This window comes from Cherax quadricarinatus, chromosome 24, assembly GCF_038502225.1.
Source record: "Cherax quadricarinatus isolate ZL_2023a chromosome 24, ASM3850222v1, whole genome shotgun sequence".
Classification (NCBI taxonomy): Eukaryota; Metazoa; Arthropoda; class Malacostraca; order Decapoda; family Parastacidae; genus Cherax; species Cherax quadricarinatus.
In genome coordinates, this window is record NC_091315.1 from 25,100,574 (window position 1) to 25,172,662 (window position 72,089).

Genomic DNA, 72,089 nt, shown 5'->3' on the forward strand with positions numbered 1-72,089 from the left:
TATGGTTTATTTGCAATCGTGTCATTACGATTTCTTGAGTCAGTCCATCAATCTTGGACGTATGGACTGATGAAGCCACTGTGTGGCGAAACGTTTCCTCAATAAAGATACCCAAGAGTTGCATATGTGTCTAATTTATCAACTATAATATAGTCACTTAGCCATAATACCATAATCTGTAATAATTTAAAGTTTAGAATTAATCTAAGTCTGCCCGAAATGCCTAGCATGCTAGGTGTCCTAGTGGCCCCCTCTGTAATTAGTATTTTAAAAAATGTTAACCACACAATATCCAAAATCTGTAAACCCCGCATTGTAATCCTTATAGAGAATAAACTTGATTGATTGATTGATTCTTCATCTTTACACACATACACACACACACGCGCACACACACACACACACACACACACACACACACACACACACACACACACACACACACACACACACACACACACACACACACACACACACAGGAACGCCTCTGGGAAGACAGAACAGAGGGGGACACCAACAAGGAATATACCAACAAGTGTTGGATGACATACACACAATTGAGGAGGAGGTGAAGAAGCTGCTAAGGGACACTGATACCTCAAAGGCAATGGGACCCGACAATATCTCCCCGTGTGTCCTTAGAGAGGGAGCAGAAATGCTGTGTGTGCCACTAACCACAATCTTCAACACATCCCTTGAAACTGGGCAACTATCGGAGGTATGGAAGACGGCAAATGTAGTTCCTATTTTTAAAAAAGGGTACAGAAAAGAGGCACTAAACTATATACCAGTGTCACTGACGTGTATTGTACGCAAAGTCATGGAAAAGATTATCAGGAGAGAAGTGTCCCTGTTCGCAGATGATGTGAAGTTAATGAGCAGAGTTAAATCAGATGAGGATCAGACAGGACTTCAAAGAGGCCTGGACAGGTTGGACACCTGGTCCAGCAACTGGCTTCTCGAATTTAACCCCGCCAAATGCAAAGTCATGACGATTGGGGAAGGGCAAAGAAGACCGCAGACAGTGTATAGGCTAGGTGGCCAAAGACTGCAAACCTCTCTCAAGGAGAAAGATCTTGGGGTGAGTATAATACCGAGCACGTCTCCGGAAGCATACATCAACCATATAACTGCTGCAGCAGATGGGCGCCTGGCAAACCTGAGAATAACGTTCCGATAGCTTAGTAAGGAATAGTTCAAGACTGTACACCATGTATGTCAGGCCCATACTGGAGTATGCAGCACCAGTCTGGAACCCACACTTGATCAAGCACGTCAAGAAATTAGAGAAAGTGTAAAGATTTGCGACAAGGTTAGTCCCAGAGCTCAGGGAAATGTCCTACGAAGAAAGGTTAAGGGAAATCGGCCTGACGACACTGGAGGACAGGAGGGTCAGGGAAGACATGATAACGACATACAAAATACTGCGTGGAATAGACAAGGTGGACAGAGACAGGATGTTCCAGAGAGGGGACACAAAAAATAAGGGGGTCACACTTGGAGGTTAAAGACTCAGATGAGTCAAAGGGATGTTAGGAAGTATTTCTTCAGTCATAGAGTAGTCAGAAAGTGGAATAGTCTATCAAGTGAGGTAGTGGAGGCAGAAACCATACATAGCTTTAAGATGAGGTATGATAAAGCTCATGGAGCAGGGAGGGAGAGAACCTAATAGCACTCAGTGAAGAGGCGGGGCCAGAACCTGAGTCTCGACCCCTGCAACCACAATTAGGTGAGTACAATTAGATGAGTACACACACACACACACACACGCACACACACACACACACACACACACACACACACACACACACACACACACACACACACACACACACACACACACACACACACACACACACACAAACATCAGAGAAAGTATATTATGGATTACCCAAAAGTCACTGTGACTTATTTCTATTACACACGTGTATAAACGTATAAACACATTTGGTACATTATTAATATTAACAACGAAATTTAGTTCAGATTAATATATTAGACCAAAGTAATACTGGAGCCACATTCTCAGTACAAGATACTCCTCGCCTTGTCTACTGCCTCTCATTAACTATCCTTTAACTGTATTCTTAAACTCATGTATACTAAGACTGGCTCTGACATGAGCAGACAAACACTACGACATATTTATTGGAAAACGTTTCGGTTCTAAGACCATGATCAAGGTCCCAAGACAGAAACGTCTTCCAATGAGCAAGCAACCCTCTCTTTCACTCTGCCATCTGTGTAATGAAAGATACTGGAGGTCTGGTCACATTACGTGGGTGTTATGAAACTGGTACGTACCGCAGCGCCTGCAAACACACGAATTTTAACACATGTCATTGGCCTTTTTTTAACTGCTGTGATAACTATCAATTCACCTGACATGCATGCATCACAGGATATTGCTAGGTATTTCACCGTAGTCACTGTTGAGATGAGTTCCTAGTTACGCTGTCACTCTGGTTCCTGAGGGAAGGAGCAGAGGTAATAAACACGCCACTTTTACAATATGCAGCAAAACTCTAAGCGAAGGGGAGAGGGGAAAATATCAAACAGTTTGGAAATCTTCAAATGTATTAATACATAACTTACAAAAGGAATTCGACTCTGCTAAATTTGATAAAATATAGCATGTCACTGATGTCAGCTAGAACTGTATACGTCGTACATGTACGTGTAGAAATAAAGATTATTATTATTATTATTATTATTATTATTATTATTATTATTATTATTATTATTATTATTACATTATTATTATTATTATTATTATTATTATTATTATTATTATTATTATTATTATTATTATTATTTCATTATTATTATTATTATTATTATTATTATTATTATTATTATTATTATTATTACATTATTATTATTATTTCATTATTATTATTATTATTATTATTATTATTATTATTATTATTATTATTATTATTATTATTATTATTATTATTATTATTATTATTATTACATTATTATTATTATTTCATTATTATTATTATTATTATTATTATTATTATTATTATTATTATTATTATTATTATTATTATTATTATTTCATTATTATTATTATTATTATTATTATTATTATTATTATTATTATTATTATTATTACATTATTATTATTATTATTTCATTATTATTATTATTATTATTATTATTATTATTATTATTATTATTATTATTATGAGAATATAGAGGGCAAGTGTTGGGTGGTGAAGTTGGGGAGGAGGCATCTGTGTCAGGGGGTGAAGGAGGAAACAGAGGGGGGATGAAGAGGGGAGAGAGAGGGAGTGGAGAGGGCCAAGAGGGGATGGATAGGAGGGATAGTGGGGATGGAGGGGAGGGACCGGTAGATTGAGTGGGCGGGAAAACGATATTATCACGAGTGTATAACATGGCTTGAGGGGCAGAGGGACGTGGTGAGGTGGTGGAGGGGTAGGGATTAATGGAGGGGTGAGGGTTCAGATGATAGAGGGGTAGGGCTTTATGGGAGGAGTGAAGGACCAGGTGGTGAAGGGGTAGGGATTTATAAGAGGGGTGAGGGTTCAGGTGGTAGAGGAGTAGGGATTTATAAGAGGGGTGATGGTTCAGGTGGTGAAGGGGGTAGGGATTTATAAGAGGGGTGGGGTCCAGGTGGTGGTTACCTGGAGGTTACCTGGAGGTTATTCCGGGGATCAACGCCCCCACGGCCCGGTCCACGATCAGGCCTCCCGATGGATCAGGGCCTGATCAACTAGGCTGTTACTGCTGGCCGCACGCAGTCCGACGTACGAGCCACAGCCCGGCTGATCCGGCACTGGAGTAGGGATTTATAAGCGGGGTGAGGGCTCAGGTGGTGAAGGAGTAGGGATTTATAAGAGGGGTGAGGGTCCAGGTGATAGAGTAGGGATTTATAAGATTAGAGACAAGATAGGGGCCCACTTAAGAGTAACTCAGGTCAGATCACTGACAGTGATAAGGATATGTGTAAAATTTTCAATACTTACTTCCTCTCAGTTTTTACCCAGAAAAATACTAGCGAAATTCCAGAAATAATAGATTATGTAGAACAGGACGATTGCGGTAACTAGTGATATGGTTCTCAGACAAATAGAGAAATTAAAACCTAACAAATCCCCAGGTCCTGATGAACTGTTTGCAAGGGTGTTCAAGGAATGTACAGAGCCTGATCAGCCGGGCTGTGGCTCGTACGTTGGTTTGCGTGCAGCCAGCAGCAACAGCCTGGTTGATCAGGCTCTGATCCACCAGGAGGCCTGGTCACAGACCGGGCCGCGGGGGCGTTGACCCCCGGAACTCTCTCCAGGTAAACTCCAGGTAAATACCTTTGGCTAATCTTTTCAACATATCACTACAAACTAGCATAGTGCCTGATAAATGGAAAATGGCAAATATAATACCTATTTACAAGGCAGGTGACAGGGTCTTAGCTTCGAACTATAGACCAATAAGCCTTACCTCCATAGTGGGAAAATTTATGGATTAATAATTGCCGAAGCAATTCGTAGCCATCTCGAAAGGCATAAATTGATTAATGAATCTCAGCACGGTTTTACAAAGGGGCGTTCCTGTCTTACGAATTTACTTTCTTCACTAAGGTATTGGAGGAGGTAATAAATATGATATTGTGTATATGGACTTCAGTATGGCCTCGACAGAGTTCCACATCAGAAGTTATTGAGAAAACTTAAGGCACACGGAATAGGAGAAATTTTTTCCTGGGTAATTTTTTTCCTGGATAGAGACATTGTTGACAAATAGGCAGCAGAGAGTTTGCATAAATGGGGAGAAATCAGAATGGGGTTGAGTATGTTTGGCAGGGGTTGAGTATGTTTTGTGCCGTTATAAATGAATATAGTCTCCTGTGCACGAGTTTCTCAAAGATTTTGGATAGCAATGGCAAGTTTGGTATTGGCCTATAGTTGTTTAAATCTGTAGGGTCACCATCTTTATGTATTGGTGTAACCATTGCTGTCTTGAGTAGTGTCGGGAAGGTGCTAGTTTCTAGTGACTTGTTAAAAAGTAATGAAATAGCATGCGAAAGAAGAAGAAGAAGAAGAAGAAGAAGAAGAAGAAGAAGAAGAAGAAGAAGAAGAAGAAGAAGAAGAAGAAGAAGAAGAAGAAGAAGAAGAAGAAAAAACAAAAAAAAAAGAGGAAGAAGAAGAAGAAGAAGAAGAAGAAGAAGAAGAAGAAGAAGAAGGAAAAAAAAAGAGGAAGAAGAAGAAGAAGAAAAAGAAGAAGAAGAAGAAAGAGGAAGAAGAAGAAGAAGAAGAAGAAGAAGAAGAAGAAGAAGAAGAAGAAGAAGAAGAAGAAGAAAAAGAAGAAGAAGAAGAAGAAGCAGAAGAAGATGCGGAAGTAAAACAACTAGTAGTAGTAGTAGTAGCAGTAGTAGTAGTAGCAGTAGCAGTAGTAGTAGTAGCAGTAGCAGTAGCAGTAGTAGCAGTAGCAGTAGTAGTAGTAGTAGTAGTAGTAGTAGTAGTAGTAGCAGTAGCAGTAGTAGTAGTAGTAGTAGTAGTAGCAGTAGTAGTAGTAGCAGTAGCAGTAGTAGTAGTAGTAGTAGTAGTAGTAGCAGTAGCAGTAGTAGTAGTAGCAGTAGCAGTAGTAGTAGTAGTAGTAGTAGTAGTAGTAGCAGTAGTAGCAGTAGCAGTAGTAGTAGTAGTAGTAGTAGTAGCAGTAGTAGTAGTAGCAGTAGCAGTAGTAGTAGTAGTAGTAGTAGTAGTAGCAGTAGTAGTAGCAGTAGCAGTAGTAGTAGTAGTAGTAGTAGCAGTAGTAGTAGTAGTAGTAGTAGAAAACTTTTTTTTTATTATTATAAGCCAGGAGCTGTTGATAATGGTTTTGAGGAGGATTAGAGAAAAATTTGGATTGTTTTTGTTTCTTGTATATACCAATTTGTCCCTTTTTATGGAAGAAAATGAGAAAATTAAAATATTGTTTTTATATGTCCCGTGGCCTGGTAGGCAACTCTCTCGCCTCACACACTGAGTGTCCATGGTTCAGTGCCCGGCACGGGTGATATCACTGGCATGCTTCCTTACACCTGCTGTCCCAGTTCACCTAGTAAGTAGGTACCTGGGTGTTAGTCGACTGGTATGAGTAGAATCCTGGGGGACAAGACTGAATGGCCCCAACAAAAATTAGACAGACAGTCCTCGATGACGCACTGACTTTCTTGGGTTATCGTGGGTTGCTAACCCTCCGGAGTTAGAAATCTGAACAAAATCTTATTTCTGAATTCCTAGTCCAGTTCCCTTCGCTGTTCAACGATGATAACGTGATATTGCAAATTCTGAACGGCTTCAAACTTAATGTGGTGGTTCGCCAAAAACTCGCACTTCGCAGAGGAACCTTATGACGATGTTTCGGTCCATCCTGGACCATTGTCACGTCACAGCTTAACAATGGTCTACAACGGACCGAAACGTCGTTATAAGGTTCTTCTTGCTGCAGTCACAGCCGTTGTTTTAAAGTTTATATTCAGGTACAGGTACATACAAATACAGTTATACAATTTGTCATACATAGCAGCATGTGTGTAGATTTCCTTGGGTAACCCAAAAAGTCAGTGACAGCAGCAGCAGCAGCAGCAGCAGTAGTAGTAGTAGTAGTAGTAGTAGTAGTAGTAGTAGTAGTAGTAGTAGTAGTAGTAGTAGTAGTAGTAGTTATTCCGAATTACTGTTATAATGTGAGCAAATCACCTGCAGAAGGCTTACAGGGCATTTGAGTGAGGTAAGTGGGATCTCAGTCACATTAGGTCACTTAACTGTAACTCCCTCGATGCCCACTCCTTACCACTCTCACAAAAAGCTAGACCTGTCATTAAATTAATAATTATAGTATTATAACCAGCTACTTTGGTAAATTAAAGTTGTGTGGACTGTATATGATTAGGCTTGCTGGGTACACAAACTATAATTACAGAGACTAGGGAAGGTTTTCTCCTAACCATATCATTAGAACAATAAATTTTATACACATTAACTTACCATTTGTCACAGGAAGACAATGCTGATGGAACACACCCTAACAGTTAGGATTTACATGGAGTATTCCTGGAGAGAGTTCTGGGGGTCAACACCTCCGCAGCCTGGTCTGTGGCCAGGCCTCATGGTGAATCAGGGCCTGATCAACCCATGGCCAATGCAAAACTACTGTACATTATGGGTAAGCGTCACTTAGCTAAGGTGTGATGTTAGGAAGGCTTCATTGAAGTCCTCTATTTTTCCGTCCTGGTTGCCGAATTGCAAGGTCTTTCCACACTGTTTATCCCAGTTCTTCAGCAAGAACGTGTCTGCATTTTTTAAATTGCAGACTGAGACCGATATACACCAATTGACCTTCGAGAATGCCTGATTACATTGCATAATTCAGTCCAGTGTTTACGCATTAAATTCCATATGGCGTCTCCCCCCCCCCCCCGCATCACGCCGCAGCTGTTCTACAGCCCCCCACTCGAAATTTCTCGATAGGGTCAAATTGCATCACATTTTAATACGCAATAATTATATTATTCATTTATATGTTCTACACTTAGGAAATTATTTAAAAAAATTACACAGTAGTAGTAGTAGTAGTAGTAGTTAGAAGTAGTAATAGTAGTAGTAGTAGTGATAGTAGTAGTAGTAGTTAGAAGTAGTAATAGTAGTAGTAGTAGTAGTAGTGATAGTAGTAGTAGCCTGCAGCCAGCAGCAGCAGTAGCCAGCAGCAGCAGCAGCAGCTGGCCAGCAGAAGCAGCAGCAGCAGCAGCAGCAGCAGCAGCAGCAGCAGCAGCAGCAGCAGCAGCAGCAGCAGCAGCAGCAGCAGCAGCAGCCAGCAGCAGCAGCAGCAGCAGCAGCAGCAGCAGCAGCAGCAGCAGCAGCAGCAGCAGCAGCAGCAGCAGCAGCAGCAGCAGCAGCAGCAGCAGCAGCAGCAGCAGCAGCAGCAGCAGCAGCAGCAGCAGCAGCAGCAGCCACGGCAGCAGCAGCAGCCAGCAGCAGCAGCAGCAGCAGCAGCAGCAGCAGCAGCAGCAGCAGCACCAGCAGCAGCAGCAGCAGCAGCAGCAGCAGCAGCAGCAGCAGCAGCAGCAGCAGCAGCAGCAGCAGCAGCAGCAGCGCAGCAGCAGCAGCAGCAGCAGCAGCACAGCAGCAGCAGCAGCAGCAGCAGCCAGCAGCAGCAGCAGCCAGCAGCAGCAGCAGCAGCAGCAGCAGCAGCAGCAGCAGCAGCAGCAGCAGCAGCAGCAGCAGCAGCAGCAGCAGCAGCAGCAGCAGCAGCAGCAGCAGCAGCAGCAGCAGCAGCAGCAGCAGCAGCAGCAGCAGCAGCAGCAGCAGCAGCAGCAGCAGCAGCAGATGTTCTCCCTGCTTGTATGAAGGGTCCCTGAGGTCCTCCCCAGATGTAAACATTGTATCATGGTTCTCGCTGCGTCCTGGTCTTCCTTGATGTGATCCCCTCGTATTTTGGGGAGGAGCTATATTTTCCCTGACTCTTAGGAGGCTGGGTTTAAATACCGTAGTAAAGTTTTACTACTACAACATGGATGTCAACCCTCTGTGTGTTATATTGGTCAAGAATGGCAGTAGGGGAGACAGGTTGCTTTTTCGTTATCCATACTCTGTTGATACAAAAATGGAGACAAAAGCTACAAGTAAGTTTATCGTTTTTACACAAGTGGCCCCCCTCAAGGAAGGTTCCTTGATGTTGGTGAGGGGCTCTTGATTTAGGGAATTGGATCTGTGCTCCAGTTCCCCAAATTAAGCCTGAATACCTTCCACATCCCCCCCCCCAGGCGCTGTATAATCTTCCGGGTTTAGCGCTTCCCCCTTGATTATAATAATAATAATCGGGTTTAGCGCTTCCCCTTGATTATAATAAATACACAAGTGACCCTTTTAAGGTGCCTTGATGCCGGTGAGGATAACGAGTGTCGATCCAAGGATCGAACCTGATTGCCTCGCATTCCTGAGCTGTACGACTCGTATGAGTTTAGCACTCCTCATAAATGTAATACCGTAAAAAAGTCTTATTTGAAGTATTAACCCAGAGGCTTAGTAACCCAGGATAACCCTGTGAGGTCACTGGCTTATTTCCATTGGGATTCCTTAATTTTTTTCCGAAAGATATGACCAACAGCAGTCGGCTGATGTTCAGATACCTACTTACTGTTAGGTGAACAGAGGCAACACATAATGGGAAACATGACCAACATTTATAGTTAGGTTAGGATTGAACCCAAGTCCTTCAGATATGAGCCAAAGGTGCTAGTAGCCACTTGAGCTGATAATAAAAAAAATGTGTATTCATAATGTCTGTACTGTAAATGCAGTGTACATAAAAGTTTCTTTTTCTCTTTTTGGCCATTGCTTATAGCTTGTGTGACATATCAGTCAGTGGCATGTTAGATTAGCTGGCAAATTTTGGCCCAAGTGGTGGAAGTTAATTTGATGCAACAGAATCTTGATTGTGTAACTGTTATAAATTCATGTGGCAGAGTTTTCTATGGTAGTGTTTGGGAGTTTCTTCAGATTGTACCCAGATTTTTATTTTTGGTGGTATGTAGAAATTGAGTTAATGTTTGGATTATTCTTTTCTTTGTGTATTTTGAGGTTTCACACCTTCTAATATGTGTTCGCTTTTCAGACTTCATGATGAAAGCACCTAATAGTCTGTACAGATAATCCAAAGATTCATCCCCTGCCCCTTTCCCTCAAGTTTGTCACAATAATAATAATAATAATAATATCTTTATTTACTACAAGTACATGTACATGGTATACAGGCCTAGCTGACATCACTGACATGCTACTATATAAGAAGCCCCTTGTTATGCAGAGCATTTCAGGCAAATTAGGTCAGTTTTGTCCCAGGATGTGACCCACACCGGTCGACTAACTCCCAGCGCTGTCTCTTCCTTTGAAGATGACACCCGAATTTGCATGACGGTGTCCTCCATTGAAGACACTGCAAGACTCTGGGTGGACATCACCCCAATCTTTAAATGAGCTGCAGAAAACAATATGAAGTTCAATGATGAGAAATTTCAATTACTCCGATATGGAAAACGTGAGGAAATTATGACTATCAAAGTATAAAACAAATTCCAACCACAAAATAGAGCATAAAACTTATGTAAAAGACCTGGGAGTGATAATGTCAGAGGATCTCACTTTCAAAGACCACAACATTGTATCAATCACATCTACTAGAAAAATGACAAGATGGATAATGAGAACCTTCAAAACTAGGGATGCCAAGCCCACGATGACGCTCTTCAGGTCACTTGTTCTATCAGGCTTGAATATTGCTCTACACTAACAGCACCTTTCAAGGCAGGTGAAATTGCTGACCTAGAAAATGTACAGAGAACCTTCATGGTGCACATAACTGTGATAAAACACCTTAATTTCTGGGAACACTTGAAGTTCCTCAATCTGTACTCCCTAGAATGCAGGCAGGAGAGATACATGATTATATACACTTGGAAAATCCTAGAAGGATTAGTACCCAACTTGCACACGAAAATCACTCCCTATGAAAGCAAAAGACTCAGCAGATGATGCAACATCCCCCCAATGAAATGCAGGGGTGCCACTAGCACAATAAGAGGCAACACAATAAATGTCAGGGGCCCAAGACTGTTCAACTGCCTCCCAGCATACACAAAGGGGATTGCTAATAGACCCCTGGTTGTCTTCAAGAAGGTGCTAGACATGCACCTAAAGTCAGTACCTGACCTGCTGGGCTGTGGTTCGTATGTCGGGTTGTGTGTGGCCAACAGTAACAGCCTGGTTGATCAGGCTCTGATCCACCATGAGGCCTGGTCACAGACAGGGCCACAGGGGCGTTGACCCCTATAAACCTCTCCAGGTATACTCCAAGTAAAGATTTGTCACCTTATGTCAATTTAGCTGAATAATTTCCCTCTCAACCAAACATAAAAGGGAGACTAACCAGTTTGACAATGTTTGGGTGGAGGTGACGCTTATGATGATTTCTATACTGACTACAGTGGTACAGTATTTTAATGTGTACGAAATATTTAAAGGCTAAATATAAAACCTCAAAACTTCAAGGGGTTACAAGATAGGCTAAATATAGCTTCAATATCTGTTTCAATGTCTAATATACAGCTCCAGATCTGTTGCCTCTGGTGAATTTTCAGTCCTGAAAATCAGGTTTGACACTACATGAAAATAAAAAAATTTGAAGGATTTAGTGTAATTATTGTTTTTCTGATAAAATATCTTAATAAATGTTATATTTACAGATAGACGATCTAACCCATATTCACTGATCAATGATGTGAACAAACTTACATCTCTAATAGCCCACACATCAAACATCTCCAATGGCAAACTTGTTGGCTTTAGTGATAAGGTATGAAATGGAATATTGATTATTTCCTTTTTGTATTTTATTTTTTCATATATTACATACAGTAGTAGCATAGTAAAGTTCCTCTTATTCTAACATATATGGAGGCCTAGCTATATTGCTCATTTAATATATCAGTGCTGTATGATCCTTATGGGCTTAGCACTTAGTTTTGATTATAATAATAATAATAATAATCTAACATATATGTATATTGCATTTCAGTACAGTGGAACCCCGGTTTTCATCTTTAATCCGTTCCAGAAAGTCAGCTGAAAACCGATTTGTGTGAAAATTGGAGTAATATTTCCCATAAGAAATAATGTAAATCCAATTAATCTGTTCCAGACACTCAAAAATATTAACAAAAAAATACATTTTATAGAGAATAAGTATAGTTTTACATACAGAAAATAATGAAAAATATATATAAATGACTAATAAGATGGATAAATGAACATTTAATATCACTTTTACCTTTGTTGAAGACTCCTGTTGGCGTATGGAAGACGGCGAGGAGGGGAGAGGGAGGAGAGGTTATTGTTTGGAAGGGGAATCCCCCACCATAAGGACCTCAGGTATCAAAGCCCTATCTGGGGTTACTGCCCTTCTTTGTCTTTTACTGGCACTTGGACCAGCTTGAAAGTCACTGGACCCCTGTCGCACAAAATATCTGTCCAGAGAGGCCTGTTTCTGGTGTCTCTAAGATTTGCCTAAAATGGGACAAGACATTGTCATTGAACATGTTGCTGGCATGGCTGGCAACAGCTTTGTTAGGGTGATATTTCTCCACAAAACTTTGCACCTCACTCTACTTTCCACAAATGTCCTTAATCGCTGAAGAAGGCACATTCTCCCCTCTCTCTTCCTCCTCTGAAGCAATTTCCTTAGCTAAGGTCTGTTGCTGTTCCTGATGAAGGTCTTGCAGCTCTTCAGTGGTTAGCGCTACCTTGTGATTGTCCACTGACACTTCCACATCTTGGCCACTCGCCTCCAACCACATGGGCTTCCCCAAAGACACAGTAGATTCCATAACAGGTGTAGGGTCGTCAGGGTCAGCTTCAAACCCTTCAAAATCCTTCTGGAGGACACAGTCTGGTCACAGTTTTCTCCAAAAAGAATTAATCGTCCTTGAAGTCATTCCCTGTCAAGTCTTATCTATAAGGCTTATGCAGTTGAGGATATTGAAGTGATTCCTCCAGAACTCTCTTAGGGTCAATTCAGTGTCTGCGGTCACTTCAAAGTATCTGTGAAACATTGGTTTGGTGTAGAGTTTTTTGAAGTTTGAAATGACCTGCTGGTCCATGGTGGCTTATTTAGCAGTTGCAAGCACAAAAAATAATGAATTATTATGAAATGTTTTGGATGAATGCACGGAGTATGCTCACTGAACAAGTAACAAAGGCAGACTGAGTCACAAACGTATGAGCAACCACATCCCGCGGGCAGGCAGACACATCTAGTGTGAACGATTTCTGAGCGGATGTACGAAAATGGGGAAAATTTTGCTGAAAAAAGTGGTCGAAAACTGAATTGTACGACAACCTGAATGGACAAAAACTGGGGTTCCACTGTACGTATTTTGTAAACCCATGTGCAATGTGTATTAAATGTATCACTGTATTTGACAAAGTTATTTGGCTATCTTATTTTTTTCAGATTATGTCGAATCTTTTTGCTGTGAAAAGTGAATTGTGCGATAGTAAATTTGAATTGAAAGTTAATGATGTGAGATTCGTTGGACACCCTGTACGCCTCGACCCCTCTACAACACACAGTCGTCCACAAGACAAGCGAAAGTCATCAACAATCATTCTTTTCAATATTGTCTTTGCATTAAAGGTGAATACTTCATTTTTATGAAAAATACAGTTTAATGTATAGGCAGAATTTAATATTACTTAATTTGTCATATATTAATTAGGTCAGCAGAATTTTATTAAACTTTCAGTACTAGCTTTGACATATAATACTGTAATATTTATTTTTAAATACAGGAAGGCCCCACTTATACGGCGGGTTAGGTTCCAGGCTACCGCCGTAAAGCGGAAATCGCCGTAAAGTGGAACACCCTTTTTTTCCACTTATAAATGCATACAAACACTAGATAACAAGTTTACACTAACATATATTAAGTTAGCAATAGAACCAGGCATCAAAAAACAATAAAAAGGTACAATACACACATAGTGCACTCATTACTTACCTTAAAATATTTATAGTCTTAATCTAGGGTGAGACAAGTAGTATTTATTGTAAGAAATCAAGTGTGGTATGTATTGTAATAGCCTCACCAGGCCACCCCACCCACACATACTATTCTATGATATTTAAGCATCCCAGAGCGATAAAATGTATATACAGTTCACTCATTACTTACCTTAAAATATTTGTAGTCTTAATGTAGGGTCAGGAGTAAGTAAATGAGATAAAACGAATAAATGAGAGAGAGAAAGAATGAGTACATGAGAGGGGGCAGGCGCAGTTATGTAAACAAACCAGGGGAAGGTAAGTTTTGTAAACAAACGAAATGTACACGTCTGGTTTGTGTACAAGTTACATTGTGTACAGGTTGTCTCTACATTGATACGGTAGAATTAATAAAGAAGAACACTCCCATTCTCATGTAACATCATTTTGAGAAGAAATGAAGCTCTGAGTGAAGGCAATGGAAATAAGTCACACTGACTTTTTTGGGTTATCCTAGGTTCTCTACACGTATGTTGTTATGTATGATAATCTATGTAACTGTATTTGTGTATACCTGAATAAACTTACTTACATACATACGAAAGGAATAATTTTCTACAGTTACCCCCAGTAACACATTTACTCTTATGTTAGATTAGAGAAAATGTTATTCTTGCCGTCACTTGTACAAGTTATGTGGCTCCCACATCTTATATTTATTTATTCTATTGTGGGGTGTATTTATCATCTTTTTATGTTATGTATCGTGTTTATTATATAATTTTGAAAAAAATATCATGGATGGATTAATGAAAATGTGTATATTACCGTAATATACGACATTTAATGAGACTCGGTATTGTTATTATCACCACTTGTGCAAGTCGTCTGCTACGACATCTCACATTTGTTTATTTATTCTACTGTGGGGTGTATTTATCTTATTTATATGTTATGCATCGTGTTTATTATATAATTTTGAAAAAAATATCATGGATGGATTAATGAAAATGTGTATATTACCGTAATATACGACATTTAATGAGACTCAGTATTGTTATTATCACCACTTGTGCAAGTCGTCTGCTACGACATCTCACATTTATTTATTCTACTGTGGGGTGTATTTATCTTATTTATATGTTATGCATCGTGTTTATTATATAATTTTGAAAAAAATATCATGGATGGATTAATGAAAATGTGTATATTACCGTAATATATGACATTTAATGAGACTCAGTATTGTTATTATCACCACTTGTGCAAGTCGTCTGCTACGACATCTCACATTTGTTTATTTATTCTACTGTGGGGTGTATTTATCTTATTTATATGTTATGCATCGTGTTTATTATATAATTTTGAAAAAAATATCATGGATGGATTAATGAAAATGTGTATATTAACGTAATATACGACATTTAAATGACTCGATGTATGTAAGTTTATTTAGGTACAGGTATACATAAGTATAATTATCAGAGTATATATAAAATATGAAATAACTTTTAAAAACATTTGAAATTTTGGAGTTTCCAGACAAAATGGAGAGACTTAGTGCTTACTGAGCTCATGGAGAATGTAAACAAACAGGGTGGGGCACGGTGACCGTATTAGAAAGTCAGGTGGGGGGAGCCGTATAGTGAGTTTTGGTTATAATTTGAAATGTCCGTATTAGCGGAACGCCGTAAAGCGGAACGCCGTAAAGCGGGGCCCTCCTGTACCTGAATATGAGCTGTAGATAGATATACATATGCAAAGTACAGTATGCATAAATATAAAAATACTGTACAGTCTCTCCTCACTTAGTGACGTAATCATTTACCGACGACTGAGACGATGAGCTCTGACCAGTATGCATACCTAAATAATGTATACTAGAGCTGATTTCCTCTATTCTGTTTACTACAATGTATAGTACACTATAAACACTTAAAAATTTACTAAAAATGTTATAAATGGTGCAAAGGTGACATTAAAACAATATCAGAGATAGTTGACACAAACTCACTAACTTATAGTATACTCCCTGCTTAGCGACGAATTCGTTCACCAATGTGGTCTCAGGAACAGAACTCCATCGTTAAGTGAGAGGTTGTACTGTATAGATCAAGCTATGGTGCCTCTGGTTCTCAGGAATTAATGTTAAAAATTAGACTATAAAAAATAAGCAGAGTTTCTCCTCATTTTATTACACAACATTGTGCTTCATATTTTCATATTTTTGTTTCATCGTGGCAGTTCATTTTGTGTCCAGTTCATACTGTACATGTTTCCTCCATTTACAGTCATATATTTATATAGTATTATTATTATTATTATAATCAAAAAGAAGCGCTAAGCCACAAGGACTATACAGCGCTGCAGGGCAGGAAGGAAGTGAGGGCATCAGGTGGCAAAAGGGAGATGGATGAGCAACAGGTTACGGATAACAGCGGGGCAGTGGATGGTGAAAGGGTAAAGGGCAGCAAGAGACTGAACCAGAAAGGGCTGAGGGGAGTGCGAAAAGTATCATCAGAGTTTGTGGAGTAAATCGGTCGTTGTCAAGAAGTCAATGAGAGAGTCAGGATTAAAGGAGGGTCCATCAGCAAGAAGGGAAGGTAAAGAGAGAGTAGTAGAACGAAGACGACGTTGGAGGTAAATTCTGCGTGCTCGTTGATAGAGAGGGCAGTCTAACAGAATGTGGCTAATCGATACTGGAACTTGACACTGCTCACAGAGAGGAACAGGGTGCCTCTCCATGAGATACCCATGAGTAAGACGAGTGTGGCCAATGCGAAGGCGGGAGAGAGTGGTCTCCCAACTTCGGCACTGATGACAAGAAGACGGCCAGTAACCTATGCTCGGTTTAACAGAATGAAGTTTGTTACCGAGCAGAGTTGACCAACGTTGTTGCCAACGGGTGCGAAGGTGGGTAGCTATTGCAGCAAAATAGTCCAGAAATGGAACACCTCGATAGGAAATTGGTAGGTCATATACTGCTGACCGCGCAGCAGTGTCTGCCTGTTCATTGCCCTGTACGTCGACATGACCAGGGACCCAACAAAAAACAATATCTTTATGTTTGGTAGAGATACGGCGTAGCCAAAGTTGGATACGGAGAACTAGGGGATGAGATGTATCAAATTTTCGTATAGCCTGTAGAGCACTAAGGGAGTCTGAGACTACTACAAATGATGACACAGGCATAGATGCAATACGAATAAGTGCTGCAAGAATGGCATACAGTTCAGCAGTAAAAATGCTAGCTGAAGATAGTAAATGCCCTCGTACGACGCTGTCCGGAAACACTGCTGCGAATCCGACGCCGTCTGAAGACTTAGAGCCATCTGTGTACACAGCGGTGGCATGAGAATGGGAGTGGAAGTGATCAAGAAAAAGAGAGCGGGAAGCCACCGTAGGCAGTTGAGCTTTCGAGCAAGGGAGTGAGAAAGAACAGACCCGAACAGCTGGAACTTCCCAGGGGGGCAGGGAAAAGTGAGATGCTACATGAACATATAAAGGTGGTAACTGAAGGGAAGACAAGAGTGAATGTAGGCGAAGAGAAAAGGGACGGAGCAAACAGGGGCGGCGAACGAATAAAGAATGTCTACTAATATCGGTGACCATTCTATAAATGGAAGGATTGTGTAGATCGTGAGAGCGTACATAGTAACGAAGGCAATGGGCATCACGGCGATCAGACAAGGATGGAACATTTGCTTCTGTATAGAGGCTCTCAACAGGGGAAGAGCGATAAGCACCAAGGCACAAACGTAAGCCTTGGTGATGGATAGAGTTAAGGCTAGAGAGAGTAGCAGGAGAGGCCGCGGAATAAATCTGGTCACCATAATCGAGTTTCGATAAAACGAGGGCTGAATGTAGGCGAAGCAGAGTTCGACGATCAGCTCCCCAGGAAAGATGAGCAAGGGTTTTAAGAAGGTTTAGCCGGCTGTGACAAGTTGAATTCAGAGAGGTAATGTGAGGTTTCCAGGTTAACCGACGGTCAAAGAGAAGGCCTAGAAACCTGACTGTATCACGTTCGGGGATACGGGAGCCATAGAGATACAAAGGATGATCGGAGATAACAGAGCGTCTAGTGAAAGTAATTTGGTGAGTTTTGGTACTTGAAAATTTAAACCCATGTGTGGTGGCCCAAGTGGAAACACGGTCGACCGCATGCTGGAGAGAAACTGCAATAAGGTGACAGTCAGCGCCTGCACAAGCAATAGCGAAGTCATCAACATAGAGTGATGACCAAATATTGGGTGGAAGAACAGAGGCCAAATCATTTATAGCAAGGAGAAAAAGTGTTGTGCTTAGAACACATCCCTGAGGGACACCTTCAGCTTGGACGAAGTCCGGGGAAAGAACATTATTGACTCGAACACGGAAATGTCTGTCAGTTAAAAAGTTCTTAAGGAAGGATGGTAGATTGCCTCGGAGGCCTAAGGAATGGGCCTGGGCCAAAATATTATACCTCCAAGTTGTGTCATATGCCTTCTCAAGGTCAAAAAATATGGCAATAACTGAGTGATTATTCGCAAAGGCATTACGAACATACGTATCCAAGCGTAGTAAGGGGTCTATGGTAGAACGACCCTTACGAAAGCCATATTGACTAGCGGAGAGGCTGTTGTGAGTCTCTAAATAACACATTAAACGTCGATTTACGAGGCGTTCCATCACTTTGCAAACTGCACTTGTAAGAGCGATGGGGCGATAGTGGGAGGCATCATGTCCTGTAGTACCCGGTTTGCGGAAAGGGAGAACAATGGCAGATTTCCACAGCTGGGGAAGAACTCCTTGTGCCCAAATAAGATTGAAGAGGTGTAAGAGGACTACAAGGGCTGACCGATGTAAATGTTGTAACATACGAATATGAATGTCATCAGGCCCAGCTGCCGATGATCGGCAAGCTGAGAGCGTTGCCTCCAGTTCTTGAAGTGTAAAAGGCACATTATACTGTTCTTCTCCGAGAGAAGAAAAGTCCAAGGGTACTAACTCTCTGGCAGACTTTGAGGAAAGAAACGAGGGGCATAGATGGAGCCCTCGGGAAATACGGACCAGATGTGTGCCAAGTTCAATGGCAACGTCGAGAGGGTTTGCTATATCAACACCAGTGACCCGTAGAACAGGAGCCGGGTCAGGAGAGTATTTACCACTCAATTTCCTCACTTTTTTCCAGACTGCACTCATAGAAGAAGCAGAGGTGATGGTGGAAACATAGTCTCGCCAACAAGTGCGTTTAGCTTCACGGATGACACGGCGAGCGATCGCACGCTTCTGCTTAAAATCAACAAGTCTCTCAGCGGTTCTATTGTACCGGTACCTGCCCCATGCAGCACGTTTCAAACGTACTGCACGAGCACAAGCAGGAGACCACCAAGGCACGCACTTCTGAGAATGCCTGCCTGAGGTTTGGGGTATAGAATGAGAAGCTGCGGTATAAACTGATGTCGAGAAGATGTGTAGGAGCTCATCAATGGAGGATGAAGAAGGAACCTCACTAAAAGCAGTGAGGTGTGAGTAAAGATCCCAATTTGCCCGATCAAATTGCCAGCGAGGGCTACGGGAAGGTGGTGAATAGGAAGGAGAAGTAAGAATGATCGGAAAATGATCGCTGTCATGTAAGTCTGGTAGAACAGACCAGGTGAAGTCTAGTGCAGTGGAGGAAGAGCAGACTGATAGATCGATGCAAGAGAGAGTATGAGTACGAGGATCAAAATGGGTGGGAGTACCCGTATTTAAAACATGGAGGGGGTGAGAGGCAAGAAAAGCCTCCAACTGAATGCCACGTGAGTCACAATGAGACCCCCCCCAGAGGAAATGGTGGGCATTAAAATCACCAAGTAACAGAAGTGGTGGTGGTAAGGATGAAACAAGAAAGGCAAAGTCTGGGATAGAAAATGCTCGAGAAGGAGAGAGATATAAAGAACATATTGTAAACCACTTATTCAAGTGGATACGGGCTGCAGTGTAATGCAGCGAGGTATGGACAAATAGTTGACAGTACGGAATATCATTGCGTAGAAGAAGGGCACTTTCATTAAAGGTCCCATCTGAGAAAGGATCCGAAGAATACAATAAATTATAGCCTGAGATAGGTTGGAAAACAGCCGAGTGTAATTTTGGTTCTTGTAAGCAAGCACCAACAGGGGAAAACCTGGAAAGCAACATCTGAAGCTCACCCCGATTACCCCTGAGGCCGCGGATATTCCACTGTAAATAGGCCATGATTGGCGATGAAGAAAATATCAGGAATCTGTAGGTAAAGGCACCTACGGACTAGAGGGGTTAGAAAAGTCAACGTGTGGTGGCATTGGAAGATGTTCAAGTAGCGAAGGAACGGAGCGTTGCGAAGAATGGGGTTGTGAAGATGGAGGAGAGGGAAGAGAAGGAACAGGAAGTGAATCAGTGTCCATTGAAGGTTTAGTCTCTGCAATATATTCTGAAATGGCTTCAAGTGTTTCTGAATTCAAAGATGTATGGGAAACCATATTGGAGATAGGAGGAGGAGGGTGAGTAAAGATTGGGACAGTAATGGACTGTACCAAAGTAGAGGGGGAGGGAAAAGTGTAAGGGACTGGAGATGAAGTGTGGGGGGGGACAGAAGAGGTAGAAACCTGGGAGGTGACAGAAGAGGGAGAAACTTGGGAGGGGACGGGGGTGGAAGGCATAGTACGAGGAGGAGGGTGAATCTCCACACTTGTAATAGAGCCAGAGAGAGGGGAAGAACTAGGTACAGAGACTGGAAAGGTAACGTGTGGAGATGGAAGAAGGGAAGGAAGGGGCAAAGAAGATTTGAGCAATGTGGATTTTTTGGACTTCTGAGTAGAGGGGCGATTGGTATTAGGTGTCGTACGAGGTCTTGTCGATACTGGGGCTTGTGAGGAAGGACGCGAAGATGTGAGAACAGACTGAGTTGTAGTCGGGACGTCAGAGCCAAGGACAGCAAAAGGATTAGATGCCGTAGTGGCTATGGGAGGGGTAACAACAGAGGAGGCTGCAGAAGATGGGACCCCAGAAGTGGGGGGACGTTTGGAAACACGAGAATAAGAAACACGGGGTAGTCTCCCTTGGAGGCGGAGATGAGTAACTGCCATAGCATAAGGGAGACCTTCTGCCTCTTTGAGGCAACGGATTTCACGTTCATTTAAGTAGACCTGGCAACGGCGGGAGTACGAAGGGTGAGCGTCATTACAATTAAGGCAAGATGGAGGTTGACTGCAAGATGTATTAGAATGGTTGTCGGCACCACAGACTGGGCATTCGGCCATAGATCTGCAATATTTCGCTGGGTGACCAAAACGCCAGCAATTTCTACATTGTTGCGGTGTAGGTATCACCTTTCGAACTTGTAACCGATGTCCCGCGACATATACAGAGGACGGGAGTTCTCGGCTGTCAAAAGTTAAACGAGCCACATTGCAAGGGTAACGTCTCCGCCCCCGGGCAGGAAGGACATAAGTGTCTACTTTGAGGATTGGGAGATCCTGGAGTTCCAGCTGTTCAAAAATATCATTGCCACATGACTGGAAATTCTGTTGGACTATGGTATGGGGCAGAATGACAGTACCACTACAAGAATTGAGAGAAAGATGTTTTTCAATAGTGATAGGAGTAGTATCGATATTCGAAAGGAGAGAAAGATCATGAGCTTGGGTAGCATTCTGGACAGTGACGATGCGTGTACCGCTCTTGAGAGCGTGAAATGAAATATCTCTGCCAACATGACGCAGGAGCGCTTTGGCAATACTATGGTCAGAAAGGTAGGCAGAAGAAGAAGTTGGTCTTAAAGTAAAGAATTTAGTCCATTGTGTGGTCCGAAACTGAGCGTGGAGAGGGAGTGCTTGACGTGTCGGTCGTTTCCGAGTAGAATGGGAAGGTAACGACGGAGCATCATCAGGAGATTGACGTTGGCGTTTAGGAGTAGGACCGGAGTTGGTCCGGCAGGAAATGGGTGGGCGATTCGAAAATTGCCGTACCGTAGAGGGAGAAGCCGGAAGCATAGTCAAAGGAGAGCGGAGTTCAGACAAATCGAAGGAGTCAGTCGAAGCCCCGGTACCTGAAGCGGGTGAGGAAACAGCACCAGCAAGAGGTACAGGGGCATCAGGAGTGTCCGAAGAGTGGTCTAAACACAAGGCAGGGTCAGAATGGGGTGCGGTATCAAGAAGGGGCCCGGGGGTAGTGGTTTCATGGACTAGGGCTGCCATGGTTAGGTTACTCCTTTGCTTTTTGTTTTTAAGAAAAAAAAAGAAAGAAGAAAAGAAAATAAAAATAAAAAAAAGAATAAAAAAAGGGGGGAGCGGGGAGGAATAGTTCCCAGGAGGAATGAAAGGGCCGGAAATCCCCCTCCGCGCCCAAGAGGACTCGACACCGCTAGTAGCGCAGATGCAGCATGGAACCCGTGCCATACCCTACCCTTCATGCCAGTAAACCAGCAATCTGGGATAGCAACCTCACATCTGCCGAGCTACCTCGGTGGACAAAAGAGAGGGCGGCCGGATATCCGCCACAAAGCATACCTCCTTCAGCCACCACCCCCGGAATCCGAAAGGTGGCTTCCAGAGATACACCCGTCGCCCAAAAGACACCCAAAGCCACTCCGGGATACCGGAGAGGGATCGGGACATCCCTAGGCAATCCAGATTCCACGGCAAACTACGCCACCGCCAAGAAACCTCAACGGAATGGGATGGACCCCGGTGTCCTTTCCCCTACCTAGGAACTAGCGCGCCTGTGGGAGAAATCACGAAGGCTAAAAAGAGGAAGGGCAAAAGGGAGGGGTGAGGAGGAGGAGGAGGAATGGAAAAAGGGGAGGATGGGGAGGATGGGATAGGGGAGGGGAGAATGGGGGGTAATTAGGTTCGGTCTGAGGAAGAAGACCGACAGGGCTAATTCCTCAGACCAAGAGCCTCTTCACCACGCCAAGGAGCCCCCCTTGAAGAGGATTTATATAGTAACCATGTTATATTTTTCACTTGATCTACTATTTTATGCATTCATGTAGCATATAATGGCTATCTACTGTACTGCATGTCGTAAGAAGTGACTAAAATGCCAGGAGTAAGGGGCTACTAACCCCTTCTATATAAATTACTAACTATAAAAAGAAAAATTTTCATTTTTTCTTTTTAGGTCACCCTGCCTCGGTGGGATGTGGTAGTGCATTAAAAAAGAAAGACTTATGTTTCTTCTTTTTTGGGTTACCCTGCCATGGTGAGAGATGGCTGGTGTGTTAAAAAAATTTATACAGTACTGTTATGCAGTGAAATGCAAAAAAAAACAGTCTCTGAGGATTTTCTTCAAGTTTATTTTCATAAGCATATTTTTAGATTAATATTTTTGATGCAGTCCTGTATTTCCAGTATTCATCCTGAGTTTTATGTTGCCATCTTAGTTATGACTCAAAAACTCTCAAAACTGATCAAATAAAAGTACAGTGGACCCCCGGCTTACGATATTATTTCATTCCAGAAGTATGTTCAGGTGCCATTACTGAACGAATTTGTTCCCATATGGAATATTGTGAATTAGATCAGTCCATTTCAGACCCCCAAACATACACGTACAAATGCACTTTCATAAATACGCTTGCATAATTGGTCGCATTGGGAGCTGATCGTAAAGCGGGGGTCCACTGTATACAGTGGACCCCCGCTTTACGATCACCTCCCAATGCAACCAATTATGTAAGTGTATTTATGTAAATGCGTTTGTACGTGTATGTTTGGGGGTCTGAAATGGACTAATCTAATTCACAATATTCCTTATGGGAACAAATTCGTTCAGTAATGGCACCTGAACATACTTCTGGAATGAAATAATATCGTAAACCGGGGGTCCACTGTATTATGTTATTTAATGTAACAGTTATTTGCAGGCAACCTTAAACCATGATGTTGTGAATTGCTACCATGATCTGAGTATGAGGCTTGGGTTGGCTCTGCGTCATGAAGAGTACCGCTGCCAATTTCTCTCATCTGAAGCTAAGATTATGCTTGCAGCTCATGATGAGGTATTAGAATTATTGTTACTTAAGTTTTCTATTTATTTTTATGCAGTACATATAGTATATTCTTCATGGGAAAGTGGAACAGAATTCTTCCTCCTCAAGCCATGCATGTCATAAGAGGCGACTAAAATGACGGGAGCAAGGGGCTAGTAATCCCTTCTCCAGTATATACGTGTATTAACAAATTTAAAAGGAGAAACTTTCGTTTTTCCTTTTGGATCACCCCGCCTTGGTGGGATTCGGCCAGTTTGTTGAAAGAAAGATATATTAAAACCATGTTATTAATTTTTTAAGAACCACCACCACAAGCACCACCATAACAACCACCATGACAGGCACCACCTCCTCCTCCTCCTCCTCCTCCTCCTCTCTCTTCCTCTCCTCTCCTCCCTCTTCCTCTCCTTTCTTCCCTCTTCTCCCTCCTTTTCCTTCTTCTCCTCCTCCTCCTCCCTCCTCTTCCTATTGTCATTATTCTTCTTTGTCTTCTACTGGTACTGCTCATTTCATTTTTTCTTTTCAATTTTCTTTTTTTCTTTCTTTCCTTTTCTATTCTGTCCTGTTCTTTTCTTTTCTTCCATGTTTCCTTCCCTTTCCAAACCTCCCTTACCTGCTGCCTTACCCATTTTACACCATTGACTCAATGTAATACATAACAGATACCTCCCCACCATTTATATTGAAGCATATAGTGTATTGTAAAACAAAGTGAAGACAATGTATAGTGTATTATAAAACAAAGTGAAGACACTGTATAGTGTATTATAAAACAAAGTGAAGGCACTGTATAGTGTATTGTAAAACAAAGTGAAGACACTGTATAGTGTATTATAAAACAAAGTGAAGACACTGTATAGTGTATTATAAAACAAAATGAAGGCACTGTATAGTGTATTGTAAAACAAAGTGAAGACACTGTATAGTGTATTATAAAACAAAGTGAAGACACTGTATAGTGTATTATAAAACAAAGTGAAGGCACTGTATAGTGTATTGTAAAACAAAGTGAAGACACTGTATAGTGTATTATAAAACAAAGTGAAGACACTGTATAGTGTATTATAAAACAAAGTGAAGGCACTGTATAGTGTATTATAAAACAAAGTGAAGACACTGTATAGTGTATTATAAAACAAAGTGAAGACACTGTATAGTGTATTATAAAACAAAGTGAAGACACTGTATAGTGTATTATAAAACAAAGTGAAGACACTGTATAGTGTATTATAAAACAAAGTGAAGACACTGTATAGTGTATTATAAAACAAAGTGAAGACACTGTATAGTGTATTGTAAAACAAAGTGAAGACACTGTATAATCTTTATATTCACTAGACTTTCCTAACCTCAGTAGTACAACCTCAGTTTACATTTCCTTACTTTTATTAGTTTGCTTTTTCACAATAGCCATAACATCTGGACAGTTTTTGGAATATTACTATACCCAATTTTTTGCAACTTCCTATAATTCTTTCTTTAAATATTTTGTAATTTCTTTAGTAAACAGTCACAGGCTTAGTATTAGTGATCAAAATTCATTTCAGTTACAAAATAACTTTTTTCTGTGTGTGGTTTCTCAGGCTTCCCAGCTGCCAGAGGATGGTCAAGTCTCACCATTTCAGCTAATCTTGGACCGAAGCCTGCTTGCTCGGCACCTCAGGCAAGTTTATGAAGAGTGAGTGTCAGCAGTCAGAATCAAAATTTTTTTTACAAAACAATATGGTACATGGGTAGGTAATTTTAAGGATAATATTGATAGGATCACCTGAAGATTTGTTTCCCCTCTTTCCTTCCCTCTGTCCTAAGGAAAACAGTTAGTTATGAAAATTTTCAACTTTTCCTCTTAATGTCAATATTAATTTATTACATACCTTTCTAAGCAAATTTTTTAATATCCATACATTATTTGGTTTAGGTAGCATTGCTGTCTATTAATTCTTTTAATTGGTTATAACATAACAATAATGCTGATAAACTCAATCATTTTTTTTTCCCACCTAGGCTGGGTGACCCAAAAAAGAAAGAAAATCTCCAAAATAAAAATACTTTCATCATTCAACACTTTCACCACACTCATACATAATCACTGTTTTTGCAGAGGTGCCCAGATACAACAGTTTAGAAGCATATATAAAGATACAGTATAAAAAGTGACCTGAAATAATATAATAAACTCAATAATACAAGTGATAAAAGCTTTGAAGCATGAACAGAGACCAACCGAGCAAACTGCATTTTAGATGCATTTGATAATGAAAGAATGCTCTTTTTCCACCTGCCAGCAATTTTCACTTATCACAAGGGGTCAGGAACCTAAGAGCCATGCAAACAGGGTCCTCCTGTATGTAGTGTTTTTGGCTGCCCCTATGTTATGCTCTCTCAACCAGAGTCAGGTAAGAGGTACATTGAATCAGAATTAAATAAACCATACTGCTTGGCAGTCTTAGGTTATTAACCTCTGGGATTAATAAGCCAAAGAAGGTTGTTGTCATTCAGCTTTCTCCTGGTCTGAATTATAGTGCTCACTTTTCATGTACGTACATGCTATATTTACTCTCATAATCTCGTTTAATGTAATATTGTGTAATATGGTTCATTAGATTATATCTTATTTTACATCAGTACAGATATAATAGTGCTTTTATTATTCCTTGAAATTGAAATTAACTTAGTTTAAAAATTTGTTTCTCTCTCTCTTAATTTTCAAAACAAGTTGTGAATAATCCTGTAGTGTAAAGTATCTATCATAATGTTCTCTTGTTAGTATAGGTACAAAGTTTCCTGAATACATAATGATCTTTTGAAGCCACAGTTTCTTTAATTTTTCTTCAGGTTGTGTGGATCAGGTATTGTTCAACTTCGACTCAACAAATGGATAGAAGTTAGCTTTTGTTTGCCACAGAAAGTTCATCACAGTTTAGCAACTGGTCGGCCAGTTGATGTAAGTTTTATTGTTGCACCAGTAATTTTTTCTATTATCATTACAATATTTTTTTTTTTTTGTCAGGCATTTATTTTGAATGTCAAACAGATGCCAGTATATTTCTGTCTTTTGTGTTGTCTGATAGGTGTAATAGAAATGAGAAAAGTGTTTGCATATTCTGTTGCCTTATTCCAGTTGAGGGTTGTTGATTTACACTTAAGAATAAATTTTCCAAGTAAAACATCACTGATGGCATTCATTGTATTATTAACATATGAAAACTGTATAATCCACGAGAGTTGCTTTTGATTATAGGCAATTTTAGTTCATCTTGATTCTTTTAAGGCAGTTTTGTGCTCTTAAAACAATGGGGTTTCAAGATACAAAATAGACATTGTTGGAAATTCCCCTTAAATATACATGCTGTACAAACCAAGTTATATAAACTTATTTTTTTTAATACAGTGATCATCTACCAAGGTAAGGGGGACTGGGTTATACTGGAAACATGTTAGAATGTGTGTTATTGGAGAAGTTACTAAACAATATAACTTAAATATGGTGTAACCAAAGAAGTGATGTATGTCTTATACTGTAGCATTTATCATTTATTCACAGTGTGAAGGGCTTCTTCGAGGGCTAAAAACCTTGAAGCCATACCACACATTGCTTCTTTTGGTGGAGCGGTCAGAACTCCTACATACATTGTCACCAGATGCGTCACAAGCTCTCTGGCGATTACTTCATGTAGAAGAGTCACATCTAACTCCCTTCTTCACATTAGCTGCTGATGCTGACCTTACTCTAACTCAGGTTTTAATGGTATGTAGTACCAGGTTAATCAGTAGATTATTGAATTCAGAGATAATGTGTAATAAATGTTTGGTATTTTTAACTGCTGGGTGTGAATTGAAGGAAATTCTGTTCAGGCTGTTTTTATTCAATAGAAAAACAATTATACTCTCTTCCTTAATTATGGATTAATGTTTTTTACCCTGCTAAATCAATTTATGAGTTGGTTTAAGCTATTTACTTTGTAGAAAAAGTGTGTGTGTGTATGCATTTATTGAGCACTGAACAGTATCAGAAATTTCACAGGCAGTGTTACTTATTTTATTTCTAATAAAAGTTCATTGGAAACCAAGGTACTATGATACTGATCTTTGCTTTATATATTATATTCTTGTTTACACATTTATCCAGATATAATGTAATTTGTAAAGTCTTTTTAAGCTCAACTCTAAGTACTGTTGAGTCAAAATCAATATCATATCTACAGTAGGTATCATGAAGGATTAAGCTGTTTTATGTAATATATCTGTGTATATCAGAATAAGTATTCTCTCTTCTATCTTTCTAATTGTTGGGGAATATTTGATTTTCATCAATATAGAGTAATATTAGCTGTAGCATGGGTACAGTTTTTCACTGCTGTCATCTGTGTGTTGCTCTTAAAACACTTTCTTGCTACAAAAACTTTCATTGAATAAATCATGCATTATTGTTATTCATTTCTTCAAAGGGGTGATTTGATGTTGGTAAATGACTCTTGATCCCTGTTTTGGAATCAAACTTTTACAGTACCTTTCATTCCCCAGATGCTGTATAACCCCTATGGGTTTAGCATTTCTCAATGAATATAATAATATTGTAACATTGATTTAGCATAAAAAAGTAAAGAATGACGTGCTCTGATAAAGTATTTAATGTCATATTTCATGCAGTGTCATTCACTACAGTGTGCAGTTAATCGCTCTGTCATGTTAATGTTCCATGTTAAACTTGCTTATTTTGCTTGTAGATTACAACATTATGAAATTGGAAGTCAATTTTTTTCTTATATTGGCAGTCCTTTAAAAAAAATAAATCTATGTTGTGCTTGTTAGGAATGTTGCATTTAGGGAAATACAGAAATTTCCCAGACCATTCTTTAACACTTCCAGCTAGTGGGTCACCTAGTGTACTGGGGCAAGGCTACTATCATATACCCTGTCTGCAGTACCAACATGTACGCTCTATCTCCAAATGCTCCCACCATTTTGTAAGTATAATTTATACAATACTGTATTGCTTGTATAAGATACAGTAAACTAATAAATGCATCTACTTTGCTTTGTTTTGTTTTAAATAAAAAAAAAAATGGTGTGAATCAGCTATTCATACCATTTGAGACAATAGGACTGTGCACCAAGAAATTCAAATTGCAACCAGTTGAAAAGAATGATGCATAGGTCAATATGGGAAAATAAAACAGAAAAGTTGCAGAATATGTGCCTTATTTAGGCTTATTTAGTGGTCAAATAAGCCTTATCTTACTATAAAGGTGTGTGTAAGGACAGAAAACTTTTACAAGAGTGTATATTTAATGCTGGATGGTTTGGTGAATTTAACCTCTAAACTGTGGCATACCTACAAATAAAAATTCTTGTATGTGTTGGAAGATTTTGAAAAATAAATAGAATGAAATCTCCATGGGGAAGTGGAACAGAATTCTCCCTCCATAAGCCATGTATGTCATAAGAGGCAACTAAAATGCTGGGAGCAAGGGGTTAGTAACCCCTTCTCCTTTATACATTATTAAATTTAAAAGAGAAACGTTCATTTCTCTTTTTAGGTCACCCTGCTTCGGTGGGATACAGCAGGTTTGTTGAAAAAAAAAATATAATGAAAGAATGTATTTTTCTGAATCGAATAAAACTAAAAATCAGTGGAATTTGATAAAAACTTAACATTGGCAAAAAAAATAATTACTCATCAGCACAAGGGCATAGATGTACCAGCAATATTTATGTTTTACAGTTTATTGACACAAAAATATGATTGTGTTTCTGTTTTTTAATTTATGTTAATGTTTAACATTATTTACACTAGTTTCTTATGATATTAGATGTGTTTAACCCTTAACCTTTTCAGGGTCCAGAGGCCAAATTTCAAAGGGTGTACCAGCCTCCCAGAATTTTCAAAAAAAAATTTGTTATTTTTTCTTATGAAATGGTAGAGAATCTCTTTCTGAAGCTAATAAAACAAAAAGTACGAAATTTGATGGAAAACTGACCAAAGTATGCTCTCGCGAATTTTGATGTGTCAGCGATATTTACGAATCGGCGATTTTATCGACTTTGGCTCCCATTTTAGGCCAATTACATTATTCCAGTCGACCAAATTCTTAGCTATTTCACTAGTATTACTTCTATTCTATCGATTGAGCACAAGAAATCACCCAGTCAACCTTTTTCAACTACGAAATAAAGTGATCGGAAATTAGTAATTTGGCCAATTTAACACAAAGTTCAAAATATTCCAATTTCAAAATAGGGTCCAGAATAAACAATGCAGGCATTCCTGGCACTAAACTAACATTTTCTCTGCTCATTAGTTATGTTTTCAGGCTTTACAAATTAATTCCATTTTGATTTTTTATTCACATAATGAATTTTTATTCAAACCAAAAAATAGAAGATTTACTGTTATGCAATATTGTAATAATTGTATAAATATCATCATCACATTTGTGAATGTATATTAGACCCACCAGCTGGCATGTATTAGGTGTGTGAGGTCGTTTGTTTACTCTTGAACATTGACAAAAATTTAACATTTCTGCTACTTTGAGCTCAGTTTCAAGCCATTTCCAGTACTAAAACCAATCAAAATTATCTCTATTCTGTAATATATCTTCCGTTCTATCAAATGAGACCAAGAAATCGCAAATACAACTATGAAAAACATACGAAAAAACACTGCAAAGTCACTGTTTTAATCGAAAATCACAGTCTCGGCTTTTTTTCTCTCATTATACACTGTGCTGCAGGATTTGTTTTATGTGGTGCACACATATCACATAGATGTATTCTCTCATATCTAGGCCCAAATTTACCACTCACTGCTTATCAGAGTGAGCCGAGCTCATGGCGTAGATCTACGGTTTGGACCCTGAACGTAAAGCCATAGATCTACGGCACGGACCCTGAAAGGGTTAAACTGTCCAAATGCAGATCTGCGTTTACTCGCATAGCGCTCCGAACATAGATCTACTTTTTTTTTACACTTGAAAGCATGTAAAATAAAATGTAGAGCTACGTTTGGAGCACTACGCAAGTGGATGTAGATCTACATTTGGACAGTTTAACCCTTTCAGGGTCCGCCCCGTAGATCTACGGCTTTACGTTCAGGGTCCAAATCGTAGATCTACGCCAAAATTCTAGCGCCGTCAAATTTAACGCAAAAACACTGGTAGGCCTACATGTGAGAGAACGGGTCTGCGTGGTGTGTGTGCGCCGTAAACAAAAATTCTAGGCACCCCCATAGCATTGTGGGAACGCTGGCTCGGTTACCTTTGTTCACCATGCCTCATCGCAAGGCAGCTCTCACTCCAAGGAAAATTGGGACTCTCCTCTTCCTATCTGATAGTTCTGACTCTGATGGAAGTGGAAATGAAGACGAATTCTTTGGCCTTGATCAGTTAGTGACCGAAAGGAATGACCAGGATATCGATAATAGTGCAGAAAACCCTGATGATCCTCAACCTTCTACCTCTGGCGTGGGCACTCCTCAGTCACGGTCAGTTGTACCTCATCGCAAGAGAAAACTATTATTTTCATGTGGCCAGGCCTCTGACTTCAGTAATGACGATGATAGTGACATGGATTGTGATTTTATTGCTCTTGACGATCATTCGAGTAGTGATAGTGAAGAAACATATTCACCAGTGAAGCGTCGGTATATACGCCGCCGCATGCGCTTGGGTAGTGTTCCCTATGCAGTGCCCAGGGGACGGAGTACATCCCGGAGTACATCCCGTGGCCCTACACCAGGAATAGACAGTGAAAGTGAGGATGATGTGGCTACACTTGGCATGGATAGACCACAGGCATCAATAGGTGGTGGTAGTGGTGATGGTAGTGCCACGGCCATGCGTGACTCATCAGCCCAGGCTGGGACCCATGCTGCTGACTCCTCAGTTCAAGGACAAAGCAGAGCATCAGCCACCAGCCCACCACAACCACAACTACTAGCACAACCAGCCTATGATGGTTGATTGGGGTTTGGTATACAACCTGGCCAGCTCCGAGACACGCACTCCACTTTCATACTTTGCTATTATCTCTTTCTTCATTTCCATAGTAATTTTCACCCTTTTTACCACAGGGTTGGCACTAGAATCTTTCTTGGGGCCCATGGTGACTTATTTTGCAGTTACAAGCACTAAAAACGCTGTGATAATATGAAATGTACCGAATATATGCTTAGATGCGACCGCACTGGCTGGCTTGTAAACACTGGCACACACGGGGCAGCTGAGGCCACACGTGGGACGCGTCCTGGACGAATCATATAAGGCAAGTTTTTTATCGTGAGGTGAGGCAAAATTTTTGCGTTAAAATGCTTCATATGGGGGATTTAACGTAACGCGATGCGTTCGTAAGGCAGGGGTCCACTGTACTTACAATTGTTTCAGAGTGTAATATACCTTAAAACATGGAAATAAGGTGTATTGTTTGACTTTACTGGGTTATACACAGTGTAATTGCTTTTTATTCTATTTTTTATTATTTTGGTCTTCTAATGCTGTGTAGAAGGAATACATGCAATATTACATTTGTTTCTGAGTGTAATACTCCTCAAAAGATAGAAATAAGTCACATTATTTGACTTTACTGGGTTAAATATACTTATTGTGCTTTGTACCATGAAATTGTACTAAATTTGGAATAAATAAGTCATCATTATGCCACTTCCATACCCTGTTTGCTGGTAGCGAACTGGTGAAAGAACAACTCCTGATATCATTGTTTATTTATGCTAATTAGGCATATTAGACTGTCAGACACACAGTCATCACCTGTGTAGTTAACCATGATGCAGTGTGTGGATCCTCCTGGCCTTAGATGTTTTTCAAATATATGAATAGATAATAGAAGATCCAAAGAGTTGTGATGTGGTCAAAAATATTGGCAGGTGGCAAATTTGAAGGTCAAAAAATTGTGTATACTAGTACATTGGACACAGTTTAAAGGATAAATATCACACTCAGCTCCATATCATAAAATTCACCACTGAGAGTGCATCAGTTGATCACATCAAGACACTGCTACCTGTTCATACAGTTTTTTACTGGGCCACATTAATCCTGTCCATATATTTGCATAAAGTTGTTTCTTTTGAAATTTTTAATCTTTTTTTCAGAAATGATTGTTTGCAAAGTAGATTTAGCAAGGGTCAGTAGGTCTCTTGCAGTGCTCTTCTAGCTTGTATAAGGTTCAGGCTAGATTTGGTTTGTTTTGGCTCATTCCTCAAACAAAGCCCCATATTTAATCAAAATTTCCTTTCTGGCAGGCACCATCATTTAAAAAGATAGTTATACAGTGGACCCCCGGTTATCAGTCGTAATCCGTTCCAGAAGGTCGGCCGATAACCGAAATGGCCGATAACCGAATTAATATTTCCCATAAGAATTTATGGAAATACAATTAATCCGTTCCAAACAAAAATATTCACAAAAAAATAATTTTTTTTAACAATTGTGTAAGTATTACATACCTTTATTGAAAGCTAATGCTGGCTTCTGGAAAATAAGGAGGAGGAAAGAGGGAGGAGTTAGTGTTTGGGAGGGGAATCCCCCCCCCATAAAGACTTTAGGTAGCAAAGCCTTCTCTGGGGTTACTTCCCTTCTGTCTTTTATTGCCACTAGGACCAGCTTGAGAGTCACTGGACCCCTGTCTCACAAAATAACTGTCCAGAGTGCTCTGTTTCTGGCATCTCTTTAAGATTTTCCTGAAGTGGGACAGGGTTTTTGTCACTAAACATGTTGCAGATATGGCTTGTTTCAGCTTTGTCAAGGTGGTGTTTCTCTATAAATGCTTGCACCCTAGTCCACATTGCACACACCTCTTTAATCTCTGAAGAAGACGCTTCCTTCACTCCATCTTCCTCCTCCTCTGAAGCAAGTTCCTCAGCTGCAGTCTGTTGTTGTTTGAGATGAAGCTCTTGCAACTCTTCAGTGGTTAGCTCTTCCTTGTGGTCCTCCACCAACTCTTCCACATCCTTGCCACTCACCTCCAACCCCAGGGACTTCCCCAGTGCCACAATAGAGTCCACAGGGTCGGCAGGGTCAGGGTCAGCCTCAAGCCCTTCAAAATCCCTCTCTTGGACACAATCTGGCCACAGTTTTCTCCAAGCAGAGTTCAAAGTTCTGGAAGTCACTCCCTCCCAAGCTTATGCAATGGAGGATAGTGAAGTGACTCCTCCAGAACTATCTTAGGGTCAACTGAGTGTCCCAGGTCACTTCAAAGCACTTTTGAAACTCTGCTTTTGTGTAGAGTTTTTTGAAGTTAGAAATGACCTGCTGGTCCATGGGATGGAGGAGAGGAGTGATGCTAGGAGGCAAGAACTTCACTGTAATGAAACTGAAGTCCCTAAACACTTGGTCTTACAAGTCTGGAGGATGGGCAGGAGCATTGTCCATGTGAAGGCTTACTCAGCCCTGTAACAACTTCAGACAGTATTACCAAGGCTGGCTCCTCCTCAGGAAAATTAATGAATAGAAAAGGAAATAATAATTCACAAGGATAAACACTTTATTATTTAGTAATGCAAAGATAAAACATTAAAGAATAAAAGTGTATCCTACTTGAAAGAAAAATGAAAAATGAAATGGAAAAATGACATTTGAATTCAACGCTAATATGTACAAGTAAACTGGGGTGTCTGGTTGATGTTGACACCGTCTTGTACAAATTGTAGCCGTTGGGGGATGGGGTCACAGGTGTTGAGTGACAACCCAACGACTAGTTCTTCACAGAGTCTGTAGCCTTGAATAGTCAGTCCAGATGACAGGAAAGCAGGTTCTTTACCACTACAAAGATGAGGGGTAGTGTCCTGTACAATTAACCCGTAAACGGTCCAAACATATATATACGTTCACTACCGTACTGCCCCAACTTTTTTGAGAAAAAAAACATTGTTGTTTTTTAATAGGGAAAAAGAGTATATGGTACCCAGGCATCCCCAATTATTTTAATATGGCGCACAGTGAGTGCTCACACCCATTCTCTCATGTCTAGGCGACTCAGGCTTATCATGGCAATGTTAAATGTATGACACATAAAACGTATATGTACGTTTGGGGCACTAGCGGTAAAAACGTATATATACGTTTGGACCGTTTACGGGTTAATCAGGTAGGTAGATTATAAGGTGACGTCCCAAGGGCTGTTTCAGTCCGTCTCCTGCAACACTTCTCGTTGGTTGGCAGGTGACCCGATCTGTCATTCCAAGTTGGAAAGAGAGACAGGTTACCCACTGCTTAAGAAATCACTCTCCATGATAAGTGCAAGATACTTAAAAAAGGTGGTGATTATCAAAAAGTCTTATGTGGAGCTTAAAACTGAAAGTGACTAAGTTTATTATTGGTCAGTAGTGAAGCTTTCAACCAATATCCACTAGAATAGGAGCAGAGGCTTTTACTTACAGTTGTGCTGGGAGCAGCGAGTCGAGTGATTACTGTTTGGCCAGAGCCCCACACGTCACCTTTCGGGGGGGGGAGGATAGCAGGAGCTAGACTGACCCTACCTTAACAAGCAGCCAGCAGTCAAACTATCGTCACCCTATACTTGCTCATTACTCCTATCTGTTGAACTTTTCCCTCACACTCCCCCATACCAAGACTTATAGTCAAGGAGTATAAGAAGAATAGGTGAGGAAAAAGTTCTAATACGAAGTCACGTAAGGCAACAAATCTACTGACTGTCACGACTTAACCAGTCAGTGAAATAATTGGATGAACCATTGATATACACAATATGAAACTTAAAAGCTTGGAGTCCACCTTAAGAGGCAACTGTTGGTTCCCTTAAAAGTGTCTAGGTATATCAAAGGTTTGTGATCCGTTTCTAAAATAAATTCTTTTCCCAGTAAATAAAATTTAAGTTTGGAGATACCCCACACAAGGGCCAAACATTCCTTTTCTATGGTGGAGTATCTCATTTCTGCAGGAGGGAAGTTGTAGATTTAATAAATATACAGGAACTAGAAGTGTGTATTTTGTGCAGTAAGCACCTGACACCTATTGCAAGATCTATACTTCTTTGTAAACTGTAAGTACATGCTTGGCCAAAAATAAGTGTGCTTGAGTTTATGCCACATCTTACGATGGGCCAAGTGTTTGGTCACTGGCAAATCATGAGCCATTTGAAGAACAGTCTCTCGACATGGAGGAGGGAATAATCTATCGCTGAAGAATGAGATTTAGTTACAGATTTATATAAGATACCATAATATATTCAAACTTATGAGATACGTATCTCCCACGGATAACTTTATTGTTAAAAGCTTGATTATGAATCCCGAATTGAAGGGCAATCGAGCTGTATATTAACAAAGTCATCCTTGGACATAAAATATGGGAAAATAAAAGGACTTACAGTGGGAGAAGAGGAGGTAGGAGAAGCCAGGGTTATGGTCTGAGCCCTAATCAAGACATTGAGAGTGTCAGAGGCAATACCCTTACTTTCACCTGGTGAGTGGACAGGTGATCCTGCTACCTCACTATCAAGAGCAGTATCATCTGTTTCCACCTCCAAATGAACAGTACGGGATAATGCAGCTTCCGGTGCGGAATTGTTAAGGGGCTTAAACTTGCAAGGAAGAGGAGCTGGAAAACTTAGATCCATGGGTGGTGACGAAAGATCTGCCTCTGAAGGAAGAACGGCACCTTTAATGTTACCCACTATCATAGAACAAGTAATTGGGGCTAGTACTGCATTAGTCCAACCGGTGAACCATTTAGTTTTCAAGTAACAACGTATTGTAGGGAAAGTATTTTCACGACCCAAGTAATCTGAAAGAATAGAGGACACACGAGAGGTTTTAAAGTAAGGGAACAGTTTGTCCGAAATTACAATGCATGTACATCCAGTGTCACGTAATATGTCTGAGACTTTTATACCATTAACTGCTCCTGAACAGAAGGGTGCTTGGTCATTACCGTCAACAAAACATCTACCAACTTTCTCTATTTTCTTGGAAGGACAATGTGAGGGAAAAGTTCAATAGATAGGAGTAGCGATATAGTAACATTAGTTTCATTGCCGGCTACTAGTTAAGGTAGGGTAAGTCACGCTCCCGTTTTTCCCACCTTTTCTCCCCCACCCCTAAAGTGATAGTTTGATTGCCGGCTGCTTGTTAACGTAGGGTCAGTCTAGCTCCCGCTATCCCTTCCCCTCCCTCTCCCCCCCCCCCCCCAAAAGGTGACGTGTGGGGCTCTGGTCAAACAGTAAATCACTCGACTCGCAGCTCCCAACACTACTGTAAGTACATGCCTACCTTGTATTCTAGTGGATTTATTGGTTGAAAGATTAACTTTTGACCAATAATAAACTTAGTCCTTTCAGTCTTGCTCTAGGTTGACTGTTGTAATAATCACCACGTCTTTTGAGTAATGTACACTGCCATGGAGAGTGATTATTTAAGCAGTGGGTAACCTGTCTATCTTTTCAGCTTGGATGACAGTGAGGGTCACCTGTCAATCAACGAGAAGAACGGATGGAGAAGGACTAACATCCAGAGACTTCTCCATTTTGCATTTAAGTACCTGTGCACCTGTATGAAACTGCAGGACGTAACCCCACATCATTGCAGCGGTAAAGAACCTGCTTTCCTGTCATCGGGATACTACTCACAGCGTTAATCTGTGAAGAACTAGCCGGTGGTGGTCACCAACACCTGCAACCCCCCCCCCCATCATCAGCAACGGCTACGATTTCAACAAGCAGTGTCACCAACACCAGACACCCAAGTGTTAAATTAGCGTTGAATTCAGTTATCATTTATATTTTTCCTTTTTCATTTTTTTTAATGTAGGATTAATATTTCATATTTAAGTGTTTTATATTTTATATTTTCTACATAATAAAGTGTTTATGTTTGTCTGTTATTATTTCTTTTTCTATTCACTAATTTTCCTGAGGAGGAGCCAGCCTGGGTAATACTGTCTGAAGTTGTTACAGGGCTGAGTAAGCCTTCACAAGTGGCAACCTTGCCAGGATCAACTCTACTGAATCAAGATTCAACTCCATCTCGAATCTACCATTGGAACTTCAACGCCGCATACCACAGACGGTTACCACCAGCCATGAGTAATCATTCTCTATGGTAGGACTACGGTACAGGTATTAAAAGATTTGGTGATTGTTATAGTCTCAATTTATTGTAAGTCAAATCAGGCAGGATATAATAGTTAATTCTGCCACCTAATTGTGTGTAAGCTTGAAACACTTTGGAGGATTAGACTCTAGGGACCCGAGATTTTCCAGTGACAACTTGTTTCATTGAGCTCTTTATCATATCAAGGGAACTGTCATAGGACACTCTTGATTTGTTGGTGAGAAGATTGGATGGTCAAGTGACCCCATTCTAGTTACTGTTTGCTCAGAGCAGCATAGAACCCTTCGTTTTCATTAATACATATTGTTTAATTGAAGCAGGGATCAAGCCCTCTGGTTTATTTACAGTTTGAGCGGAGCAGGAATTGAACCCTCCATTTCCTTTAATACCTGTTTCATTTCCCCTGATAGTTTAAGTTATTCTTGCAAGTATGGATGAATACCAGTTTTGGATGAATGCTGGAAGTAAGTTAGGAATAACAGGGAAAAATTTAGAATCTTTCATTAGTGCTAAGATCCAGGAAAGACTTGAAAGAGAGAGAATTGAGAGAGAAGAAAGACAGCTAGAAAGGGAAAGAGAAGAGAATAAGGAAAGAGAGAGAATCAAAAGAGAAGAGAAAAAGGAGAAAGAGAACCTTGAAAGACAGGAGAAAAAGGAGAGAGAGAGAATTGAGAGAGAAATCCGAGAAAGACAGTTAGAAAGAGAGCGAGAAGACCAAAAAGAGCGTGATAGACTTGATCGTAAGGAAAGAGCTAGAGAACGTGAGGAACAAGCTAAGATACGTGAAGAACAAGTTAAATTAAGAGAACTTGAGGAAAGAGAAAAGGATCGCGAGCTCGAAAAATCTCGCCTTGAATTAGAGAATAAAAAGTTAACTTTTACACAACAACAATTAGAGGAAGGAGTAATGGAACAACGTGCAGTCAGTGCACATATTCCAACACCTAATTTACCTCCCTTCACAGAGGGGGAAGACATAACTTCTTACATTATCAGGTTTGAAAATACCACTACCCTCTGTGAATGGCCTGCTGACACCTGGGCTACCAGGTTAGGAATGTTATTTTCTGGTACAGCCTTAAATATCTATGCAACTTTGTTGCAGGATATCATATGTAATTATAACCTACTAAAGAAGGCAATCCTTAAAGCATATCAAAAAACCACTAATTCTTACAGGAAAGATTTCAGGTATGCCACCTTACAGCCTGGCCAGAACTTTCAACAGTTACAGCTAACACTCTTTCGTTTGTTAGACTTTTGGATAGAGAGTTCAGGAATTGATCACAGTTATGAATCTCTTCGAGACTTCATGGTTGCTGACCAGTTCCTGACAGCTCTGATATCCCTGACATCGGGATACTACTCACGGCGTTAATCTGTGAAGAACTAGCCGGTGGTGGTCACCAACACCTGCGCCCCCCCTCCCCATCATCAGCAAGTGTTTTATATTTTATATTTTCTACATAATAAAGTGTTTATGTTTGTCTGTTATTATTTCTTTTTCTATTCACTAATTTTCCTGAGGAGGAGCCAGCCTGGTTAATACTGTCTGAAGTTGTTACAGGGCTGAGTAAGCCTTCACAGACAATCTGGACGTTTATGTCCGATACCACCACACCGATGACATGTTGGTATAATAGCTGGTGACTTTGTTTCTACTGTAGGCTTCTTAATCTTTGGTTCAGGTGAACCATTGCCCTTAAGGTTCGATCCCTTTAGGTCTTTATAGGAATTGTGAGCCTCAGCATACAAGTCAGCGGCCTCGGCAACTTCATCAGCTTTAATCAGGTTACGTTCTCTAATGAATGTTCGTATTTGGTGGGGAAGAGCTGTCAGGAACTGGTCAGCAACCATGAAGTCTCTAAGAGATTCATAACTGTGATCAATTCCTGAACTCTCTATCCAAAAGTCGAACAAACGAAAGAGTGTTACCTGTAACTGCTGAAAGTTTTGGCCATGCTGTAAGGTGGCATACCTGAAATCTTTCCTATAAGAATTTGTGGGTTTTTTATATGCTTTAAGGATTGCCTTCTTCAGTAGGTTATAATTACATATGATATCCTGTGACAAAGTTGCATAGATATTCAAAGCTGTACCAGAAAATAACATTCCTAACCTGGTAGCCCAGGTGTCAGCAGGCCATTCACAGAGGGTAGCGGTATTTTCAAACCTGATAATGTATGAAATAATGTCTTCACCCTCTGTGAAGGGAGGTAAATTAGGTGTTGGAATATGTGCACTAGCTGCATGATGTTCAATTACTCCTTCCTCTAATTGTTGTTGTGTAAAAGTTAACTTTTTATTCTCTAATTCAAGGCGAGATTTTTCGAGCTCGCGAACTTTTTGCCTCTCTCGCAGTTCATTCTCTCTAGCTTTTTCCTCACGTTCTCTAGCTTTTTCCTCAACTTCTTTTGCTCAACTATCTTTTGCTCTTTCCTCAAGTTCTCTTAATTTAACTTGTTCCTCACGTACTTTAGCTCTCTCCTCACGATCAAGTCTATCACGCTCCTTTTTCTCCTCTCTTTCTCTTTCTTGATTTTCTCTTTCAATTCGAACTCTCTCCTTTTTCTCCTCTCTTTCGATTCTTTCTCTCTCCTTTTTCTCCTCTCTTTTGATTCTTTCTCTCTCCTTTTTCTCCTCTCTTTCTCTTTCAATTCTCTCTCTCTCCTTTTTCTCCTCTCTTTCGATTCTCTCTCTCTCCTTTTTCTCCTCTCTTTCTAACTGTAACTAACTGTCTTTCTTCTCTCTCAGTTCTTTCCTTCTCCATTCTTTCCTGGATCTTAGCACTAATGAAAGCTTCTAAATTTTTTCCCGTTATTCCTAACTTACTCCCAGTGCTCATCCAAAACTGGTATTCCTCCATACTTGCAAGGATAACTTAAACTACCAGGGGAAAATGAAACAGATATATCAAAGAAAACGGAGGGTTCAATTCCTGCTCCGCTCAAACTGTAAATAAATAGGAGGGTTCGATCCCTGCTTCGATTAAACAGTATGTGTGAATGAAAACAGAGGGTTCTATGCCGGCTCCGAGCAAACAGTAAGTAGAATACGGTCCCTTGACCATTCAATCTTCTCACCAACAAATCAAGAGTGTCCTACGACAGTTCCTTTGATATAATAAACAGAGCTCAATGAAATAACTTGTCACTGGAAAATCTCGGGTCCCTAGAGTCTATTCCTCCAAATCGTTTCAAGCTCAAAAATAAAGGTGACAGAATTAACTAGTATATCCTGCCTGACTTGACTTACAATAAATTGAGACTAACAATTATCAAATCTTTTAAATACCTGTACTGTAGTTCTACCATAGAGAATGATTACTCATGGCTGGTGGTAACCGTCTGTGGTATGCGGCGTTGAAGTTCCAATGGTAGATTCGAGATGGAGTCGAGTTGACCCTGGCAAGGTTGCCACTTGTGAAGGCTTACTCAGCCCTGTAACAACTTCAGACAGTATTACCAAGGCTGGCTCCTCCTCAGGAAAATTAATGAATAGAAAAAGAAATAATAATTCACAAGGATAAACACTTTATTATTTAGTAATGCAAAGATAAAACATTAAAGAATGAAAGTGTATCCTACTTGAAAGAAAAATGAAAAATGAAATGGAAAAATGGCATTTGAATTCAATGCTAATATGTACAAGTAAACTAGGGTGTCTGGTTGATGTTGACACCGTCTTGTAGAAATTGTAGCCGTTGATGATGATGTGGGGGGGGGTCACAGGTGTTGAGTGACAACCCAACAACTAGTTCTTCACAGAGTCTATAGCCTTGAATAGTCAGTCCAGATGACAGGAAAGCAGGTTCTTTACCACTACAAAGATGAGGGGTAGTGTCCTGTACAATTAATCAGGTAGGTAGATTATAAGGTGACGTCCCAAGGGCTGTTTCAGTCCGTCTCCTTCAACACTTCTCGTTGGTTGGCAGGTGACCCGATCTGTCATTCCAAGCTGGAAAGAGAGGTTACCCACTGCTTAAGAAATCACTCTCCATGATAAGTGCAAGATACTTAAAAAAGGTGGTGATTATCGAAAAGTCTTATGTGGAGCTTAAAACTGAAAGCACTAAGTTTATTATTGGTCAAAAGTGAAGCTTTCAACCAATATCCTCTAGAATAGGAGCAGAGGCTTTTACTTACAGTTGTGCTGGGAGCTGTGAGTCGAGTGATTACTGTTTGGCCGGAGCCCCACATGTCACCTTTCGGGGTGGGGAGGGAGCTAGACTGACCCTACCTTAACAAGCAGCCGGCAATCAAACTATCGTCACCCTATACTTGCTCGTTACTCCTATCTGTTGAACTTTTCCCTCACAGTCCAGTACTAGGAGGCACTTGATTGGCAATTTCTTTTTCAGGAGGTATTTTTTCACACTTGGGCCAAACACATCATTAACCCACTCTTTGAAAATTTGCCTTGTGACCCATGCCTTATGATTAGCTTTCCACATCACAAACAATCTGTTCTTCATGACATTGTTTTTCTTGAATGCTCTGGGATTTTCTGAGTGATACACGAGTAAAGGCTTCACTTTGATATCCCCACTAGCATTACCACACAACAAAAGAGTAAACCCGTGTTTCATAGGCTTGTGTCCTGGCAGTGCCTTTTCCTCCTGGGTAATGTAGGCCCTGTTTGGCATTTTCTTCCAAAACAGGCCTGTTTCATCACAATTGAACACTTGTTGGGGTTCAAATCCTTCAGCCTTTACATAGTCCTGGAATTCATGAAGATACTTTTCAGCTGCACATTTGTCAGAACTTGCAGCCTCACCATGCCTTACAACACTGTGTATGCCACTAAGCTTCGTAAATCTATCACACCATCCTTTCTGGCCCTAAATTCACAAACTGCAGCACTTGTTCCAGGCATTTTCTTTGCAAGATACTCATGCAACTGCCTTGCCTTCTCACAAATGATTGACTCCACAACAGTGTCTCCTACTAATTCTTTTTCCTTAATCCACAATAATAATAACTTTTCCATCTCTTCCATTATTGGTGGCCTTTGTTTAGTTAGAAAAGTTAATCCTTTTGCAACATTAGCATCTTTGTTTTGTCAGGATGGATGTAATTGTTGATTTATTCTTGCTGTACATCCTGGCAAGTTCCATCACCTTCATACCACTCTCAAATTTTTGTATCACTTCACGCTTATATTCCGTGGTGTTTCTCACTTTCTTTACTACAGGAGCTTTCTTTGGAGCCATCTTTACTTATTTCACAGTTGCACTGCAAGAAAAAAGCACTAAAAACAATGGTAAACAAGCGAAATGTTTGGATGTATGAGCAGAAGCTTCCTCAGCCACCGAGAGACGAAGCCAAACTGAAACGCAAGCTGCCCCAGCTGGCAGATGGACCCATCCAAAACGGCTGATAACCAAGTGAATGGCCAATAACCGAGTGAACGGGCGATAACCGGGCACCGAAAAACCCGCCGATAACTGAGTTGGCCGATAACCAAACCGGCCAATAACCGGGGGTCCACTGTATTAGGATGGAAATAAATGGTATAAAATACCAACACAATGGAAATATAAACACTTAAGCAGCATAATGTGATACTTTACTGACAATGTTTCACCCACGCAGTGGGCAAAATATTGTCAATAAAGGAAACAACAGCAACTTCAACCAGAACAATGGCTTCTATAACATAGCTAAACCCCTTGCCAAGAAACTTCTTCATTGCTATCCCACATAAGAACACAAGAATGGAGGAGCACTGCAGAAGGTCTACTCATATACTTATCCAATCTCTTTTTAAAGTTACCCAAGGTTCTAGACTCTCTCACCCTACTTGGAAGATTGTCACATGCAGCATTCTCCACCTGACCCAGCATTCTCATCCCATAAATACTCATGTAACTCTCGCCAGGTAGATCTGTTTGTGACTTGATAAAGCCCACTGCATGGGCGAAATGTTGTCAATAAAGGATCACATTATACTGCTTAAGTGTTTATACAGTGGTCCCTCGATAATCGTCAGGCTCGATAGTCGTCCTTTTCGGAAATCGTCTCATTATTTTCGTCCAAACATTGGCTCGCAAATGGTCGGTTGACTCGCTAATCGTCGTTCGTTCTGGACGCATACTCATGGCTCTGAGCCGCCTCGACCTCCCTTCCCAGCCAGTGTGCCATTGTTTACCAGTGAGCGACGGTCCCCTCACTTGTTCATACGAAATATTTCATAATATTCCATTCATTTTAGTGCTTGCAAGTGCTAAATAAGCTACCATGGCTCCAAAGAAAGCTCCTAGTGTCAAGCCTTTGGTAAAGAAGGTAAGAAATACGATTGAATTTAAGAAAAACATCATTGAACAATATGAAAGTGGCGTACATGTGGCCAAACTGGCCAGGATGTATAACAAACCCCATACAACCATATCTTCCATCGTGGCAAAGAAAAAGGAAATCAAGGAAGCTGTTGTTTCTTGGAGAAAATTGTGGCCAGATTGTGTCCACAAGAGGGATTTTGAAGGGTTTGTGGCTGACCCTGATGAGCCTATGTCAGTTGTGAAATCTATTGCGGCATTGGGGAGTTCCATGGGGTTGGATGTGAGTTTGGAGGATGTGGAAGAGTTGGTGGAGGACCACAACAAAGAGCTAACCACTGAGGAGCTGCAAGAGCTTCAGCAGGAACAGCAACAGATTGCAGCTCAGAATCTCGCTGCAGAGGAGGAGGAAGAGAGATGGAAGAAGGTGCCTTCTTCAGAAATTAAGGAGATTTTTGAAATGTGGGGTAGGATGGAAAGATTTATGAAGAAACATCACCCTGAGAAGGATGTTGCAAGCCATATCGGCAACTTGCACAGTGACAGAGTCTTGGCCCATTTTAGGGAAGTTTTAAAGAGACGCCAGAAACAGAGCTCTCTGGACACTTTTTTTTGCGAGACAGGACTCCAGTGACTCTCAAGCTGGTCCTAGTGGCATTAAAAAACAGAGAAGAGAAGTATGTAACCCCAGAAAAGGACTTGGTACCTGAGGTCTTGATGGAAGGGGATTCCCTTTCCAAACATTAACTAATCCAATCTCTCCTCCTCCGGTCTTCTATACACTAAGAAGAATTGCCAATAAAGGTAAGTGTTATTCTGTTAATGTTTCATTCATCATGTCCCATTGTATTGTTTATGTACTACATCTATATTTCATGTAAAAAATTTTTTTGTCTTAATACTTCTGGGTGTCAGGAACGGATTACAGTGGAACCTCAAAAATTGAACGTATCACATATCGAACGTTTTGAAAATAGGACCATTTTTTCGGACAAACTGTGTCCCTATTATCAAATGCGCCCCTATTTTTGGACTGCCGGGTACGGGACCTATCTGCCCCCCGCTCTGTCCGTGTCCCCGCGCAGGCGCCGTGAGCAGTCTAGCTTTGTTTATGCTTGAGTGAACACTAACCTGCGCTCTCATTCACGCATTTTATGATTATTTTGTTGTGTTTAGTGCTTGTGGGACTGTGAAATAAGCTGCCATGGGCCCAAAGAAACTTGCTAGTGGTACCCCTGTGGTAAAGAAAGTGAGAAACACTATAGATGTGAAGAAGGAAATAATACAGAAGTATGAGAGTGGTGTGAGACTTGTTGAGCTTGCCAGGATGTATGGGAAAAACAAGTCGACCATCGGTTCTATCCTGTCAAAGAAAGAACAAATCAAGGAAGCTGATGTTGCAAAAGGTGTTAATATAAGGAGTGGATGAGGTGCCTTCTTCAAAGATTAAGGAGATTTGTGCCAAGTGGAATGATGTCCAAATGTTTGTGCAGAAGTACCACCCTGAGCAAGCTGAAACAAGCCATCTTTGCAACAAGTTCAGTGACAGAACCATGTCCCATTTTAGGGAAATGTTAAAGAGGTGCCAGAAACAGAGGACTGTGGACAGTTATTTTGTGAGACAGGGGTCCAGTGACTCTCAAGCTGGTCCTAGTGGCATTAAAAGACAGAGAAGGGAAGTGACCCCAGAGAGGGCTTTACCTGAAGTCCTCATGGAGGGGGATTCTCCTTTCAAACACTAACCCCAGCTCCCTATCTTCGAGATGCCATCACCGATCTTCAATAAAGGTCACAGACCGGGCCGCGGGGGCGTTGATCCCTGGAACTCTCTCCAGGTAATACATAATTAAAAACTATTGTATTTGTTGTATGTAAAACTAATTAATCTCCTTAAAATGTATTTTTTGTGTGTATATTTTTGGGTTTCTGAAACAGATTAATTGTATTTCCATTATTTCTTATGGGAAATATTGCTTTGGATTTCAGACTTTTCGAATTTAGAACTAGCTCCTAGAACGGATTAAGTTCGATTTTTGAGGTTCCACTGTAATTGTATTTACATTATTTCTTATGGGGAAAATTGATTCGAAAATCGTCTATTTCGATAATCATCGCACTTCCAGGAACGGATTAATAACGATAAACGAGGGACCACTGTATTTCTATAGTTATACTCCTAGGTAGCAGGATAGTAGACAGCAAATGCCCAGGGAGGTACTACCGTCCTGCCAAGTGAGTGTAAAACAGAAGCCTGTAATTGTTTTACATGATGGTAGGATTGCTGGTGTCTTGTAAACATGCAAGATTTCAGGCATGTCTTGCTACTTCTACTTACACTTAGGTCACACTACACATGCACATACAAGCATATATATACACCCCCTATGGGTTTTCTTCTTTTTTACTAGTTCTTTTTGTTTATTTCCTCTTATCTCCATGGGGAAGTGGAACAGAATTCTTCTTCCGTAAGCCATGCTTATTGTAAATGGCGACTAACATGCCAGGAGCAAGGGGCTGGTAACCCCTTCTCCTGTATACATTACTAAAGTTAAAAAGAGAGACTTTCATTTTTTTCTTTTTGGGTCACCCTGCTTCGGTGGGATATGGCCAGTTTGTTGAAAGAAGAAAGAAGAAATTTTATTACTGTTTATTTTATAAAAAAATTAAATGTAAGTGTATCATGTAAAATTCTTTTCACCAGAAATAGCCAACTATCTGAGAGCTTTAGTCAGCAATTTCCGGGTTCCTCTCTCCTTGGTGTTATGGCAGAGTTTTCTCTACCAACATCTCTCAGTGATAAATGTCATCCCATAACTTCACCTCATCAGCAGGTAACAGGAATTTCAGTGTTTCTTATATATTAATTAAAATGATCATTTTCTAAACTGCAATAAGAAATAATATTTCATTTATGTATATATTAGTTATTTAAAACAGTCAAATGAGGTGTGTTAAGCAGTGTGTTGTGCATGATTATGTAGTAAATAAGCAAACTTTAAGCCCATCCTTGTAACACTTCTGTACCTTTCTAGAAAATAAAATTATTCAAGTATTTATTATTTATATAATAATTTTGTCTTTTAGCAAGAACAAGTGCAGCAGGTATTATGGCTGTTGAAACATGGTCTACTGCAGCAACTGCATACTTACGTCTATCTATCTCCTCCAATGTCTTATGATTGTGATGGAGTGCGAGCAGGGGGGCGAGAGCTTGGAGCAGGCCAAACAGGAAGCCATGGGACCAGTTCTCCAGCTAGTACTAGCATTCCAACACCAACTGTCCATGAGCCACCACCTCTCTCCAATGAAACCTCATATCTTGCACCACACCCTCAGTCTAATCATCATCCAGACATAACTCGTGATGCTCTCCATCATGCAGTAGTGCAACTTAGCCAGCCAGCTTCTGAGAGTGATTTGGGTTCAGGTGAGTAGCTTCAGGACCACATGCAGTATATTTATTCATAAATTGCTGAAGCCATATGGCACAAGGATACTAGGTTCAACTTTATGTTTATAATGGATCTCTATCATATGCTTTCATGTTATTATAAAGCTGTCAAGAACATATAATTATTGGTATAGTGTTATCTTATTTGTTAAATTTTTTAACACTTGACTAATTCCCACCAAGACCAAGTGACCCAAAGAAAGAAACATTTACCATCACTCATACTTAAACTGTCTCTACAGAAGTGCAAGAATATCACAATATGCACTGAATGTAATATGGTCTATGGTACCTGTAAAAATATTACTACATAAATTATGCTCACATTGTTCCTCATCTGTGTTTGTAATTTTTTTACATATTTTTATTTGATTTTTTAAAATTTTGTATATCCTACAGTATGCAGCGATGAGAGGAGCCCTAGTCCAGGAATAAACATTGGCACCACACCAGAGGATTCAGTTCACCATTGTCTGGATGCTGTATTATCTCCTGCAGAAAAAGAGATGGTGATGAAAGTGGAAGCAGCACGCAACCCAGAAGATCTCAAACTTTTCTCAAAGTATATTGTATAACTTTTTGAGTAATATTTTCTTTAGTTTCCTTCATAAGTAGGCAGTTCTCTTTTTTATCTCTCTTTGTACCGTTTGTGTTCCTTCGTCCTTCTATCACTTGCTTTGTACACCTTGTCAATACCTGAGTGTTGTGAGATTAATTTTTTTATGCTTGTCCTCATAACTAAAATACTTTCTATCATGGGAACCTGCTTGCTGATAAATCCGCTGACCTTGAGCTTTCTTGTTTGTTTGATGGTATGTATATTTTATTTTATTAACACATTGGCAGTTTCCCACCAAGGTAGGGTGGTCTGAAAAAAGAAAAACTTTCACCATCATTTACTCCATCACTGTCTTGCCAGAGGCACGCTTACACTACAGTTATAAAAATGCAACATTAACACCCCTCCAGAGTGCAGGCACTGTACTTCCCATCTCCAGTACTCAAGTCTGGCCTGCTGGTTTCCCTGAATCCCTTCATAAATGTTACCTTGCTCACATTCTAACAGCACGTCAAGTCCTAAAAACGATTTGTCTCGATTTGCCCCTATCTAACATGTTCATGCATGCTTGCTGGAAGTCCAAGCCCCTTGCACACAAAACCTCCTTTACCCCCTCCCTCCAACCTTTCCTAGGCCAACCCCTATGCTGCCTTCCCTCCACTACAGATTTATACATTCAGTCATTCTATTTTGTTCCATCCTCTTTACATGTCTGAACCACCTCAACAACCCCTCCTCAGCCCTCTGGATAATAGTTTTGGTAATCCCACACCTCTTAATTTGCAAACTACAAATGCTCTGCATTATATTCACACCACACATTGCCCTCAGACACATCTCCACTGCCTCCAGCCTTCTCCTTGTTGTAATATTCACCACCGATGCTTCAGACCCATATAAGAGCATTGGTATAACTATACTCTCATACATTCCCCTCTTTGCTTATGTGGACAAAGTTCTTTGTCTCCATAGATTCCTCAGTGCACCACTCACCTTTTTCCCTTCATCAGTTCTATGATTCACCTCATCTTTCATAGACCCATTTGCTAACATGTCCACTCCCAGATATCTGAATACATTCACCTCCTCCATACTCACTCCCTCCAATCTGATATCCAATCTTTCATTACCTAATTTTTTTGTTATCCTCATAACCTTACATTTTCCTATATTCACTTTTAGTTTTCTTCTTTTACATACCCTACAAAACTCATCCACCAACCTCTTCCCCTTCTCTTCAGAATCTCCCAAAAGCAGTGTCAACAGCAAAGAGCAACTGTGGCAACTCCCACTTTGTGTTAGATTCTTTATTTTTTAACCTCACACCTCTTGCCAACACCTGAGCATTCACTTCTCTTACAACCCCATCTATAAATCTATGAACAACCATGGTGACATCACACATCCTTGTCTAAGGCCTACTTTTACTGGGAAATAATCTCCCTCTCTCCAACATACTCTAACCTGAGCCTTACTATTCTCGTAAAAACTCTTCACTTCTTCCAGTAACCTACCTCCTATTTCATACTTTTGCAGCATCTGCCACATTGCCTCCCTATCCACCCTGTCATATGTCTTTTCCAAATCCATGAATACCACAAAAGCTTCTTTACCCTTATCTAAATACTCTTCACCTATATTTTTCACTGTAAATACTTGGTCTACACACCCCTTACCCTTCCTAAAGCCTCCTTGTTCATCTGCTATAGTACTCTCCATCTTACTCTTAATTCTTTCAATAATAACTCTACTGTACACTTTACCAGGTATACTCAACAGACTTTTTTTTTTTTTTCAACAAGTCGGCCGTCTCCCATCGAGGCAGGGTGAAAGAAAATCCCCAAAAAGAAAATACTTTAATCATCATTCAACACTTTCACCTCACTCATACATAATCACTGTTTTTGCAGAGGTGCCCAGAACACAACAGTTTAGAAGCATACCCTTCCAAACTGCCAGTATCCCAACCTCTCCCTTAAAGTGCAGCCATTGTACTTCCCATTTCCAGTGCTCAAGTCTGGCTATATGAAAATAACCGGTTTCCCTGAATCCCTTCACTAAATATTACCCTGCTCACACTCCAACAACTCATCAGGTCCCAAATACCATTCGTCTCCATTCACTCCTATCTAACCCGCTCACGCATGCTTGCTGGAAGTCCAAGCCCCTCACCCACAAAACCTCCTTAACCCCCTCCCTCCAACCTTTTTGTGGACAACCCCTACCCTTCCTTCCTTTCCCTACAGATTTATATGTTCTCCATGTCATTCTACTTTGATCCATTCTCTCTAAATGACCAAACCACCTCAACAACCCCTCTTCAGTCCTCTGACTAATACTTTTATCAACTCCACACCTTCTCCTAATTTCCACACTCCGAATTCTCTGCATAATATTTACACCACACATTGCCCTTAGACAGGACATCTCCACCGCCTCCAACCGCCTCCTCACTGCAGCATTTACAACCCAAGCCTCACACCCATGTAAGAGTGTTGGTAACACTATACTTTCATACATTCTCTTCTTTGCCTCCATAATGTTTTTTGTCTCCACATATACCTCAATGCACCACTCACCTTTTTACCTTCATCAATTCTATAGTTACCCTCATCCTTCATAAATCCATCCGCTGACATGTCAATTCCCAAATATCTGAAAACATTCACTTCTTCCATACTCCTCTCCAATTTGATATCCAATTTTTCTTTATCTAAATCATTTGATACCCTCATCACCATACTCTTTTCTATGTTCACTTTCAACTTTCTACCTTTACACACATTCCTAAAATTCGTCCACTAACCTTTGCAATTTTTCTTTAGAATCTCCCATAAGCACAGTATCATCGGCAAAAAGTAACTGTGTCACTTCCCATTTTGTATTTAATTCCCCATAATTTAATCCCACCCCTCTCCCGAACGCCCTAGCATTTACTTCTCTTACAGCCCCATCTATAAATATATTAAACCACCATGGTGACATTACACATCCCTGTCTAAGACCTACTTTTACCGGGAAGTAGTCTCCCTCTCTTCTACACACCCTAACCTGAGTCTCACTATCCTCATAAAAACTCTTTACAGCATTTAGTAACTTACCACCTATTCCACACACTTGCAACATCTGCCACATTGCTTCCCTATCCACTATCATATGCCTTTTCTAAATCCATAAATGCAATGAAAACTTCCCTGCCTTTATCTAAATACTGTTTACATATATGCTTCAATGTAAACACTTGATCTACACATCCCCTACCCACTCTTAAACCTCCTTTCCCATCCATAATCCTACATTCTGTCTTGCCTCTAATTCTTTCAATAATAACCCTACCATACACTTTTCCTGGTAGTAAACTAAATTTAAATTTAGTAATTTGTACAGGAGAAGGGGTTACTAGCCTCTTGCTCCTGTCATTTTAGTCACCTCTTACAACACACATGGCTTACGGAAGAAGAATTCTGTTCCACTTCCCCATGGAGATAAGAGGAAATAAACAAGAACAAAAACTAGAAAGAAAATAGAAGAAAACTCAGAGGGGTGTGTATATATATGCTTGTACATGTATGTATAGTATGACCTAAGTGTAAGAAGAAATAGCAAGACATACCTGAAATCTTGCATGTTTATGAGACAGAGAAAAGACACCAGTAATCCTACCATCATGTAAAACAGTTACAGGTTTCTGTTTTACACTCATTTGGCAGGACGGTAGTACCTCCCTGGGTGGTTACTGTCCACCAATCTACTACCTACAACTCAGTAATCTATTCCTCTATAATTTTTACAACAGACTTATTCCCCTGCAATTTTTGCACTCTCTTTTGTCCCCTTTGCCTTTATACAAAAGAACTATGCATTCTCTCTGCCAATCCCTAAGTACCTTACTCTCTTCCATACATTTATTAAATGAAATCACTAACCACTCCAAAACTATATTCCCACCTGCTTTTAACATTTCTGTTTTTATCCCATCAATCCCAGCTGCCTTACCCCATTTCATTCTACCCACTGCCTCACGAACTTCCCCCACACTCACAACTGGCTTTTCCTCACTCCTACAAGATGTTATTCCTCCTTGCCCTATACACAAAATCACAGCTTCCCTATCTTCATGAACATTTAACAGTTCCTCAAAATATTCCCTCTATCTTCCTGATATCTCTGGTATGTATATATTTACCTGAAAGAATTCTTGTTCAAGTTTCTGATAACTAATATTATAGTACCCAAAGATAAACACTATACAGTGGAGCCCCGCATAACGTTGGCATCGCATAGCATTAAATCCGCATAGCGATACATTTTATCGCTAAAATTTTGCCTCGCATAGCGCTAAAAAGTTCGCTCAACGCGATTCGTCCGAGACAAGTCCATGCGGCCTGAGCCAGCCTCACTTGTTCTGCCAGTGGCATTGTTTACAAGCCAGCCTCCGCGGTAACATTCAAGCATACAATCGGAACATTTCGTATTATTACAGCCTTTTTATAGTGATTTCACCTGAAAAATAAGGAATAAGGAATAAGGGTGAGAATTACTATGGAGATGAAGAAAGAGATCATTGCTAAGTATGAAAGTGAAGTGTGTGTCTCCGAGCTGGCCAAGTTGTATAGTAAACCCCAATCAACCATCGCTTCTATTGTGTCCAAGAGAACGGCAATCAAGGAAGCTGTTCTTGCCAAAGGTTTAACTGTGCTTTCGAAACAGAGATCACAAGTGATAGAAGATGTTGAGAGACTGCTATTGGTGTGGATAAACGAAAAACAGATAGCAGGAGATAGCATCTCTCAAGTGATCATAAGTGAAAAGGCTAGGAAGTTGCACGAGGATTTAATTAGAAAAATGCCTGCAACTAGTTGTGATGCGAGTGAATTTAAGGCCAGCAAAGGTTGGTTTGAGAGATTTAAGAGGCGTAGTGGCATACATAGTGTGATAAGGCATGGTGAGGCTGCCAGTTCGGACCAAAAAGCAGCTGAAAAATATGTGCATGAATTCAAGGAGTACATAGACAGTGAAGGACTGAAACCTGAACAAGTGTTTAATTGTGACGAAACAGGCCTGTTTTGGAAGAAAATGCCAAGCAGGACCTACATTACTGAGGAGGAAAAGGCACTGCCAGGACATAAGCCTATGAAAGACAGGCTTACTCTTCTCATGTGTGCCAATGCTAGTGGTGATTGCAAAGTGAAGCCTTTATTAGTGTATCACTCTGAAACTCCCAGAGCATTCAGGCAAAAGAATATCCTCAAGGCTAATTTGTGTGTGCTGTGGAGGGCAAACAATAAGGCATGGGTCACTAGGGACTTTTTCTATGACTGGTTGCACCAAGCATTTGCCCCCACTGTGAAAAAGGACCTAACTGAAAAGAAATTAGACCTTAAGTGTCTCCTGGTGTTAGACAGTGCCCCTGGTCATCCTACAGACTTGGCAGAGTGACTTTGTGGGGACATGAGGTTCATTAATGTGAAGTTTTTGCCTCCTAATACCACTCCTCTCCTGCAGCCCATGGACCAGCAGGTTATTGCAAACTTCAAAAAACTGTACACAAAAGCTCTGTTTGAAAGGTGCTTTGTAGTGACCTCAGAAACTCAATTGACTCTTAAGAGAGTTTTGGAGAGATCACTTTAATATCCTCAATTGTGTAAACCTTATAGGTAAGGCTTGGGAGGGAGTGACTAAGAGGACCTTGAACTCTGCTTGGAAGAAACTGTGGCCAGAATGTGTAGACCAAAGGGATTTTGAAGGATTTGAGGCTAACCCTGAGAGGAGTATGCCAGTTGAGGAATCAATTGTTTCATTGGGGAAGTCCTTGGGGTTGGAGGTTAGTGGGGAGGATATGGAAGAGTTGGTGGAGGAGGACAATGAAGAACTAACCACTGATGAGCTGCTAGATCAACTTCAACAGCAAGAGGCCACACCTGAGGAAGTTGCTTCGGAGGAGGGAAGAGAGAAATTGAAGAAGTTGCCTACTTCAAAGATTAAGGAAATGTGTGCAAAGTGGCTTGAAGTGCAAACCTTCATGGGTGAAAATCACCCTCAGACAGCTATTGCAAGCCATGCTGGTGACTATTACACTGACACTGTTGTGAAACACTTTAGGAAAGTCATAAAGGAACGAGAGGTACAGGCCACTATGGACAGATATGTTGTGCGACAGAAGTCCAGTGACTCTGAAGTTGGTCCTAGTGGCATTAAAAGAAGGGAAGCAACCCCAGAAAACGACTTGACACCTCAAGTCCTAATGGAAGGGGATTCCCCTTCTAAATACTAAAACCATCCAGTCTCCCCTCCTCCCATCCCATCAATCATCACCACATCTTCAATAAAGGTAAGTGTCATGTAACTGTGCATGTTTTCTTAAGTTTGTGTGTATTAAAATTAATATTTCATGTGGCAAAAAAATTTTTTTTTTCATACTTTTGGGTGTCTTGCACAGATTAATTTGATTTCCATTATTTCTTATGGGGAAAATTAATTCGCATAACGATAATTTCGCATAACATTGAACTCTCAGGAACGGATTAATAGCATTATGTGGGGGTCCACTGTATAACTTACTGGAGTGTGAGACTAGACCCAGTGAAAAGCAGGAGTATCTTAGGTATAGTTTGAAAATACTGTGCTGCATCAAATCCGAGATTCGCAATTTTTAAACTTTTGACTAGCATGTAATAAGTTTCTGTATGCCTTTTTGGTTTTTAATATATTGACCATCTCCCAAATTACCGACTTCTGTGCACTTTATAGAGTAATTGTAATAGTTGAATGGACAGTTTCTTGTGCTCAGTCAATAGAACAGAAGGCATGCTTGTGAAATAGCTAAGAACTTAGTTGATTAGAGCAATGGAATTGGCTTAAAAGAGGGCTCAAAATGGGCAAAATTGCCAATGCATAAGTTATGCCCAGACTGTTAAATTTGCAACTGCATAATTCCATAACTTTTCCATCAGATTTTGTACTTTTGGTACACTGAGGGCAACATTAATTTTGGGGGTCTGGACAGTATAAGGGTAAATGCTTCTTTGAGTGAATATTCTCTAAACAGTAGTTTCTTTTTATATAAAGTGGCTATAATAATAACCATCAGTTTTTAAAGGAGTGAACCGGTAAGCCAGTGGAAGGCCTCGGTCAGGTGACCAAAAGCTCCATTGGTGGGTCGGCCGTCTCCCACTGAGGCAGGGTGACCCAAAAAAGAAAGAAAATCCCCAAAAAGAAAATACTTTCATCATCATTCAACACTTTCACCACAGTCACACATTATCACTGTTTTTGCAGAGGTGCTCAGAATACAACAGTTTAGAAGCATATACATATAAAGATACACAACATATCCCTCCAAACTGCCAATATCCCAAACCCCTCCTTTAAAGTGCAGGCATTGTACTTCCCATTTCCAATTCCTAATTCCAGTGTCAGGAAACACTTGTCCTGTTTCCTGACAAACCTTAGCTAACCTAACCTTTTTATTTTATTTCATGGAATATGTTAATTTTTTATATCTTTGTCTTCAGATTGTGTGTTTACTTCCGAGGTCATCACCATCTTGAAGAGATGATGTACAGAGTTAATCTAAGAAGATCAACTCTGCTTCAACTTATCGACAAATTCCGCCAGGTGCTTATAACTTGTCAGCATCCAGATGACTCTACTACATTATCCTCTCATGCTAAGTGATATTGTGCAAGTCTAGCATGAGATTTCAGTTATTGTAAATAAAATGATGTTGTCATAAGACATGTGCTTAGAGAATTATATTTTTTAATATTTATTTTTTCAATTATTTAAATGTTTCTGACCTGCACTCATGACAATAATAAAGTATTCTGTGAGTAGACCATACATTCAGAGTATTAAATGCTTTTATCACTGCTGCTGCAACTTTTATGGATTGTTTATTTCAGCAGTTGCACTGAACTTTAAAACCATATGGAAATTCAATCTAATATGCATGACATATTCAGTTTCTATAATATGTACATTTCCTGGCGGATTCTCTCCCACTTCATGAAAGTGTAAAAAGTAATGATAATGAATAAAGATTTGATTGCTTAGTATGTTTGAGGTGATAATTCGGGTTAGGTAGCATTCAATATTCTGATTCAAAAATACTGAGCTATATTATACAGAAGATACAAAGTTGCTATTTGACATAAAACTAAATAATATAAACATACCATCTTCAAAAAAAATGAGTGTGAATGCTCAGATAAGAATTCATCATCATACGAGCAGTGGCTCGTACGTTGGATTGCGTGCAGCCAGCAGTAACAGCCTGGTTGATCAGGCTCTGATCCACCATGAGGCCTGGTCACAGACCGGGCCGCGGGGGCATTGACCCCCGGAACTCTCTCCAGGTAAACTCCAGGTATCAATGGAGGCAAATAAGGGAATGTTTGAAAGTATAGCGGTACCAACACTCTTATATGGGTATGAAGCTTGGGTTGTAAATGCTGCAGTGAGGAGATGGTTGGAAGCAGTGGAGATGTCCTGTCTAAGGGCAGTGTGTGGTGTTAATATTATGCAGAGAATTCGAAGTGTGGAAATTAGGAGAAGGTGTGGAGTTAATAAAAGTATTAATCAGAGGGCTGAAGAGGGGTTGTTGAGGTGGTTTAGTCATTTAGAGAGAATGGATCAAAGTAGAATGACATGGAGAGTGTATAAATCTGTAGGAGAAGGAAGGCGGGGTAGGGATCGTCCTCGAAAAGATTGGAGAGAGTGGGTAAAGGAGGGTTTGTGGGCGAGGGGCTTGGACTTCCAGCAATCGTGCATGAGCGTGTTAGATAGGAGTGAATGGAGACGAATGGTTTTTGGGACCTGACGAACTGTTGGAGTGTGAGCAGGGTAATATTTAGTGAAGGGATTCAGGGAAACCGGTTATTTTTATACAGCTGGACTTGAGTTCTGAAAATGGAAGTACAATGCCTGCACTTTAAAGGAGGGGTTTGGGATATTTGCAGTTTGGAGGGATTTGTAACAGGATGGTATATATATAATTGGAGCCCTGATATTGTATTCTATAGGGAGTTTATTATATTATTTCAGGTCACTTTTTTATTGTATCTTTATACTGTATACACTTCTAAACTGTTGTATCTGGGCACCTCTGCAAAAACAGTGATTATGTGTTAGTGAGGTGAAAGTGTTGAATGATGAAAGTATTTTTGTTTTGGGGATTTTCTTTGTTTTTGGGTCACCCTGTCTAGGTGGGAGAGGGCCAACTTGCTGAAAAAAAAAAATACTTGGTAACAAGATGGCTTACAACCAACTCACAATTAGTAGAGGTAGTGCTGTGTAACATTTTGGTCCATCCTAGAACATTACCAAGTTGTAATATTTTACTCTAGGAGGAGCCAAAACATTGTCTAGATTTTCCTTTCTAAATTGTGGATTGGTTATGAATTGCCCTATCCACTGTGCTGTGATTTTTATTCTTAACAAGACGGTAGTTGCACAGTTTGCTTCTTACAACCCAATAGTCTGTTGTATTCCCTTATTCTCTTTGTCAGATCAGTCATGCTGAATCAATAATTTGTGATTGTTTTATCATTTTATCATCCTCCACCATGGCTATACAGTACCATGTCTCCCTCAGTTGTTCTAATTCCCTTTACCACAAGGTGGTACAAGGTATTTAACTCTTTCAGGGTCCAGAGGCCAAATTTCAAAGTGTGCACCAGGGTCCAAGAATTTAAAAAAAAAAAAAAATTATTTTTTCTTATGAAATGATAGAGAATCTTTTTCTGAAGGTAATAAAACAAAAAGTACGAAATTTGATGGAAAATTGACAAAATTATGCTCTCGCAAATTTTGATGTGTCAGCGATATTTACGAATTGGCGATTTTGCCGACTTTGACTCCCATTTTAGGCCAATTACATTATTCCAATCAACCAAATTCTTAGCTATTTCACTAGTATTTCTTCTATTCTATCGATTGAGCACAAGAAATTGCCAAGTCAACTGTTTCAACTACAAAATAAAGTGATCGGAAATTGGTAATTTGGCCAATTTAACACAAAGTTCAAAATATTCCAATTTCAAAATAGGGTCCAGAATAAACAGTGTAGGTATTCCTGGCACTAAACTAACATTTCCTCTGTTCATTGGTTATGTTTTGAGGCTTTACAAATGAATTGCACTTTGATTTTTTATTCACATAATGAATTTTTATTCAAATAAAAAAATAGAAGATTTACTGTTATGTAATATTGTAATAATTATATAAATATCATCACCACATTTGCGAATGTATATTAGACCCATCAGCTGGCGTGTATTAGACGTGTGAGGTCATTTGTTTACTCTTGAACATCGACAAAAATTTAACATTTCTGCTTCTTTGAGCTCAGCTTCAAGCCATTTCCAGTGCTAAAACCAATCAAAATCATCTCTATTTCTGTAATATGTCTTCCATTCTATCAAATGAGACCAATAAATCGCAAATACAACTATAAAAAACATACAAAAAAACACTGCAAAGTCACTGTTTTAATAAAAAATCACGGTCTCAGTTTTTTCTCTCATTATACACTGTGTGCTACAGGATTTGTTTTATGTGGTGTACACATACCACATAGATGTATTCTCTCATATCTAGGCCCAAATTTACCACTCACAGCTTATCAGAGTGAGCTGAGCTCATGGCATAGATCTACAGTTTGGACCCTGAACGTAAAGCCTTAGATCTACGGCACGGACCCTGAAAGGGTTAATCATTTATCAGAAAATCTATCTTGATTGGCAGTAGTTCATTACACTTTTGGCCATCTTCTCTGTTTGACTGTTTCACCAGCATAAATAATGCAGCCACACATCAAATCATAAAGAAAGAGAACAAGATGCTAATAAGCAAATATTAACAAAAGTTCTTAGGTTGAAGAAAAATCACAGTTAAAATCTGAAGTTTTATGTGCCGTAGAGATGATGCATGCAAATGTTTTGAATTATTAGCCTGTGGCAGAAACTCTTGCTTGAGCCTGCTTACTGTGTTTTATTTTGGAATTTTTCATATTTCAGAGTGAAACCTGATTCAAAATTTTTCTTAGAAATTTTTGCTGTCTTTATATAAGTACAAAAAAATCCTAAAGAAGAACCTAAAATTCTTCTAATGGCTTAAGGGTCACAAATAAAGTAGTTTCTACATTAAACTGAGAAACAAAAATATATACAGGAAGATTGTACCTATGCAGTGGTGGATTTACCAGTAAATAGACTAAGAAGCAGGTTAATTGCCTCACTACTGAGAAGCCCCCAAATCATTAACTCTTTGTTTCTTAACACTTTGTAAGTCATGCCCCCAACTGCTGTTTCTGCTTAGGGCCCCCTGGATCTTTAAATCTGCTACTGTACTTTTTTTTTTATGACACGCTGCCTGTCTCCCACTGAGACAGGGTGATCCAAAAAAGAAAGAAACACTTTCACCATCATTCACACATAATCACTGTCTTTGCAGAGGCACAAAGATACAACAGTTCAAATGTCACTACAAACAGCAAATATCCCAAACCCCTCTTTTAAAGTGTAGGCATTGTACTTCCCACCTCCAGGACTCAAGTCCAGCTAACTGGTTTCCCTGAATTCCTTCACAAAATATTGCCCTGCTCACACCCCAACAGCTTATCAGGTCCCAAAAACCATTCATCTCCACTCACTCCTCTCTAACACACTTACACATGCCTTCTGTATGTCCAAGTCCCTTGCACACAAAACATCTTTTACCCTCTCCCTCCATCCCTTCCTAGGATGATTCCTATCCCTTCCCTCCACTACAGATTTATACACCCTCCAAGTCATCCTATTTTGCTTCATCCTATCTAAATAACCAAACCACCTCAACAACCCTTCCTCAGCCCTCTGAATAATACTTTTAGTAACTCCACACCTCATCCTAATTTCCACACTATGAATTCTCTGCATAATATTTAAACCACACATTGCCCTTAGACATGACATCTCCACTGCCTCCAACCTCTTCCTTGCTGCAACATTCACAACCCATGCTTCACACCCATATAAGAGTGTTGGTACCACTATACTTTCATACATTCCCTTCTTTGCCTCCATAGATAATGTTCTTTGTTTCTACAAATACCTCACTGCACCACCCTCCTTATATTCCTTCATCAGTTCTATGGCTTACCTTATCCTTCATAAACCCATCCGCTGACAAGTCTACTACTACTGTACGTATGGAAATTATAATGGGACAAACAGTTAGATACAAAGGCACAAACGAAAAAGTACATTACAGTATATTTGAGGCATTACACGGCAGAAAAGAATAAGCGCTACTGTGGCCAAAAGTTGGTGAATGAATTGATTCCTTAATGTTTCCTCTGTTTGTAGGAATGTGTAAATATTGTCTTCTATATCTGTAAGTTACTCAGAACCCCATAGCAACATAGGGTAATTTGAGCTTCACAGCTCCAGTCTCTCCCACACCTGCATTTTCTATTGTTTGAATTTGATGTATATTCTTTTCTGCCGTACAATGCCATGTAAATTGTCAATAGAATGTAAATCTTTCATAGAAATTTTACTAATTTTTATATATTAAATAGTTAAGTAACTTCTAGCTTTAGTTTATACATTCACAGTACAGTATTGGAATTTCTTAATGAACTTTGTGTATAGCTGCATATACTTCTTCGAGCAGCAACAAGTCACTATTATTCTGTAAATATGGTTCTATAAAGTAAAAGTCCATAATTTTATGAGAGAGAGTGATTATTCTTAGATACTGTAGAATAACTTGGAGAGTGTATAAATCTGTAGGGGAAGAAAGGCAAGGTAGGGGTCATCCTCAAAGAGGTAGGAGGAAGGGGGTAAAGAAGGTTTTGTGGGTGAGGGGCTTGGACTTCCAGCGAGCCTGCATGAGCATGTTAGATAAGAGTGAATGGAGACTAGTGGTTTTTGGGACCTGATGAGCTGTTGAAGTGTGAGCAGGGTAATATTTTGTGAAGGGATTCAGGAAAACCAGTTAGCTGGACTTGAGTCCTGGAAATGGGAAGCACAATGCCTGCACATTAGAGGGGTTTGGGATATTGGCAGTTTGAAGGGACATCTAAACTGTTGGACCTGAGTGCCTCTGCAAAGACAGTGATTTTGTATGAGTGATGGTGAAGGTGTTGAATGATGATGAAAGTTTTTTTCTCTCTTTTTGGGTCGCCCTGCCTCAGTGGGAAACGGCCAACATGTTAAAAAAAAAAAGCTGTAGAATAAATTGGAAGGCTGAGTGAGGGACTAAGTTTGAAAAATGTGAGTTCACTTGTAACCAGTAATATTTAGTGCAAGCCTCTTGTGCTTTTCAGATTTAAAAGTAAGGAATTTGAGTGTGAGATACATTTTAAATTTAACCATGCTGCTGTACTATTTGAAGCTTAATCCTCTTTACCAAAGAAAGGTATTACTTGAGTACTTCAGATTGTACATTCATCAGTGGTTGCACCAAGAAGAGGAAAGGGGGGGGGGCTTCAGCTCCCAAAGCATGCCTCAAATTTTAATAGTACAGTGGACCCTCACATAACAATATTAATTGGTACCTGAGAACGAATATCGTTAAGCGAGTTTTTTAACGTTATCCGAGGGAAAATGTTAGCGTTAAAAGTATCGTTATGCGAATTTAACGTTATGTGATGCCAACGTTATGCGAGGGTCCACTGTACAGTGAAACCTCTACTTGCGAGTTTAATCCGTTCCATGACCTTGCTCGCAACTGGATTTGCTTGTTTGCAGAGTCAATTTTTCTCATTTAAATTAGTTGAAATGCAATTAATCCATTACAGTGGGATTCTGTACTTCAATAATTTTGCTAATATCAACTTTACGGCTTATTTATCTATCTCACTTGATCTAATATGACATAATAAATAATACAAATAACATAGAAACCTGATATATACTCTAAAATGAATAAAATATGTAATTCATGTAGTGGTATGGGTGGTGTTGGGGGTGGACGAGTTTGTCTGGAGACCCGACAAAATACTTTTTGAATAATTTCGCTAATATCAACTATACAGCTTATTTATCTATCACATTTCATCTAATATGACATAACAAACAATATAAATAACATAGAAACCTGATATACACTCTCTAGAATGAATAAAATATGTCATTACGTAACAGGTGGAGGCGGCCACAACCGCTCCCTCTTTGTTGTGGTAAACACTGCCATCTAGTGATGGCCTTTTGAAGCCATCTATTATTATAATTATTATTATGCAGTACATTATTATTATTATATATGTATTATTATTATTATATGTATTATACAGTGGACCCCCGCATAGCGACTTTAATCCGTGCAAGAGGGCTCATTGTTATGCGAAATGATCGGTATGCGAATGAATTTTCCCCATAAGAAATAATGGAAATCAAATTAATCCGTGCAAGACACCCAAAAGTATGAAAAAAAAAAATTTACCACATGAAATGTTAATTTTAATACACACAAACTGAAAAAGGCATGCACAATTACATGACACTTACTTTTATTGAAGATCTGGTGATGATTGATGGGATGGGAGGAGGGGAGAGAGAGTGTTAGTGTTTAGAAGGGGAATCCCCTTCCATTAAGACTTGAGGTGTCGAGTCCTTTTCTGGGGTTACTTCCCTTCTTTTAATGCCACTAGGACCAGCTTCAGAGTCACTGGACTTCTTTCGCACAACATATGTGTCCATAGTGGCCTGTACCTCTCGTTCCTTTATGACTTCCCTAAAGTGTTTCACAACATTGTCAGTGTACAGGTTGCCAACACAGCTTGCAATAGCTGTGTGAGGGTGATTTTCATCCATGAAGGTTTGCACTTCAAGCCACTTTGCACACATTTCCTTAATCTTTGTAGTAGGCAACTTCTTCAATTTCTCTCTCCCCTCCTCTGAACCAGTTTCCTCAGGTCTGGCCTCTTGCTGTTGAAGTTGATCTATCAGCTCATCAGTGGTTAGTTCTTCATTGTCCTCCTCCACCAACTCTTCCACATCCTCCCCACTAACCTCCAACCCCAAGGACTTTCCCAATGCCACAATGGATTCCTCAACTGGCATAATCCTCTCAGGGTTAGCCTCAAACCCTTCAAAATCCCTTTTGTCTACACATTCTGGCCACAATTTCTTCCAAGCAGAGTTCAAGGTCTTCTTAGTCACTCCCTCCCAAGCCTTACCTATAAGGTTTACACAATTGAGGATATTAAAGTGCTCTCTCCAAAACTCTCTTAGAGTCAGTTGAGTTTCTGAGGTCACTACAAAGCACCTTTCAAACAGAGCTTTTGTGTACAGTTTTTTGAAGTTTGCAATAACCTGCTGGTCCATGGGCTGCAGGAGAGGAGTGGTATTAGGAGGCAAAAACTTCACCTTAATGAATTTCATGTCCCCATAAAGTCGCTCTGCCACGTCTGTAGGATGACCAGGGGCATTGTCTAACATCAGGAGGCACTTAAGTTCTAATTTCTTTTCAGTTAGGTAATCTTTCACATTGGGGGCAAATGCATGGTGTAACCAGTCATAGAAAAAGTCCCTAGTGACCCATGCCTTACTGTTTGCCCTCCACAGCACACACAAATTCTCCTTGAGGACATTCTTTTGCCTGAACGGTCTGGGAGTTTCAGAGTGATACACTAATAAAGGCTTCACTTTGCAATCACCAGTAGCATTGGAACACATCAACAAAGTAAGCCTGTCTTTCATAGGCTTATGTCCTGGGAGTGCCTTTTCCTCCTGAGTAATGTAGGTCCTGCTTGGCATTTTCTTCCAAAACAGGCCTGTTTCATCACAATTAAACACTTGTTCAGGTTTCAGTCCTTCACTGTCTATGTACTCCTTGAATTCCTGCACATATTTTTCAGCCGCTTTGTGGTCCGAACTGGCAGCCTCACCATGCCTTATCACACTATGAAAGCCACTACGCTTCTTAAATCTCTCAAACCAACCTTTGCTGGCCTTAAATTCACTCACATCACTAGTTGCTGGCATTTTTTTAATTAAATCGTCATGCAACTTCCTAGCCTTTTCACATATGATCGCTTGAGAGATGCTATCTCCTGCTATCTGTTTCTCATTTATCCACACCAATAAGAGTCTCTCAACATCATCTACCGCTTGTGATCTCAGTTTCGAAAACATAGTTGCACCTTTGGCAAGAACAACTTCCTTGATTGCCATTTTCTTGCCCACAATAGTAGCAATGGTTGATTGGGGTTTATTATACAACCTGACCAGCTCAGAGACACGCACTCCACTTTCATACTTAGCAATGATCTCTTTCTTCATCTCCATAGTAATTCTCACCCTTTCTGCTGTAGGGTTGGCACTAGAAGCTTTCTTGGGGCCCATGGTGACTTATTTTGCAGGTACAATCACTACAAAGGCTGTGATAATATGAAATGTTCCAGTTGTATGTTTGGAAGCGACCGCGGTGGCTGGCTTGTAAACACTGGCACCCATGGGACAAGTGAGGCGCGCTCAGGCCAAAGTGGACACATCTCGTACAGAACGAATAGCGCTGGTTGGGTTTTTAAGCGCTAGTCGAGGCAAAATTTTTGCGTTAAAATGTATCGCTAGTCAGATTTATCGTTAATCGATGCCATCGCTGGTTGAGGGTCTACTGTACTGCATTTTTAAAACTATCCCTTCCCTCTTCAACCCTCCCACTACCCATACTTCCACTAGCAAACCTTTCTGCCAATAATTGCTTATATCTCACCGTAACTTCCTCCTCCCTTATATAAACTTTCACCTCTCTCTTACTGTTGCCATTTTCCTTTTGTCCCATCTACCTCTTACTCTAACTGTAGCTAGAACTAGATAATGATCCAATATATCTGTTTCCCCTCTATAAACATGTACATCCTGAAGCCTACCCATCATTCTTTTATCCACCAATACATAATCTAACAAACTACATGTACTTTCATTACGTGCTATATCATATCTTGTATACTTATTTATCCTCTTTTTCATAAAATATGTATTACTTATTACCAAACCTCTTTCTACACATAGTTCAATTAAAGGCTCCCCATTTTCGTTTACCCCTGGAACCCCAGATTTACCTATTACTCCCTCTACAACATTTTTACCCACTTTAGCATTGAGATACCCAACCACAAGTACTCTATCACTTGGTTCAAAACTCCCCATACACTCACTCAACATTTCCCCAACTCTCTCCCCTCTACACTTCTCTCTTCTCCAGGTGCATAAACACTTACTATAACCCACTTTTCACATCCAACCCTTATTTTGCTCCACAAAATCCTTGAATTTATACATTTATATTCCTCCTTTTCCTGCCATACCTTATCCTTCAACAATATTGCTACTCCTTCCTTAGCTCTAACTCTCTTAGAAACCCCTGACCTAATCCCATGTATTTCTCCCCACTGAAACTCTACTACCCCCTTCAGCTTTGATTCAATTAAAGCCAGGACATCCAGCTTTTCATTCACAACATTCACAATCATCTCTTTCTTATCATTCACACCGCAACCACGCATTGTTGAGAAATGGCATTACCAGCTAAGTTTAAACAGTGAACACTTAACTTAAAGACAACTCATCGCCTGCACAGCCGCCCCTGCAGACGAGGTCTAGAAGCTGTCGAAACCATCTCACAACGGGCTGTCAAGAAATATAATTTGTAAGATTATAAATTACCCCTAGGGGGTGTTATGTCAGCATATTTCATTCACTGATGGCTGACAAAATACCTACTTGTGTGGCCTCAATGGTCCGCATATCACCGGAGTTTATGATAAGTGACTAACTCACGACTTTATACTCAACTGCGCAGTCAATAGTAGTGCATCACGAGTTAGAACACTTACCTGGGTATATGTATCTGACCCGTAATTACGCCCGGATATCCGTTGAGTTGATTGAAGAATAGTGTTCTTTGAAGAATGTCGCACTACACTGTTGGATCGCAACACTCGTTGTTACACTGTTCATCAACAATTGTTCACACAATATCACTAAGAAGTTGATCACTCTTCTCTGTAAGTGTTTATCGTGTTTTGTGAGACACTTTGTCCACACTAATGCACAGATCAGTGTTCTTTGTTGGTTATCCTGGCGTCAGTGTCACTCTCAGTAGAGTCAAAAGTAATCTGAAGATGCCACAGCGCCCCATGCCGTCACTCCCCTTGCACAAAAAAAAAAGCTGACCTAGTACTTTTTGCTTCCTTGCCACTTCCTCGATGAAGCAAAGCAGAAGGTTTGATTCTTGCTGTCTTAAGCATAGACAACAATGTCCACTATCTTTACTATGGTAACAAAGTGGGAGCAGGATTTTCCTTAATTGTCCTGCTAAAGTAAGAGATATACTGTCTCTTATTAAAATACACTCTGCAACACTGGACTGCAAGGAGCAACGGTCACTTGACCACAGGTCGCATACTCATACGGCATCTGTGATCAATTACTCACTGTAGCAGTAAACAAGATGCTTGCCCTTTCTGAGAGGGCTGGGCCCCTCAGGGCTGAAAGGGGCTGAAGGGGCTGATACCCCCCTCCTGGAGAAAATTTCTCCACACGCATATTCAGATATCCCACTTTGACGGTTTTCTTCTTTTTCCTTTTAGTAAGCTATACGGGAAAAGGGGTTATTAGCCCATTGCTCCCAGCATTTTAGTTGACTTTTACAACATGCATGGCTTACGGAGGAAAGATTCCTATTCCACTTCCCCATGGATATGAAAGGAAAAGTAATAAGAACAAGAACTATTAAGATAAAAAAAAACTCAGATGAGTGTGTATACATAAATGTGTACATGCATGTGTAGTGTGACCTAAGTGTAAGTAGAAATAGTAAGACGTACCTGAAATCTTGCATATTTATGAGACACAAAAAAGACACCAGCAATCCCATCATGTAAAACAAATACAGGAGGCTACCATTTTACACTCACTTAGCAGTACTGTAGTACCTCCCTGGGCAGCTGCTGTCTACCAACCTATGCCTGTGCTCCAGTGAGTACAAGTCAAGTGCTTCCAAGTGTTCCCAGTAGTTAAGGTGTTTGATGGAACTGCAGTAAAGGTTCTCTGTACATTCTCTAGATCTGTGGTTTCACCTGCCTTCAATGTAGGTGTTAATGTACAGCAGTATTCCAACCTAGATAGAACAAGTGATTTAAAAAGGATCATCATTGCCTTGGCATCTCTTGTCTTGAATGTTATCATTATCCATCCTTTCACTTTCCTCACAGATGTGATAGTGGCACTGTTATGATCCTTGAAGGTGAGATCCTCGGACATTACCACTCCCAGGTCCTTCACATTACTTTTCTGGTCTATTGTGTGATTAGTTTGTAGTATACTCAGTTCTAGCTATTATTCCCTCGTTTTCTTTTTCTCTCAAGGGAGGTTCCTTGATGCTGGTGAGGGGCTCTTGATCTAGGGAATTAGATCTGTGCTCCGGTTCCCTGAATTGAGCCAGAATACTTTCCACCCCCCTCCCCCACGCGCTGTATAATCCTACGGGTTTAGCGCTCCCCCATGATTATAATACTCCAGTTTTCCATAACGGAAGGGGTTATAATTATAATCATAACTCAACGCTTAATCCATACCAAGGGAAGTGTGTTGATTTAGTCCACCAACAAATTTTTCACACTATATCCTGTGATAATATCCCTGTATGATTGGGAGATACACGACTTTGGTGTATACAGCTTGTGTGAGTGGGGTCACACACCACTTGGCTCATATGTCCTGTGTTGGTTCTGGGCTGAATGGTACTGCCCTTGATACTGGCCATGTAGTCACAAACTGTAAGGCTGGAGGTGATGTCCTGGTAGTCAGTAAATGTGGGGCTGATAGTGCTGTCCTGGGAGACAGTAATGGTGAAGCTGGAGGTGTTGGTCTGGGCTGAATGGTACTGCCCTTGATACTGGCCATGTAGTCACAAACTGTAAGGCTGGAGGTGATGTCCTGGTAGTCAGTAAATGTGGGGCTGATAGTGCTGTCCTGGGAGACAGTAATGGTGAAGCTGGAGGTGCTGTCCTGGGAGACAGAAATGGTGAAGCTGGAGATACTGTCCTGGGAGACAGTAATGGTGAAGCTGGAGATTTTGTCCAGGTAGTCGGGAATTATACGCAGGAAGGAATACATATAAATGACCTCATAGAAGACAGGAGCCATAGTAGGGAAACAAGTGTAGTCAAAGATAAGATAAAACCAATATTGCAAACAAGAAATACCGCAGGAAATAGCAAACAAGAGGACTCCAATAGCAATAGTGAGGATAAATTACCAAAAACAACTGGTGGGAGCTCCATTGTTGGTGCTAGGGAGGATAGGAATAAGACAGGGAAACATGCACCAACAGGGAATACAGTCACAGAAACCCAAGGCAAACGGAAACCAAGCCTGTGCACATACTATGCACTTGGTATCTGCTGGCATGGGAAATCTGGAAAAACAGATGGGACATGCAACTATGACCACCCTAGAAAATGTCATGTCCATATGACAACAGGAAAATGCAAACTCCCTTCCTGTAAGCTTTTTCACCCTGAAATGTGTACCTCTTCAGTACAGGAAAGACTGTGCTATAACTTAAATTGCCAGGCATACCATCTAAAGGGGACAAAAAGATACAAAACATCCAGGCCATGGGAAAACCTGGGTAGCCACAGACACTCAAGAGGGAGAGGTTTTTTAGTGCCAGGAAGGAAAAAAAACTGGCAGGAAATGGCAGAAATCGTACACCAAATCCAGTCATTCCTGGAGTGGAACCACAGTCGATGGCCTCCACTCCAAACCAACAGATACAGATACTAATGCCGGAAAAAAAATCCCCCCCCAGTACCAACAATACCACCAGTCCGATAACATTCTTCTTTGCAAATATACAGGGTCTAAAGCCAGCAACAAACAACAAAATACCTTTCATCCGTGGACTGCTTGCAGAGGCAAAGGCAATGTTCGCGGCTTTCACTGAGACCCACATAAAGGATCACTTGGACAACGAAATATGGATCCCAGGTTACAACCTATACAGATGTGACAGAGTGAACAGGCAAAAGGGGGGGGTTGGCCTGTACATTGCAGAGTCACTTGTTTGCACAGAACTGCTTAATGCCTCAAATGACGTAGTGGAAGTTTTAGCAGTAAAGGTCGAGAACCAAAACCTAGTCATTGTGGTAGTCTACAAGCCTCCGGATGCAACTTCCCAGCAATTCCAGGAACAGCTGTTAAAAATTGACCACTGTCTGGAAAATCTTCCAGCTCCTGCACCCAACATCTTGCTCCTGGGGGATTTCAACTTAAGGCACCTAAAATGGAGGAATATAGCAAATAATATTGTTGCAGAAATAACACCAGGAGGCAGCTCTGATGAAAACTCACACTCACACGAGCTTTTAAATCTCTGCACAAAATTCAATTTAAACCAGCAAATAATAGAGCCTACTAGACTGGAGAATACACTAGACCTCATATTCACTAACAATGATGATCTGATAAGAAATGTCACCATATCAAAAACAATATACTCAGATCACAACATAATTGAGGTTCAGACATGTATGCGTGGAGCCCCAGACCGACAAAATGAGACTAGTCACGAGGGAGCATTCACCAAATTCAACTTCAATAACAAAAACATAAAGTGGGACCAAGTAAACCAAGTCCTAACCAATATAAGCTGGGAAGATATACTAAGCAACACAGACCCAAACTTATGCCTAGAACAGATTAACTCGGTGGCACTCGATGTATGCACAAGGCTTATTCCTCTAAGAAAAAGGAGGAGTAGATGTAAAATAGAAAGAGACAGGCGCTCCCTTTACAGGCGACGGAAAAGAATAACAGAGCGGCTAAAAGAGGTCAATATATCTGAAATGCGCAGGGAGACACTGGTCAGAGAAATAGCAAGCATCGAACTTAAGCTAAAAGAATCCTTTAGGAGTCAGGAATCGCGGGAAGAACTAAAAGCCATAAATGAAATCGAAAGAAACCCAAAGTATTTCTTCTCCTATGCCAAATCAAAATCGAGAACAACGTCCAGTATTGGGCCCCTACTTAAACAAGATGGGTCCTACACAGATGACAGCAAGGAAATGAGTGAGCTACTCAAGTCCCAATATGACTCAGTTTTTAGCAAGCCGCTAACCAGACTGAGAGTCGAAGATCAAAATGAATTTTTTATGAGAGAGCCACAAAATTTGATTAACACAAGCCTATCCGATGTTATCCTGACGCCAAATGACTTCGAACAGGCGATAAATGACATGCCCATGCACTCTGCCCCAGGGCCAGACTCATGGAACTCTGTGTTCATCAAGAACTGCAAGAAGCCCCTATCACGAGCCTTTTCCATCCTATGGAGAGGGAGCATGGACACGGGGGTCGTCCCACAGTTACTAAAAACAACAGACATAGCCCCACTCCACAAAGGGGGCAGTAAAGCAACAGCAAAGAACTACAGACCAATAGCACTAACATCCCATATCATAAAAATCTTTGAAAGGGTCCTAAGAAGCAAGATCACCACGCATCTAGAAACCCATCAGTTACACAACCCAGGGCAACATGGGTTTAGAACAGGTCGCTCCTGTCTGTCTCAACTATTGGACCACTACGACAAGGTCCTAAATGCACTAGAAGACAAAAAGAATGCAGATGTAATATATACAGACTTTGCAAAAGCCTTCGACAAGTGTGACCATGGCGTAATAGCGCACAAAATGCGTGCTAAAGGAATAACAGGAAAAGTCGGTCGATGGATCTATAATTTCCTCACTAACAGAACACAGAGAGTAGTCGTCAACAGAGTAAAGTCCGAGGCAGCTACGGTGAAAAGCTCTGTTCCACAAGGCACAGTACTCGCTCCCATCTTGTTCCTCATCCTTATATCCGACATAGACAAGGATGTCAGCCACAGCACCGTGTCTTCCTTTGCAGATGACACCCGAATCTGCATGACAGTGTCTTCCATTGCAGACACTGCAAAGCTCCAGGCAGACATCAACCAAATCTTTCAGTGGGCTGCAGAAAACAATATGAAGTTCAACGATGAGAAATTTCAATTACTCAGATATGGTAAACATGAGGAAATTAAATCGTCATCAGAGTACAAAACAAATTCTGGCCACAAAATAGAGCGAAACACCAACGTCAAAGACCTGGGAGTGATCATGTCGGAGGATCTCACCTTCAAGGACCATAACATTGTATCAATCGCATCTGCTAGAAAAATGACAGGATGGATAATGAGAACCTTCAAAACTAGGGAGGCCAAGCCCATGATGACACTCTTCAGGTCACTTGTTCTATCTAGGCTGGAATATTGCTGCACACTAACAGCACCTTTCAAGGCAGGTGAAATTGCCGACCTAGAAAATGTACAGAGAACTTTCACGGCACGCATAACGGAGATAAAACACCTCAATTATTGGGAGCGCTTGAGGTTCCTAAACCTGTATTCCCTGGAACGCAGGAGGGAGAGATACATGATTATATACACCTGGAAAATCCTAGAGGGACTAGTACCGAACTTGCACACGAAAATCACTCATTACGAAAGCAAAAGACTTGGCAGACGATGCACCATCCCCCCAATGAAAAGCAGGGGTGTCACTAGCACGTTAAGAGACCATACAATAAGTGTCAGGGGCCCGAGACTGTTCAACTGCCTCCCAGCACACATAAGGGGGATTACCAACAGACCCCTGGCAGTCTTCAAGCTGGCACTGGACAAGCACCTAAAGTCAGTTCCGGATCAGCCGGGCTGTAGCTCGTATGTTGGTTTGCGTGCAGCCAGCAGCAACAGCCTGGTTGATCAGGCTGTGATCCACCAGGAGGCCTGGTCTCAGACCGGGCCGCGGGGGCGTTGACCCCCGGAACTCTCTCCAGGTAAACTCCAGGTAAACTCCTATAAATACGTTTGAGTGAGGGATATACACCACTTAATGTTTATGATAGTATCCCTGTGTGAGTGGGGAAGGGGGCTACACACTATCTGGTGTTTACCCTGTCATACCCCTCAAGGAAGGTTCCTTGATGTTGGTGAGGGGCTCTTGATTTAGGGAATTGGATCTGTGCTCCAGTTCCCTGAATTAAGCCTGAATGCCTTCCACATCCCCCCCAGGCGCTGTATAATCCTCCGGGTTTAGCGCTTCCCCCTTGATTATAATAATAATTACCCTGTCATAGTATTCTTGCGTGAGTGTGAGCT

At 40.5% G+C, this 72,089-nt stretch overlaps 1 protein-coding gene across 2 annotated transcripts; it reads left to right on the forward strand.

Moving 5' to 3' along the window:
- The first annotated feature begins 8,330 nt into the window (after nucleotides 1-8,330).
- On the forward strand, nucleotides 8,331-55,751 carry LOC128690746 (GATOR1 complex protein NPRL3-like). 2 transcript variants are annotated; one of them, XM_070088272.1, is made up of 12 exons: nucleotides 8,331-8,623; nucleotides 11,243-11,352; nucleotides 13,009-13,191; nucleotides 23,408-23,542; nucleotides 25,117-25,211; nucleotides 26,369-26,477; nucleotides 27,078-27,281; nucleotides 28,403-28,500; nucleotides 46,601-46,730; nucleotides 46,984-47,326; nucleotides 47,750-47,912; nucleotides 55,424-55,751. In XM_070088272.1, exons 1-12 carry the CDS (start codon nucleotides 8,512-8,514, stop codon nucleotides 55,584-55,586), a joined length of 1,845 nt encoding a protein of 614 aa, XP_069944373.1. In that variant the 5' UTR covers nucleotides 8,331-8,511; the 3' UTR covers nucleotides 55,587-55,751. The 2 variants fall into 2 exon arrangements, with proteins under 2 accessions (XP_069944373.1, XP_069944374.1); XM_070088273.1 differs by having other exon boundaries at nucleotides 25,117-25,196.
- The last annotated feature ends 16,338 nt before the right edge of the window (nucleotides 55,752-72,089 follow it).

What these genes read in the sequence shown, in the direction of transcription:
- LOC128690746 (XM_070088272.1), top strand. Translation starts at nt 8,512, where the DNA reads ATGGATGTCAACCCTCTGTGTGTTATATTGGTCAAGAATGGCAGTAGG. An exon ending in TTGTTGGCTTTAGTGATAAG is followed by an intron (nt 11,353 to 13,008) that starts GTATGAAATGGA and finishes TATTTTTTTCAG; the next exon opens with ATTATGTCGAATCTTTTTGC. An exon ending in CTCAGGCAAGTTTATGAAGA is followed by an intron (nt 25,212 to 26,368) that starts GTGAGTGTCAGC and finishes ATTTTTCTTCAG; the next exon opens with GTTGTGTGGATCAGGTATTG.